Source organism: Hesperophylax consimilis, chromosome 18 (assembly GCF_061612785.1).
Source record: "Hesperophylax consimilis isolate HC1 chromosome 18, BYU_Hcon_1.0, whole genome shotgun sequence".
Taxonomy (NCBI): Eukaryota; Metazoa; Arthropoda; class Insecta; order Trichoptera; family Limnephilidae; genus Hesperophylax; species Hesperophylax consimilis.
The window spans coordinates 33,687,977-33,760,065 of NC_142853.1; the positions used below are offsets into that span (position 1 = coordinate 33,687,977).

A 72,089-nucleotide genomic window follows, 5' to 3' on the forward strand; every position below is an offset into this window, starting at 1 on the left:
TAAAAAGGCTCGCATTATGTGTTTTTTCGTTCTTTTCTCAACAATAACTCGATAATAAACAAGCTCATAAGTCAGAGCGATCGTAGCAGTGTTATTCGCACAGTTTCCTTATAAATATTGTACCTGTTTCAATAGTTTGAAATAAATGTAAAGTGGTATCAAGAAAACCAGTTTTTATTCAAAAAGGATCATCCCCAATTTTTAACACCATCTTACTAAAGAAACTAGAACAAATATGAATGCATGGAGACTTGCGCTGGATGAAATCATATTTATATAATAGAACACAAGTAGTGCTTATTAACGGATACAAATCATCCCCTATAGTTGTAACTTCTGGAGTACCACAGGGGTCAAATCCTGGCCCCTGCTTTTTCTTATATTCATAAATGACCTTGGCTCGAAATTAAATTAAATTGGCTCGAAATTAGATTATGCTTTTTTCGCCGATGATCTTAAAATTTTTCGTAAAATTAAGTCTGTTACCGATCATCTAGTGCTTCAAAAGGATCTCGATACACTAAATAACTGGTGTACTGTCAATGATATGCACTTAAATGTTGAAAAATGTTACATTTTAAACTTTACGAGAAATAAGGTTATAAAAACTTTTTCCTATTTCATTAATACGATTATTCTTAAGAAAGTGTCTTATATAAGAAATCTAGGAATTACTCTTGATTCTAAATTCATATTTGATATACAGATTAATGACATTAAGTCCAGATCCGAACCGTAATATTTACAAAAATACCTAACATCCTAACTTGAGATATTAAATTATATCTATCGTACAAATATTTAAGTACTAAGAAATCAAATACATTGTAAAAGCAGCAGCTTTGTAGTTTACATTATTAAAATATGGAAATGGCTCGTGAATGACCATGAAGTGTTCGATTTCAAAAGTTAATAAATAAAATAAAAGTAGGTACCGTTATAAATAGATGATGATAATAATAAAATGAATGCAATTGAATTTGGCACAAAACAAAAGCAAGAGATTCTAAAGAGAACTCCGGCGTACTATCCTCTTTAATTACAGCGCATTTAATGTATTGATAGAAAAATTGATAATGTTCAATATTATTGATAAAAGTATGAAGTCCGCACATTCATAGCTTATCTAGGACATCTAGATGGGCCATTGTTTATTATCAATGATCGACGACATTTAAAATTTATCATGTGATCAAACATATCAAAGAAAATTTTAAAAACAACGCACGTAAAATAAATCTATTTATAACTTATTTTGACAACGACGCAACTAATGACAACAAAACATCCACACGCATAATAACTTCAAGTAAGTACAATAAACACGTTTCTAAAATGGATTAACAGTATTAATCAAAGATATTTATATACTTTAATCTAATATTCTATTTTGTTGGTATTTATACATAGTGCAACAAGACGTACCCAACAGATTTGATCAAACACATTTACTGATTCACATTCTTCTTCACACAGGATGTTAAAAGATGTACTTGACTTATTTTAACCAGGGAATACTGACATTACTTGGAGTAAGAAATACTGACATTACTTGGAGTAAGAATTTTGGCCGCAGGTGACATTTTTTTTTTAATGTTTTTTTTTTAAATTTAGAACATCAAAAAGACAGTACTCTTTATATAGTTAGGATCGGGTGAGGAGTTGGGTGGTTGGTTGCTCAACTGAGTGACCAGTGACGACATGTGACAGACATTTTAATAAAGCGTCAAAATATATTTACCGTTCACAATTTATAATGATAAATAAAATTTTATTAATAATTCATATTTTTTCAATAAAAATTCGAGGTATATTATCATGCATAACTCGAACATAAAACCACACACAACTCAACAATGTAATTAGTGCAAGTTAGTTGTAAAATGAGATCACAGATAGTGTCTTGGATAAAAATATCCACTCCCTGGCGTTGCTCGGGCTATACATAGAGTTTTTGAAAATCAGAGTTAGACAGTGATGTTCCTCTTGTTTTGAAGGTCAAGTGAGAAAAATTTCATCAATCTCGGAATGAAATTATTGATTTGTATAAAAATCAAACAAACCTTAATGCTTTTGTTCTTTAAGTTTGTCAAGAAAGTAGAAGAAAGTTTTATGTCTCCTTTGAGTCTTAATGCAGAGTTTTTCTTCTTGCGATAGAATTCAGATGGAGACAGTGCAACTGTAAGGTTCCACTTATTTTAAATTTCAACTGCAAAATGTGCACAATTTAATCACGATGTATCAAAATCAGTGGTGGGAAAAAGGGGTGAGGGTTATTTTTCTTCTTGCGATAGAATTCATATGAAGACAGTGCAACAACTGTAAGGTTCAACTTATTTTAAATGTCAACTGCAAAATGTGCACAATTTCATCACAATGTATCAAAATCAGTGGTGGGAAAAGGGGATGAGGGTTAAATTTCTTCTTGCGATAGAATTCATATGAAGAAAGTGCAACTGTAAGGTTCCACTTATTTTAAATGTCAACTGCAAAATGTGCACAATTTCATCACGATGTATCAAAATCAGTGATGGGAAAAGGGGATGAGGGTTATTTTTCTTCTTGCGATAGAATTCATATAAAGACAGTACAACTGTAAGGTTCCACTTATTTTAAATGTCAACTGCAAAATGCGCACAGTTTCTTCACGATGTATCAAAATCAGTGGTGGGAAAAGGGGATAAGGGTTATTTTTCTTCTTGCGATAGAATTCATATGAAGACAGTGCAACTGTAAGGTTCCACTTATTTTAAATTTCAACTGTAAAATGTGCGCAATTTCATCACGATGTATCAAAATCAGTGGAGGGAAAAGGGTATGAGGGTTATTTTTCTTCTTGCGATAGAATTCATATGAAGACCGTACAACGGTAAGGTTCCACTTATTTTAAATGTCAACTGCAAAATGCAAACAGTTTCATCACGATGTATCAAAATCAGTGGTGGGAAAAGGGGATGAGGGTTATTTTTCTTCTTGCGATAGAATTCATATGAAGACAGTGCAACTGTAAGGTTCCACTTATTTTAAATTTCAACTGCAAAATGTGCGCAATTTCATCACGATGTATCAAAATCAGTGGTGGGAAAAGGGGATGAGGGTTATTTTTCTTCTTGCGATAGAATTCATATGAAGACAGTGCAACTGTAAGGTTCTACTTATTTTAAATATCAACTGCAAAATGTGCACTATTTCATCACGATGTATCAAAATCAGTGGTGGGAAAAGGGAATGAGGGTTGTTTTTTTGAAATATTTTGTAAACAATGCATTTTATCTTGTTAAAATAATAATAATAATAATAACATGGCATTTATATAGCGCAGTTTAGTGTCATTTCACTTCAAGTGCGCTTAACTACTCGTATAACAAACTTTTAAAAAATGGTAATTCAGTATTAGTGGTTCTTAAAATTATTCCTATAGTGTGCCTTACCCAAATACAGATCTAATATTATAACATTAAATACACTGTTTATACAAAGTGATGACAAAACTTATAATAACAATAACAGCAGGATAGGACAAAACACGAATATTAAAACTAAAACGTAATATAAAACAGGAGGCAGTTTATGCTCAGAAATGAGAATTTTCTGAGCAGACACTTTAAAAAGGAGACAACCGAAACCAAACAATCACCGGAAGTTTTAGAATATGGCTTATTATAAAATATTGAAAAGAAGTTAAAATTTATGAATGGTGAGATTTTTTAAATAATTTTGTTTTTAAAGCCCGTTTAAATTCAGCCAAATTCTGGAGATTAATAAGAGCTGAGGGAAGTCTATTCCAGATGAGAGGGCTTGTTACACTAAAAGAACGATCATAGTAGACAGCTCGATTTGACCGAGAAAGTTTAATTAAACGATTACTAACATCTAGATCTGCTGACCTTAGAGTAAGCTGTCTATTGCTTAAGTTTTGTCGGATACATAGTTCCGATATATAGGCTGGCGCCATTCCTTGCAATGCTTTGAAGGTCATTAAGCAGATCTTAAACTCTATTCTTTCAGGGCATCGAAGCCAGTGAAGGCGATCCCTTAGAAGTGGGGTTATACGGCAATACTTAGATTCACCAAAAATCATTCTTGCCGTAGCATTAAAAACTGACTAGATTCTATTGATTTGTTTCTGAGGTAGGCCGGCATATGCATTTTTGCAATAGTCCATACGTGAGACGACGAACGAATTTATGAGTGACTTTGCTCCGTCAGAGGGAAGGCATCTTTCGATTGATTTTATCTGTCTTAAATAGAAAAAAACAGAACTTACTGCTTTTGAAATTTGCGATTCAAGAGAAAGAATATTGTCCATAGTAAAACCCAGAAATTTTATTTCTGCAGAAGGGAATATACCTGTATCCTGAATACGGATTGGGCTGAAGTCAAGGAGAGCTTGTCTTCCAGGAGAAGCTATCCACATAAATTCTGTCTCTGTAGAATTTAGTTTAAGTTTATTGACAGACATCCAACTTGAGATTATGTTAATGAGGCTAACCACCTCGTTTTTAAGGACGTCTTTTTCGTTCGGAGAACAAAACTTGAAAATCAAACAATCATCTGCGTAGCCTTGTGATTTAACGCCAGCTGAGTGAATTAATCGTTCAAGACGATTCGTATAGAGAATGAAGAGAATGGGGCCTAGGACAGAACCCTGGAGAACTCCAAATTTTATGGGAGTTTCAAGTGATGTACGTTTATTGAAAGTTACTGAGGCTACTCGTCCAGACAGGTACGATGCCATCCATTGGAGTGCATCACCTCGAACGCCAAATTTGGTTTCAAGCACATTTAGTAAAATACTATGATCTACTGTGTCAAATGCCCTCATGTCAAGAACAGATATCAAACCCAACTTACCTGCTTCCATCCTGATGATCAAGTCTGAAACAACCCGCAAAAGAACAGTTTCCGTTGAATGAAACCGTTGAAATGATTGTTATGAATGTCAAGTGTACAAAGCTTCATCAATTGTAAAAAACTGTAGATTTAGATTAAAACACAAAATCAACTTTTGATATTGGAAGATTGTGGACCCCGCAATACTTCTCAATTGCAAATTTCTTTCATGGGCGTCTGCGACTTCTTCCACCATTCACTATTCAATACCAAAATATCGTTTAAAAACTACATTGCATCAACATTCGACTCAGTATCTCATACCGGTGAAGAGATGTCGCGTAAAGTATTCCCGACTTCTTCTACGATTCAAACCAAAAAAACACTCCTGGCACTAATAAGAACAACCTTTGAAAATTTCAGCGCTATCGAAAGAATTTATATCTGTAAATATATAGATGTATATTTTATTTTATATGTATTTAACAAAAAATTATATCTGTAAATATATAGATTTATATTTTTTTTATTTTTGCTTATTCTTATAAGTACAAAATTGTATATTTAACTAAAGCTTCTAACAGTGTACTGGACGGGAGTCCGCACAAGACTGTATATTTGGGCGCCGGTTCCAAACCGTGTCTTCAACCGATGAGAATGCTCCTTTACGGCCGATGATGATGATAGTAGAAATATTTATGATGAATCTGCCTCCCGCACCCAGGCTTGGTGAATGTTGGGCACTGGGTGTGCTTTCGTCTCTGCTCGCTTCTGGCGTTGGCGGTTTTCCAGAGAATGGCCGGCTGGTCTTGAAGAGGTAACACCAGAAGGTTTGGATCAGAAGACTTGGCGAGGTGAGGCAGATGGTGGGCAGGAGTCACTTGTTGATAAATAAAACGCTTGGTTTCGGTGGTAAAGATGAACTAATTTTTATGGTATCTATTGTGCATTTGCGAGGTTCGGGGAATATTTTCTCCATGTCTCGTGAACTGAGGGTGTAAAGTACCTGGGGGAAGGTTTTTTCTACCCGACGAGTGGGCTGCCTATAGCAACTTATAGGACTGTAATACTATTTTTTTGTATTTTTATTATTTTTTTTTGTCTGTAAGTATTTTTTTTAAATTTTATTTATATTTTTTTTTGTAAAAGATTTTTTTTATGATTTTTATATATTATTTTTTATTAATGTGTTTGTAAAATTTATACTATATTTTTTGTATATCTGGTTGCAGTTTAATTTTTTATTTGAGTCCAATCATCAAGGGGGGAAGGTAATAGAGACTGGGAATGGATAGGTGGGTTTGTCGTCGGGACTTGAGCGCCCGAGACATGCTATGCTCGGGTTTGTGTGCATAGGAAGTTTCGCATAGAATGATTTGGCTAATTCTACCACATGTGTTTTAAATGGGGGGATTTTCGTGCCTGAATTAATAATGCTATTTCGGACAAACCAAGGGCTTTTGGTATATCTTCTAAGTGTGACATTCTGGAATGTGGCAAGACGTTTTGTGTTTCCTGTGCCCCAAATGGGTGAGGCGTATGACATAATGGGGCGTATTTGTGTTTTGTAGATGAGTAGTTTGTTTTGTATGGAAGTTTTTGAGTTTGACTGTAGCAACGGGTAAAGGGCGTTGGATGTGTTTTTAGCTTTTTGTAGAGTGATATTTATGTGTTTTGTCCATGTGAGTCGTCTGTCAAGTGTAACTCCAAGATATTTGGCCAATTTTTGCCATGGTATAGTTTGGCCGTACATCGTTATTTCCTCTCGCGGGGCGCGGCTGCCTTTTCTACGAGAGAAAAAGACGGCCACGCTCTTTGAGGGATTCACGTCTATACGCCATTTATCGTACCAATCTTGGAGTAAGTCTATGTTTTTTGTAGTCGGTACGTAATCATCCTGGGTGAACAGTATCTAACCATAACTGTGGTGTCATCTACGTACAGAGCTTTGTGAGAATTTGAGTTTTCAGAGAGGGGGATGTCGTGAGTGTAGACATTGAAGAGGATTGGAGAAAGCAGAGAGCCCTGCGGGACCCCTGCTGTCATGAAACGTTTTATTGAAAGAGCGCCACCGTATTTTACTTGAAAAGTACGTTGGCGTAGAAATGATTTGAAGGCACCGAGTAGTTGGGGATCGATGCCTGTTTCGTGGAGTTTGAGAAGTAGGCCGTTTATCCATACTTTATCGAAAGCTTTGGCTATGTCCAGGAAAATGGCGCCAGTTGATCGCTTGGTATTGAAGCCTCCGATGATAATTTCGGAGACTCTGAGGAGTTGATGGAGGGTGGAGTGATTTGATCTAAAGCCGTGTTGCTCTTCAGGTAATGTTGAAACCTCGTCAATGTGCTTGAGGAGCCGCGTCAAAAGGATCTGTTCGTAGATTTTACCAATATTTGATAGAAGGCTGATTGGACGGTGATTTTCGCAGAAGAGGGGGTCTTTTCCCGGTTTTGGGATGAGAATGACGTGCGCGTGTTTCCAGTTTTTCGAGAAATAGCGCAGTCTGAGGGCTGTGTTGATTAGATTTACTATCGCTAGTATTCCTTTTTGGGGGAGGGCTTTAAGAGCAAAGTTTGTGACGCCGTCGGGGCCGGGGGCTTTTTTATTTTTCCGGCTTTTTATAGCGCGGATAACCTCGGCTGGGGTAGTAAAATGTATGTTTGTATTGGGGAGATTATTTAAAACATTATTGATTTTGCGGTTGACATTTGCAATGTGATCTTGATCGGCGTGTTTGAAGCTGGGGCTGAATTGATTTTCAAGACTGTCAGCGAACGCCTCCGCTTTGTCTTGATCGTCGAAGACGAGACCGTTTTCGGCGTGAATGGGGTGGTTAGGGGTGGGGGTGGCTTTTAGAGTTTTGGATAATTTCCACAGAGAGCCGTCCTGTGGATTTATTTCTTGAATTTTCAAATTCCAGGTGAAATTTACGTGCTCTTGAAGTTTTTTTCTGATGAGGGCTTGGATTCGATTTATAGAAGTTTTCAAGGTGGGATTTTGATATTTTTGCCAGTGGCGGCGTAAGATATTTTTTGTTTTAATTAGGTCTTTTACTGAATTTGGGAGGTTTTCCTTGAAATTTTTTGGGGGGGGGGTGAGGGGAGAGGTTTTGAGGCCTCGTCAATTGCGGACATTGTCTTCGCGAATTCGTCAACCGCTGTATCTAAATCTGAGGGATTTTAAATGTGGGGATTTATGGATATTTTTTCCCCGACTCTGTGCGAAAAGTAGGTCCAATCAGTTTTTTTGTTAATTTTTGCAGGGGGGGGTAAGAGAATTCGTTGAGAGATAGCAACACGGGGTTATGGTCGGAGGAAAGGTCGCAGATGGTTTCGATACTGTATGCCCAGGATGATTTGTGAAAAATGGCGATGTCTAGTACGTCAGGTCTGTGTCCGATGCTAGAGAAAAATGTTGGCTCTATGGGTCCTGCAATGTTTATGTCGGGGTGAGAGTTGGCAAAGTCATGTAGGATACGTCCGTTTTTGTTGGTGAGCCTACTATTCCAATCGGGGTGTTTTGAGTTAAAATCCCCCGCTAGAATAGTAGGCGTTTGTCCATCGAGAAGTAATTCATGATCCGACTTTTGTAAAGTCTGAACAGGTGGGTTGTAAATTGAATTAATTCTCAATGGACCTGAATGTTTCGTGAATACAGTGATGGAGTTACTTTCAATGGTAGTCAGGGGGGGGGGGTGATGTTATGTTTGTGGGCGATTTTAGTTTTCACGAAGATGGCTGTGCCACCACCCCGTGAGTGTAAACGGTCGTTTCGGTACAGTGTGTAGTTAGCGATTTTTGGTGTGTGTGAAGGATTTAGGTGTGTTTCATTTATGAGTACTATGTCTAAATTATGTGTGTTGGTGAAAATTCGTAGTTCGTGCATGTTTTTGTCAAGACCATTGGCATTCCAGAATGCCAAACGTAGCGCGGAGGGCTTGGTAGAATTAGCCATTTAATTGGTAAAGAGAGAAATGATTTGAGGGGCTGCTGTGAAAAGAATCGAGAGGTAGTCTGCCGGCGAGGTGGCAGATTGGAATTTTGGGACTAGATCAGCGATAAGTTCGCCGATCTTTGAAAAGAAGTTATTTTTGAAAAGATCTGAGAAATTAAAGGGGGTAGCTGAGGGCTGGGGGGTGGGGGGAGAGTTTGACGGAGAGGGGGTGGGGATGGTGGGGGGAAGGGGAGAGGGGGAAGGGGAGAGGGGGAAGGGGAAGGAATGGTGAATTGGGGGGGGGGTTTAATGCCTGGGCATAGGAGGTGGATGGTTGGACTGGGTGGGAGGTGAATGTGACTTGGGGAGGTACCTCAGTTCGACGGGGCGTGGCTATGGAGGGTGCTGGGCGTTTGGGGCATTCTTTGTAGTTGGCCGGGTGGGGGCCGGCGCAGTTTGCACAGGTGGCCGGGCCGTCGGTTCTCTGCTTGGCACAGGTGGCGGTGAAGTGTGGCCCCGCGCATTTGACGCAGCGGTGGGGAGATGGCAGCCTTTGGCGGAGTGGACGAACAGTTGACAGCGATGGCATTGAGTAGGGGCTGTTTTGTGTTCGAGGAATTCACATTTAATGCGTAGATGAAAGATGTGTATGAGATTGAAGATTTTCTTGCCCTCTTCGCCGTGAGTCAGCTGCACGAGGACCGTCGGGACGTTAGTACGGTCGGGTCCCGACCTCATCCTGGAGACGGTGATGGCCGGGATACCAAGGTCCTGGAGTTCGAGGAGAATCTCCTCCTCTGAGATCTGGGTAGGGATTCCCCTCAGAACTGCCTTAGTGGTCTTGTCCTCGTGCAGCTCGAAGGTGTGGAAGTCAGTTTTTGTTTCGTCTAGTATTTTTGTGGATAGTCTGAAGCTGGAGGAGTCGGCGGTGTGGATCACCACGCCCGTCGGGATAGCTTTGGCGTGGGATATACGCACACCGGCGTTCTCCAGCTTCTTTCTCAGTGTGTTCCAGTTTGAATCTGACTTTATGATGATGGGCGGGATTTTGATAGGGCGTCGGGCGGGAGTCGGGGTGGTGGTGGTGGTTGTTAGGTCTGTGTCTGCTCCGTCAGTGGTGATTGTGTCAGAGTTGGTGTCATCTGAGGAGGGCGGGGCCAGGGTCTGGAAGCGGTTGGTGGTAGCGAGGGTCTGAGGAGGCGTGGGCGGTTTTGTTTTAATTGGGTTATTTGGTGTGGTCCTAAGGGGCGGTAAGTCCTTCGATGGTGATGAAGGTAATGCAGTGCGGCTTGCCAGGTTGTGGTCGGCGGAGGTGGAGGCGGTGGAGGTGGTCGGCGGTTGGGTGGCGATGGGCGGGGTTTTTCGAGGGGTGCCTGAGAGGTAGGTGGTGGCTGAGGGGTTTACCCCATCCGGATAGAAGGTCACCTTTCGTTGGGGGGTTTTTGTGACCGTTCTTTGCATGTTATTGATGAATGTCTGGAGAGCTTCAATTGGAGGATCCAGCTTCTCCAGTTCCAGGAGGTATGTTTCCATGTCGATGTCAGTGGGTAGAGATGCAGGTCAGGAAGGTTTCGGCAGGTAATGGCGGGGCACGGGTAGGTCGTAGGGCAGAGTAGGATGGATAACGTGGTCAAGGAGCGCAGGTGGTCAGTGGTGTGTGACGCCAGGATAGTTGGAGTGTAACAGTATTTGGTTGACTGTATTGGCTCGCAGAGCGAGTCGGTGAGCTCGGAGAGCGCAAAAAAGACAATTTTCAGTGGGAAATGAGTATTTCAAGCAAAAGTCGATCTTTTTTTCTATTTTTTATGTGGCTGCTTATATGCAATAAGCATGACTCGCACCCGACATTGAGCTGTGAGTAGAAAAGTGGTGGGGGATTCTATCCGCGCCAGTTATGTGTTTATATGCCCCGGCGAAATGTTGCATATTCATTTTGCCGGTAGCACAGTCGAAGGTAGTCGCTTAAATTTGCGAGTTTGAAAAGATTTTGAAGGCTTACATGAATAACAATTACATAGTTTAAATGCATAGTAGTTATAAGAATGTGTATCTTGACAACTAGATTTTTAGTTGGCCAAGATACGACAAAAAATAAGAAAAGTTTGTAAATAAAAGTGTAAAAATGATCTTCAAGCGATCAAATTTGTAAAATATTGTTAAGATAGTATTTTTCGCAGGTCCCCCGTTACATAGCGCTCAGAAAGAAATAAGATTCACTATGCTACGAGGTTCCTGGATTTTTGTACACGCAAAAAAGGTAAAAAATATTGTACAAAAATGGTTATACATATGTGTGAAAAACAGCATTTTTAATATCTCCTCAGCGGTAATACATAGCAAATAGTGTTTATTTAACTACCGCCGAGGGGATGTACAAGTAAAATATAGATATTTGCAACATTTAAAAATTGATTTTTCCTAGTAAATTTTACATAGAAAAAAGTTGAACATCGATCCGCTCGGCAGTGATAAGCGCGCGATGCGGTATCGACGCCGTTCGGTGACAAAGTTTTCAAGCTGCCTTGGCCGAAAATGGGAACAAAATGACCAGTGGCGGGGAGTGATGATTTCGCCAGTGGCGTGGGGTAGGCACATTTTATAAATGTAAAATATATTTTTATGAAATTAAATAATGTGGCCAACTACGTCCGTTACAAACAGGAATTCAATTTTAACATTTTTTCCTTCTATAAAATAATATGTTCTATAATTAAACAATGTTATATGAAATTATGATATGAACTAAATTTGTCAATTCAACTGGCCTAAATCCGGATCCATTCCTAGGTGGCTAGTCAAAGTTTCCACATAAGTATTATTGTATAATTTTATGTGAAATATTTTTTTTTTTTTTTATTTTTTTTTTTTTATGTGACACCTCACAAGAGTGTCCCTGCCTGTGCAGTGTACAGACAGGGGAACTATGTCACCACCCGGTTGGGCGGCGTTGTGAGGCGGAATAAGGTAGGGGCTGTAGGAAGGGATTTGTTAGTGCGGGCCTTGAAGAGGCTCGGATTATAGGAGGGAGGAAAAACAAATGCCGGTAGCTCGTTCCACATACGAGCCGACTTACACAAAAACGAGTCGTAAAAACGGCCCGTTTTCATGAAGCCAACGTCAACCGTGAACGGGTGTTCAGTTCGTGTCCGTCGAGTTTCGCGCACGTGCACCGGTGCATTAGGAATCTTATTATTATTATATTTTATTGTATATATATTTTACAAATAAATTTATCTATAAATACCTATATGGAAATATATTTTATCAATCTTTTATTAATTTTTTCTTTACAAAATAGTAGCTTCTCAAAATATTCAGTTATCGTCGTCAATAAGTTATCATAAAGATTTTATTTCTAATCGTTTGGCGCACCTACGTATTGGTAATTAATACATTTATTTTAAAACGTTTTCTACAAAAAATAAGATTCCTAGAATTTTCAGTCATCGTTATCAATACCTTATCACAGAGCTTCTTTTTTGACTAATCGTTTGTCATATTGTTGAAAGTATAATATTATCATCTAGAATATTTTTATAGTATATTTTTTAATAATATTTTACATTTGTGTCATGCGGAAGCGCGGGTGGATTTGTACGTAAATCTACAGTAACTCTACAGTCTACACTTGACCTTTAAAACAAGAGGAAGCTCATGACTGTCTAAATGAAATGCCATCCCCCTTATCTAGCCCATAAAGCAGTTTTTTTATTTAAACTCTCCATTAATCCCGTGCAGCGACGGGAGATGAGATATTTTGCATTACGCACGGGAAACGCTGAGCACGGGGGTACATAGCTGTTATGTATTTGTATATTATATTCTTGGTATGTAAAGTGGCCCTTTGTTATGCAAATCTACAGTTGTGTTCCGCAATTGATGAAACTTTGCAAAGTTGACCTTCAATCCTAAAGCATAATATTCAAAAGGTCAATATTCAAAGCTCAAAGCTCGAAACTCAAGCCCCAAAGCTCAAAACCCGAAGCTTATTCAATGAAAAGTGTCCAACGAAGATTAAAGTTTCGGTAGATATGTCTCTGTGAATATTATCCTCGACTGTAATTTAATTTATTGCATTGTAATGAAAATTATGGGTATGTATGTATTATGAAAATATAATTTGTAAACTTTGCATTTATAAAAATAAAATAAAAAACATTATTTAATAATAATGTACTGAGATGTTAGTTTTTTGTTTTATCTTCATATTAAGTAAAACCATTATTTAACATATCTTCTTACGGTAAAAAACCACTTACTATCAATCTATGTTCTGGGTATATTTCATTGGAAAATAGAGCGTTAATGCAGTGTAGTTTTTTTCCTAAGTGTCGAACGATAAACCCTGAAATGTATGTCGCAATAATGAGGTTCAATTGAACGGTAACTAAGTCTTGGCTTAAATAATGATCTATTTCGTCAAAATAACATATGCTATCGTCATTGTCGCTACAATTTTCAAAATATGTACCAGATGTAATATTTATTCTTTTTACTACCGATGAACAGTTTAAAACTGAAATTTGTTCAAATGGAATACAATTGCCTGTGGTTGTTTGCTTTAGTTCCATGTGAACTAGCGATTTTTTTTTATATATAGACATAAATTGCCGAGCTGAGCTGGGTTATTGTTAAATCCTCCAGCGGATCTAACGTTGCAAAAAATAATTCTAAATGGTCTTGTGAGCATTTATACAAAGGTATGTATTTTAATAGTTGCCTCTCTTCTATTAAAGCATTGCACAACCGTTTTGTGCTTTCTATACAAATACAAAATCCGAGGAAACCTGTTTTTCGATTCGTATTTATAATATTTTTGTTGTTTGCTGCAATGCGTAGGTATATTTTGTAAGTAATATATGGCTTTATTCAAAAAATTTAAGAATGTATTGTGATTTTCAGCATTTATCGGCTTTTTAAAACCAAACTGATGCAAATTACGCGAATTTAAAATATCAAAAAAATTATTTATCAGTCTTTATAAGAATACGGTGACTTCTACACCGTCAAATTCTGTTAGTTTTAAATCGTTTCTACAAAATTCTAGAGCATTAGCACAGCTATTGCTAAATAATTGTGAGGCTTTATTAACCTTCATTTTGTTGTTATGGAATCAATGGTTGAGGTTGGATTTGATTTAAATTTTTTCCAGTTTGCAAATAAGTTGCAAAATTTTACGTTTATAAACAAAGTAAATTTTTTTAAATTTTCTAATTAGTAACTTACTTTCTAATAATAAGTTTTCCATTTTTTGTAATTGACTTCAATTGGTTTATTTTTTTGAGTGGTTTTTGATATTATAAGTGGTTCTTCCATAAAGACGGGTTGGGGCTCCTGAATCTGGGGAAAAGACACATAATATTATAATTTTAGGTATAAAACATTTAATCGGTTACTAGGGTGATCCGCGCACTACATTATAATACAATATGTTTTTGATATTATAAGTGGTTCTTCCATAAAGACGGGTTGGGGCTCCTGAATCTGGGGAAAAGACACATAATATTATAATTTTAGGTATAAAACATTTAATCGGTTACTAGGGTGATTCGCGCACTACATTAAAATACAATATGTTTTTGAAGTCATCAAAGGTCAATAATCAATTGGTACTCAGCACCAGTGGCGGCCGGTGGTCAAAATATGTGGGGGTTCACCGGAGTACAACATTAAGTCATAAAATAAAAGAAATAAAGGTACTTAGCTATTAATAAAAAAGTTCTATTTTCCGCTCCTTTTATTATATTTAATTCTTTTTAACGTTGAGAAACCTCTTTCAATTTCAACTGAGTTCATTGGAATGGTGCACACAAGTCTTAGTAATTTGGCAGACTCGGAAAAGTCTTCTAATAAACAAGTACTATAAAAAGTTGTAAATTTGACAAAGCGCCGTCAGCTTTTGAAAAATTTATGCAGGGCGAAAATTTCACAGAGTTCACCTTTTAACTTAACTTTATTTAGGAAGTCTCTCTACTCGACCTATTGTTCTTAATATATTCCACATTCAAACACATTTTTAATTTATACGATGAACAAACACAAAAGTAATCATGTGTCGGTATAATCTGCAATTGACATACCTAATTAACAATTGATATATACGATCGATATAACTTGCAATTAAACTTCAAAATTTTCGCAGAGCAAGAAAGGTTTTAAATTCAACAGACAGTGCCCGGAAACGGCGACAACTGAATAAACTGATAACAGCTAATCTGAACATCATTCATCTCTTAATGACATGGTATTATCTTGTATGCTTATATCGAAGGAAGCTGTAAGCGGAATATTCGCTGAAAAGGAGCAGATGGTAAATTGAAGACACGATATCGACAAGAATATCACACAATTTTAGTTTAACTTTCTACTGAACAAACCGTTCCTTATGATGTGGTGGCTCCGGACGCCGTCCTTGATATGGTAATATTTGCAAAGAATAGTATGTACCCACGCTTCCGAATTTTTCACAGAATATGCGATCAAAGCAGTCAAATTTTGGATCGCAATCGAAAACGAACTGCTACAAACATAGGCACAAGTCACAGTCGGTCTGCAAGTTAAGCGCGCTTAATAAGTAGGTACCTTTTATATGAGATATTATAACCGAACCGATTTTCGTATTGTGATTAGCTATGTCGGAACATTTGTTGGTTGTTCGGCGCTCGGGAGCACATATTAGCTGGCCGCTACTGGTCGTAGAACGACCCTGTATCTTCCAGAATGCGACGTTTACATATTGCTCAATAAAATTTAGCCTTCAGGCGCATTCCCACAGTTCGTATTTTCAAAGTTAGTGCAGTTTCCCACATTTGCACATTCGACCCTACAATAAAACAATTCTTCGGCCTGGTATTTTTATAAACATATTGTCTTGTTTGTATCATTTATGATTTAAGAATTCATTTTATTTCAAGCAGCGGCAGCTTTCAAATAGGGCTGTTCGCTTTATATTTTATGATCACCCTAGTTAAACCATTATGCCTAAAAATATTTGCCAATACCTTTCCCACCCCTGTCCCATAGTAATAAAAACCCCAAATAAAGTTTCATCTCCCTTAAAATAATTCCTTTAAAATATTTGTATTGTTTAAGTCACGTTTGTATCATTAAGAATAGTTAAGTGCATTTTATTTATGTTAAGAATGTTGTTTGCCAACGAGCGGGTGGAACATCTTTATTTTGGTAAAATGTCCTTCAGAATTTAGTTTAAATACAGATACCTCCAAGAAAAAGGACAGTATTAGAGTGTTGCTACAACTGGTAGGTACAGGCGTACCTACGCAGGAGCTAGTGTTGATATAACTGGTAGGTACATGCGTACCTAGGCAGTCAGTCGTGAGATAATTACTAGGTTTATGTAAACCTAGGGAAAACTGAAGAATAGAGGAAACTAGACCTTTATTTCTTTCAGTTTAAGTTTTAGCAGAGGAAAATAAGATCCTCTGCAAATATATTGTGAATTAATAAATTTATATGTCAAAAAGAAGAAGTGTTTTCCTGCATTCCATCTGACGGCGTATTCTCGTACCACGATAGCAGAAACATATGGTCCTTCGAGCCGGATCGGGAACAGCAGCATCATGGAAGCGGGACAACACACAAAGACGTCATCTGTCTGCGGCAGCAAGGCGGGAACCAGCAGGAGCTGGAGGGAGGCTCAAATAAAAGCTTCAGCAATCAAGGTGCACATCACGAGACAAAAAGCCCGCCTACTTACGGAGATGGCCGAAGCAAAGATGGCTGCTTCCGAAGCAAAGATGGCTGCAGCAATGTCAATATTGGAAGCAGAGGAGCAACATGCGGCGCTCGTTTTAGAAGCTGCATCAAGGACTTCGCAACGGACTCCCGAGGATAGAGTCAATGACTGGGTGGACCAGTCACATCACAGTTCATCATCAGAACTTGAAGATCACGATGAACAGCCTCTTCGAGTTCAAATGGAGCAGCAACAGGAACTGCTCAATGATGGGCGGTTATCACTACAACCGCCCACAAGAACTGCACAGCAACAGCCCTTGGCAGGGCAGACTCTCCCGTCGCAAATGGAACCTCGGGTAGAGCAGGCTCATCCGCTGCAATTGGAACAGCGGTTGGAGCAGCACAAGGGTGGGCGGTACGCATTACTCCCACCAAAAGGATCCTCAGAGCAGCAGCCCTTGGCAGGGCAGACTCTCCCATCGCAATTGGAGCCTCGGGCAGAGCAGACTCTTCCGCTGCACTTGGGACAGCGGTTGGAGCAGCAGCAGCAGGGCGGGCGGTACGAGCTACTCCCACCCAGAGGAACATCGGATCAGCAGCCCTCGGTAGGGCAATCTTTTCAGCTGCAGTCGACGCAGCCTCAGCAGCCAAGCAGTAGCTGCTGGGAACTGCCTACTTAAGAGCAGCCATTCAACTTAGCAGCGCATCGCGACGGGCAACAGTGGCCAGAGTCGCAGGGCCGATTACAGGGACCAACACCTGCTATAACTGAAGACCGTCTCGCGGAATCAATTGGTAAGGCAATGTCTTTATATAATACCAGGCCCAAAGTTAATGATCTTCCCACATTTAACGGCAATCCAATTGAATGGATTGCGTTCAAATTAATATTCCATCATACCACAGACTTCTTAAAAGTATCTGACAGCAAAAATTTATATACATTACAAAAAGCGTTAAAAGGAGAGGCGCGTGACGCGGTTTCTTCCCTTCTTATAATTTTTGGCGCAAAATCATCACCTTGTTCGGCGCAATTGGTAACAAATAAAAACGCGGATCAATTTTTATCTCAGTATCCCCAGGCCGTCGATGTAATAAAAACAAAACTTTACATGGACGACTATTTATATAGTTTAAATTCAGTAGAAAGTGCGAAGAAATTAATACAAGATATTACATACATACATGCTCAAGGCGGGTTTTAAAGGGGGAGGTGAATGCGAAATTACCTACTACAACTATTTAGTCATAAGATATACATTTTTACGGGATTTCTAGTTTTAATACATTACCTACTACACAATTTTTAGTCATAAGATTTACATTTTTTACGGAATTTCTAGTTTTAAGACATTACCTACTACACAATTTTTAGTCATAAGATTTACATATTTCACGGAATTTCTAGTTTTAAGAGTAGCATAAATATTTGTATTTTAGACATTTTGATAAATTTAACTGGTAATTTTCGTAGACAAGCAGTAGGTACCTAATAAAGATAACAGTCGCATTCTTTGCCTATTTTGTGAAGTATCTTCACGGGAGGAGGTATGTATCTTCCAGAATGCGACGTTTACATATTGCTCAATAAAATTTAGCCTTCAGGCGCATTCCCACAGTTCGTATTTTCAAAGTTAGTGCAGTTTCCCACATTTTTACATTCGACCCTACAATAAAACAATTCATTGGCCTGGTATTTTTATAAACATATTGTCTTGTTTGTATCATTTATGATTTAAGAATTCATTTTATTTCACGCAGCGGCAGCTTTCAAATAGGGCTGTTTGCTTTATATTTTATGATCACCTTAGTTAAACCATTATGCCTAAAAATATTTGCCAATACCTTTCCCACCCCTGTCCCATAGTAATAAAAACCCCAAATAAAGTTTCATCTCCCTTAAAATAATTCCTTTAAAATATTTGTATTGTTTAAATCACGTCTGTATCATTAAGAATAGTTAAGTGCATTTTATTTTTATGTTAAGAATGTTGTTTGCCAACGAGCGGGTGGAACATCTTTATTTTGGTAAAATGTCCTTCAGAATTTAGTTTAAATACAGATACCTCCCAGAAAAAGGACAGTATTAGAGTGTTGCTATAACTGGTAGGTACAGACGTACCTACGCAGGAGCGAGTGTTGAAATAACTGGTAGGTACATGCGTACCTAGGCAGTCAGTCGTGAGATAATTACTAGGTTTATGTAAACCTAGGGAAAACTGAAGAATAGAGGAAACTAGACCTTTATTTCTTTCAGTTTAAGTTTTAGCAGAGGAAAATAAGATCCTCTGCAAATATATTGTGAATTAATAAATTTATATGTCAAAAAGAAGAAGTGTTTTCCTGCATTCCATCTGACGGCGTGTTCTCGTACCACGATAGCAGAAACAGACCCGATCTCATGTGACAAATGTTAAGTGACGAAAGGATCAAAGAAACAAGGACAGCATTCCAACTCTAGGGTGAAGGGGTTTTTTAAAGTATTTTGGGGCTCCAGACCAGACCAGAGGTGGCTATCAAATTCAACAGCTGGGTGAACTTTTGATTTGTATAGGTTCGGCAGTTGTGTAATATTAAAGTATCTTCTACGGGTCCTGTACAGTATACCCTGTTTATGAGAGAAGGGAATCTTCTAATTTTATTTTTTAAGTGATTCACATTACTTAAATTCGTCATGAGTCATCAGTAATGAGTCATGAGGTAGGAGAGGCTATCTACCCGATTGATAGGTAGATAGTTTCTATGCGATAAAATGAAATTCAAGATTACCCTAAGCAGCCATATGCGGCCAACCAGTTTTTAAGTAGTCATTCAATTCTCAATCAAGAAACTCTAAAATTTTATAAAGATTTTTAAATGTTATGAAACGAAAAATGCCGACTACATATCTGATATTATATATTAAATGACAGAAGTTTGTTAGATCGACGACGGTAAAGCAATTTTTTATAACGAAATTAACATAATATTATTATCTCTTTTATGAATAAAAATGGGAATCCGAAGAATCACAGTAATGAATAGAAGCTCGACCGATCAACTGTGCTTTGCTCTCAGATGTGACTTAATATTACACACCTTCAAATGCTAAAGCTTTCATAATAATATCTCGATGTTTTGTAAAGCACCGTTTTTTGTAAGAAATCATCCCAAGGGTTTGGTAAAAATATCTAACATATTTCTACAAATCTCGATCTTATAACTTACTATAGATTAGACATACTTGTATCACCTTGTGACTAACAGATTGCATCCACCGGTTCGTCGATCACTAATAAAAAACAATATGTTCAATGCATTAGACCAATGAACGTGAGGTTTCGTTAAAATGTACATATATATACATATATATATATATATATATATATATATATATATATATATGTATATATATATATATATTAATATTCTGTACAGGCAGATAGTATACAGAACCTTACTTACCTGGGAGGTGATTCGAGAGTAACACTATATATTGTTAATAGACAATATTCGCAAGCAGAGGACATAATTTTTGTTTACAAAAATGTTAATGCTATTACAGACAGCCCTGATTTATTAATTATAATTTCCTTTCACATACCTATAAGAACAAGTCGATCCAAAACTCTTTTTAATTGCAATAAAAATGTCAGAACTGAGTCGTTTAGATATTCGCTTGTACCAAGATTACATGCAGCTGGCAATGTTTTCTCAGAAATCGTAGATGTGTTCAACTGCCCGGAATATAGTTACAAGAAGGCTTTAATAACATACCTCAGTAATAATAGCAATTAAGTTTAGCATAATACCATTCTATTGTATGGTTTCTGTATAATTTTGAATGTAAATTTTAATATTGATTACTGTTTCACTGAATTGTTATGTTCATATTATCAAATGTTTGTAAAAGTATTATTTATTGGATCTCAGAAAAAGAGCGCCGTTTTTTTAAGTTTAATCTTCTGCTTTTTTAGTTTAACAAAACAATGGGAGTTTTAACAAGATTGAGTTTAACACCCCTGATTTCTTATCAATAGGAAAGAGGGAATATAATATTCTGATGGTGATATATAATCGTCCAATCGCACGTATCGGTTAGTGATCAGAACAACTTTTGGGCATTACTACGTAAGATTTTTTAATCACTTAATAAATTGTAATCCTGCCATAAATTCATTCCTATAAGAAATAATATCGATAGTGAGTTAATAATCGTTCTTTTTTAATTCTTCATATTAGTCTTTAGACCGTTACGTACGCCAAATAACTATTCTGCTATACATCAAAATAAGTTTGATTGTCAATTTAGCAAATTTCTATTTTTGCTGTTAGTTCTCGGTGGAATTCCATCGTAGTGAGTTAAATAAAAACAGTGTTTTTCCCAACGTTTCGCTTGAATACAATACAATTTATATTTTTAATCACTTAACTTTCCGGAAAATACAATTTAATGGCTGAGATCATCTCTGACGGGGATAGTAAAAATATTCACAAAGTAAATAAAAACCACATTTGCGTTGAAATAGCCCCCTTCTGGATTACATTCGTGGTGATATATGGCAAACTAAGAACACAACAAAATTTTGTCTTATGTATTCCTCTTAATGCACCATGTCGTGTAAAGGTGCGTATAAACACGCGGGCCTCACTACCGAGCTGATACACCACTTATGGGAAAGGATTCAGCCAACCGCAAAAATAGGGCGAAATGCCGCTTGTGCAGGTTGCGTCGTTCTTTTCCCATTTGTGGATCAGCTCGAGCGTTTTTTCTCTTGTCCATACGCAACATATCATTTGGAATTGGGCCGCTAAAACAAGTAGAAAAAATATCGCCAAAAAGTGTGTTTTATTTTATTTTGCGAAGTTCAGGCACAAATATTTAAATGTTTTACGATCATTTTCTAACACAACCTAGTTTAACACCTTATACAATAAAACCACAAACAAAAAGAGGTCCGTTTTGAACTTTAAATCAGTTTTCACAGGTACAATAATTTATTTTTTCTGGGCTTATAAAAATTCTCATAATTAAGTCTTCTACCTTTTCCAAAACCAAATTGTGTTTTAACAGCAGTATTCAATTTAAGCATCTAAAATACTTCCAAGCCATCAAATTTTCAAACCATAACACATTTTCACACATATCTATATGTCGTATATTAATATCACTCACCTTAACGAGAGCAATGACAAAATTAATATCAGGATTCGTGGGACAAAAAGATGATAATGCTTTCCGTCAGAGAGATTATTGATAGAATAAGAACAAAAATTGTTCTAATAATAACAATATTTGGCATGGGAGAGAGAAAAAGAGAGGAATTTAACGAACGCGTGTTTTTCTGGTTGAAGGTAGCGTTCTCTTCCAGGCGTGTTCTTACAGGATTTCTTCTTAAATTAATGAAACGAGGTTCATCCCTCGTGTTCGGTAATCAAGCGGCAATCTGTTTCCGATCTTTTCTCAGTCAACTGCGTACACATGAGCGTGATGAGGATAGCGTGATTCTCGGCATAATTTCCGGGGCTTTTTTTCGAGTCCGATCTGGCACTAAACAAAAGAGACGCCCGCACCAACCATGTCAGCCATTTTCATTATTTTGGTAAACTACACGAACTCGTTCGAAAAGTTATTTACCCATTACCACTTAGAAATAACATACTCCTCTTAAACATTATTTTACATTTACTTATTAAATATTATATTTACTTATTCTTGGAAAAACCCGGCTTAGTAATGAAGGAAAAAATCCCGCAAACAACCAAATTCACGTCCATCGCCATCTTTACTTCGCTTCCGCTATTTTCACTCCCGCCGGTAAACCTGCCATAACACAAAAACAAGTTGCAACCACATTTTTTTAAGTAAATAGGTGATTTAACATTACTTCTTTGTGCTTCGCCTAAAGTCTTATAATAATAATAACTTCAAGTTTTTCACCGTTCGAACTTATGCGGAGCGTTATACTTACACCGCGATTATAACTACTCTAGGGGTGGACGCTAGAAGTACATACTATATACTAATATATTTAATATAATTATCATTGTTCAAGCAATTTTTTCCACTTATTGTGTATAAAGTATTGTATTAAGATTTCAAAAATGATGAGGATGTATGGAAATGTTGATTTTTCTTTTAAAAATATGTAGCTTATAGCAGGTATCATTTGAAAGTTGCTCCTGAGTTGAAATTCCAAAGAAATAGCTCTAAATGAATTCCTAAACATTATTTTTTTATTTTATTTTATATTCGTACAACACTGTCTCGTCAAACACTTCATTAAAAATACATTTTTTAAATTATGCAAACATACATATGACGCACATGTATATTTTTATTGTAAGCTACTCCGAACCGTCCGGAGCCATTTGGACTATGGGTGAGGTTGATGTTGTGAGGCTGAGGGAAGGAGATGGTGAAGAGGAAGGTGAGAAAGGCAAACACGGCTGAAGACATTTCGGTAGAATGATGATCTCGCACCGGAGCGATTCTGAGACTATCTTTTACTTTGGAAAGTGCCGCAAACATAGACATATGAATATTTGTAGACCTGCCCTAAGTGATTAAAAGCGTTTTATTCCCCACTCCCCATACCGATTCCATTGGAGCCGGCTGGGCTCGCGTATGGCCTCAAGTGAATCTTGAGAATGTGACGTCATCATTCTTGTTCAAACTAGCGTCGAGCTATGGTCGAGGCATTTTACGAAATAACACGGCAAAATAGTGGCTTGTGCTATGAAAACTTGTAAAAATAGATGTGAAAAAGAAGATAAACCCAATTGTCGTATTACATTCCATATGTAAGCATCATTTTAAGCTTATTCACGTCGTATAATATGAATCAGTTGTAGAAACATATACTATCACATCGAGCCAACATTGGTCGAATGTAGCGATTCTCAAGTGTGCGCATCGTTGTTACTGGGAAGTAAATTATGAACACTTATAAAAGTGTCATAACTAAATACGTAAACAAAATATTCGACTCTGAAAATAGAAGAAATTTTTTTGCCGAATTTGGACTTCGCAAATTTGTTCATAACGTGGCGAGTAATTTGCGCTCTCATGTAAAAATATCTATTCATTCAAAAGCAGATTTTACTTTTAAGAACTAAATGGTGATATTATAATGCGAGATGCCTATATACTGTCAGATTGATTTATTGACAAATCACAGTCAGCTTTACCCCTTTCGTTCTTCAACAGTTGATTTTACCCCTCACCTTTAATTTCTAGTCTATATATTCATATGTCTGTGGCCGCAAATTTATTTGAGAAAGAACACAAAGTAATTTTAATTGCGCACGCCGATTTTGATCCCGTAACCTTTGGATTCGTAATCGAGGACCCTCTTTTTGACCACGGAGGCTTTTAAATTTAGTCATTTATTCTGCTATTCAGTATTTTTGACAAGACCCGACCGCTGGTTTGCTGGAATCTGCCACACATTTCAATTTCACCTATTAAATTAATTGTTATTTTGATGGCAAATAAAACTTAGATTATGATTTTTTGGTTATTTTTTAGGTTCCGGACAAATAAATAAAATCTGATGTGTGTCTCTAAAATGAAGTTACCATTTTTATCGAAACAAGGTAAAGAAAAACGGAAATATTAAGTATTGGGACCTGATGAAGAAAACTATCCTAGCAAAATGGTAAGTAAATACACAGAAATTCACATGGAAGTCATTCTCCAAAATCAACGTTCAAAGTTTGCAATTTTGTTTATCGTTTTTTGTCAAAACATGTGTTTTATATTGTCTTTCAAAAAGTTGTGTGGCGAAAATAGTGGGGGGGGGAATAAGACAGGAAGAGAAATTTGGGAAGTACCTGACTATTTAGATCTAGCTACGAAACACGGGTAAAGTCATTTCAATCTCGCCCATTTGATCTACCAGTGTGCCTCAAATACATTGTATATTATATTATTGTTATGGTGGTTTTGATTGTCACGGTTTTATGGTGGTTTTGGTTGTGGTGGCTGTGTAAAATGTGAGTATAATGCAGTAATTTAGCGGTAGGAACTGAGTGTTTACAACCCCTCCAACGTTTCAGGGTAATATATGACCGGGCGTCCATATTTTATAAAAGCATTTTTATCTTTTTTTCTATTTTGCGAAAATATTTTTTATGACGTTAGAAAGCGAAATGATATTGTTTCAAATATTTATAATGGAATCAATTAATAAAATCCAAAAAATATCCAAAATTAACAATTCATATTTCGCGCCGCTATTGTAACAATCGGTTTTACTTTAATTATTTCTTATTTTTTTATTATATGAACGAGATAAAAGTGAAGGTACAGTTTTCTTACAAATTTCCCAAACAAAACTTATCACTTCGGCATACCTCAAGGTACAGTCCTGGGACCGTTACTGTTTATTATTTATGTAAATGACATATTCAATCAAAGATTAAATGGAAAAATAATATCTTATGCTGATGACACTGTCATAATAATTGAAGGTACTGATTGGAATAATGTTAATAACTTAGCAAATACTGATATTAATATACTGAAAAATTGGTTCGATAAAAACCTCCTCTCATTAAATACTGAAAAAACAAAATGTATCCCATTCTCTATCAACAAATTTAAATCAATACCAGAATTAAAAATTATAATACATCAACTTAAATGTAACAGAACTAATTGCAATCAAGAATGTTCTATACTTAGTCTAACTTCTGAAATTAAATATCTTGGTATATATATAGATCAACATTTTAAATGGAAAAAACAAATTTGTGAACTTGTAAAAAGAATTAGAAAATGTATTTATATATTTATAAGACTTAGAAATATTCTTAGACTAGAAAACCTAAAAAGAGTGTACTATGCAATTGTACAATCTATATTACAATATGGTATTATTGGCTGGGGAGGAACTTATAACAATATATTAAATCCACTTAAAATAGTTCAAAGATTGATAATTAAAGTAATATTGAAAAAACCATCCAAATTTTCTACTGAGATTCTCTTTTCAATATTCAATGTTCCCACAATAGACAATATATATAAAAAATATTCAATTCTACAAATTTATAAAGAAATACAGTTAAATAACTTACAATTCAATTCATCAGCAAGATATCAAAAAACTATCAAAATCCCAAAACTTAATACAAAACACACACAAAATACCTATCTCTATCTAGGTATAACATATTTTAACATCCTTCCATTATATCTAAAAAATATTGAAGATATTCAGGAATTTAAAATAAAATTAAAAAATTACCTAAAACTACTATAAAAGTCCATATCTTACTCTTATTATTATTTCCTTCAAATCTTGAAACTGTATTATTGATAAATCTTGCCTATTTCTTACTTATCCCTTTGGTTTTGCAAATATATTATTTACTTACTTACATGATTCCATATAATTGAGCTAGGATTCACTCACCAAACACAAGAGCCTCGTCTCTTTATGGTGAGGAAAAGCTATTTTTATTTACCTTGATAACACTGTATAATATGTATAATTGTATATTTATTGTAAAAAACATACAAATATTAAATAAAAAAAAAAAAAAAAAAAAAACAAACGTGTTTTCGAAATATCGAGTTCTCTCATTTTTTCTATGAATGGAGTAAAAAATTAAGTAAAAATGTAGTTAGCCTTTTTGACAACCTTTTTCACGTTTGAAATGAAAATTTTATCATTTAGAAACAGTGATTTTGAATGTATAATTTTATCTTTTTTCTAAAAGATTATTTGTTTTCACGGAAAATTTAAAAATAATATTATATAGCGCATTTGAAATACACAGAAAACATTGCAAACTGAACAAAAGTACTGAAAATAATAGGAATACTGCGACTTTACTTACCAAGAGCGGTAAAAATAATTTTTAAACCAGTTTTTCATGGTATATTAAGAAAAAATAGATATTTAATAACTTGGGAAGAATTACTCAAATAATACTCAGAGCCTGCGACCTAGAAAGTTGGAATCAAATCAATTACATCATACGTTTATCAATTCATAGTTCCCTACAAATATGTTAAGAAAATGAGCAAATAATAATTTTAGGAATTTCTTACATATTTAGTACAAAAATATAATTGAAATTTAGCTACCCAAAATGCTCACATTATTTATTTACAACTTACCTCGGTCTTCAATGCACAGTCCACATGTTTTTACAAAAAAAAAATTATGTTAAGTATTCTCGTCTCCAATTATTTTGATATGCATCGTAACATTAAAAGTACTGCTCCTATATTTTATTTTGTCATTTTTTTTTGCAATATTGAAAATCGCTTTAAACTTTTAATTTTATTTGCTTGTGTATTTTTTTGCCTACATATTATATGTCATGACAATATCTTTTAGGTTAACAACAATATCAGATATTTGTAATAATCATTAACTTTGTGGCTCGCCATAATTTACAATAAAAATATATAAATTTGTTTTAGACCACTTTTAATTTATTTACACTCTACCGGTTTCGGAAGCACCCTTCCTTTGTCAGAAGAATATTAAAACTAACCCATGATACCGATGAACACAAACCAAAAACAGCAACAAAAACTCCAACAAAAAATTAACCATGTAAAAGATACCTTTATGTTCTAATCTTTATCATTATGTGTATATATGTACCTACCTAGTACCTTTGAATTAGAATGCTACCCAAGCAGCAGTTAATCTTATGTTTAATTGAATATTTTATTTTATTCTATTTCTTCTCTTTGTTATTCATATTTATACAAAATATGTTAGTAGGCTTAGGCACCAGTTAAAAGTACATTTACATATTATTTCATTATTATTTTAATACTATACTTATCAAACAACTTATGAAAATGTTAATACTCATCCTAATTTGACTGTCCTAAAACGTGAATCCTCCTAGTTGGGCAGTCAAAACATTTCTTAAATAATGTATAATCTTTTACTAAAAATATATAAATATCGACAGATATACATACAAAAAAAAACAACATTCTGTGTATCATTCGATGGTACACCTACTAGAAAAAATCCCCTTATCATGTGTTAATTTCAGAATTGAACTAACTAAAATTAAACAAATTGCTCTAAATAATGATTACTGCACACGCATAATTGATAAAATAATGAATAAGAAACATAAGCTCATTTCAAGTAATATTATTTTTTAATTTGATACTCCTGAAATTAATAATAAAATAACAAATCCCTTTCAATGGCGTAGGATCATTTATACTATATCCAATTTTTCTTCAGTTAGTACAATAAATTGCCTCCCCACATTAAACCTGCGTTCTATACTGATGACACCTTAGGTAAATTATTAAAAAACACTAAAGGTAAAGATCGTAAATTGAGCCACTCAGGCATTTACCAACTATGTCGCAATGATTGTCCATCGTTCTACACAGGCAAGACAACCAGAAATATAAACATTATAATCACGGAACATTTATACTATATCCAATTTTTCTTCAGTTAGTACAATAAATTGCCTCCCCACATTAAACCTGCGTTCTATACTGATGACACCTTAGGTAAATTATTAAAAAACACTAAAGGTAAAGATCGTAAATTGAGCCACTCAGGCATTTACCAACTATGTCGCAATGATTGTCCATCGTTCTACACAGGCAAGACAACCAGAAATATAAACATTATAATCACGGAACATTTATACTATATCCAATTTTTCTTCAGTTAGTACAATAAATTGCCTCCCCACATTAAACCTGCGTTCTATACTGATGACACCTTAGGTAAATTATTAAAAAACACTAAAGGTAAAGATCGTAAATTGAGCCACTCAGGCATTTACCAACTATGTCGCAATGATTGTCCATCGTTCTACACAGGCAAGACAACCAGAAATATAAACATTATAATCACGGAACATTTATACTATATCCAATTTTTCTTCAGTTAGTACAATAAATTGCCTCCCCACATTAAACCTGCGTTCTATACTGATGACACCTTAGGTAAATTATTAAAAAACACTAAAGGTAAAGATCGTAAATTGAGCCACTCAGGCATTTACCAACTATGTCGCAATGATTGTCCATCGTTCTACACAGGCAAGACAACCAGAAATATAAACATTATAATCACGGAACATTTATACTATATCCAATTTTTCTTCAGTTAGTACAATAAATTGCCTCCCCACATTAAACCTGCGTTCTATACTGATGACACCTTAGGTAAATTATTAAAAAACACTAAAGGTAAAGATCGTAAATTGAGCCACTCAGGCATTTACCAACTATGTCGCAATGATTGTCCATCGTTCTACACAGGCAAGACAACCAGAAATATAAACATTATAATCACGGAACATTTATACTATATCCAATTTTTCTTCAGTTAGTACAATAAATTGCCTCCCCACATTAAACCTGCGTTCTATACTGATGACACCTTAGGTAAATTATTAAAAAACACTAAAGGTAAAGATCGTAAATTGAGCCACTCAGGCATTTACCAACTATGTCGCAATGATTGTCCATCGTTCTACACAGGCAAGACAACCAGAAATATAAACATTATAATCACGGAACATTTATAAATAGATAACTTAGAAGCACTTGAAATCAAAATAATTACGCTAGTATATTGAATAGCCAAATTAATTTATCGTTTAGTCCCATTCTAAATATATTTCCAGTAAACCGCTCTGTTTTTGCCGGAATCATCACAATTACCCCTCTCTCTTTGTTAACCTCCCACGCAAAAAAAAGATATAATTTAGTACAAATCCTAATATTTTAGCTAGCAGAACCATGTGGTGATGATGACCCCAAGTTGTCACAATTTAAAACAATAATGTCTAATATTGATTACAATAAAAATAAATAAATTTGTTTTAGACCACTTAAATTTTCATTAAACTCTACCGGTTTCGGAAGCACCCTTCCTTCGTCAGGAGAATATTAAAACAACCTTTGCCACAAAATATTGACAGATTCGCACGAAGTCCAGCTTCAAACTAATCTCTTTCAGTTAATATCGCGATAGAGGTCACACACTTTTGGGAAATATAACATTTTTATGATATTAAAAACAAGCGTAATTTTTTTCAATGGACCTTGAAAACTTGAATTTCAGGATTCCTGCAATTTACCAATTAAGAATAAACAAAGGATTAACAAGAAAGGGATAGTCTACATGTTTTTACAAAAGGATTTCAATGGTAAGTATTCTCACACCCAACATTTTTTAATTAACGTAACATTAAAAGTACCACTCCTATATTGCATCCCATCAATAATTTTTTTTACCAATATTGATAATCACTTTAAAATGTTTATTTCATATGTACCTTAATTTCCTACATATTCAATGTCATGGCAATATCTCTTGGGGACGTTTTCACGTTTTTATTAATAATCTATACAACAAAGTTTTGCATTATTGTTTTAAATACACAGTTATTTTAATTTGTATTTTATCAATATAGGCCCTAAAGAGGTCTTGAGTAGTTATGATATTAGTATTAAAAAGGGAGACAAATACGTTAATTTATCATTGAAACGAAATTTCTCCATATTACATAATATAATGCCAAAAAAGTTTAATAAAATTTACTTGGTCAATTTTGAATTAATAATATGTACAGATTATCTGTTACATCATCATGTATTACATAATTATATTAAAAACTGTTCATGAACTGTTTTAGGTTATGTGTCGACAAAAAAAGAAGACATCGAGGCAGATGCTCTGAACATTACAACGTGTTTCCAGAATTACGGTTTTGATGTGTCTCCACCAAACATCAATTTTACGAAGGAGGAAATATTAAATAAAATAATTGAGGGTACGATAAATGCAATGTGTTTTTGGCTAGTTTCCTTGTTCCCTTTTTAGCATAAACTTCCAATTTGAAGTAACACGATGTGCGATATATTCACTGAACTGCCACGGAGACCGTAAAGGCGGGGCTATTTAAGTGGTCCGTCATGATTCATGTCATTTTGGTTGATTTCAGCGCGGGAACATATTATAGTGAATGAGTACGAGTGTGTAGTGGTGTTTGTAGTTACGCACTCCCCAGAAGCAGGACAACTTCTATGTAAAGATGATATAGTTCATGATGAAGTCATTATTAACACGATGAAAGATGACAAACTTAAAACAGTGGATAAGATATTTGTCTTTCAGGTAGGTTCTCCATTTCCATTTCCAAAGGCTTACTTTCAAATTAAAAAATGGATTAACACTATAAAAATAATTTTGGGTCCTACTTTCGTTTATCTGATGGTATTTATTCCTATCAGTTCTAATTTTGAAAATTAAATTTTTATTGTAATTCAATAATTTTACGCATTTCGCAGGAATACGCAATAACAACTGAAAATTAGTATATTTAATGTGGAGTGTAATTTTAACTGCGCACAAATCACAATTCGAACTTTTTATTACTATTTTAGTCTCTTGTTATTTGTTTGTGTATCTCTACTTAAATCCTTTTTCTTACATCGGTACTTTAGTTAATTTTTACTGAATTACTCCCGGAATCGTAGTAACCATCACAAAATGTTAAATCTCATGAATACAATTTATTTACTCGTACATACTTGATCATTTCAGGCATCCCAAGCAACAAAGATTCTTGGAGCAACCGGTGCGTTAGAGGAGGACACTGCACCATTTCATGCCCGTTATCCTATTGAGGCTAATTTTTTAATTATTAAGAGTTCATTCGAACGCAAGAAAAAAGAAAATGGATCTTTTTTCATAAAAGTTTTTTGCAAATTTTTTGAGAATTTTGGTAGTAAATCCTTATTCAATGTTATGGTTGAAGTCCTTGGTGAGCTAAAAGCTAATAGCATTCCTCCACACGAAAAACAAAGGAATAATATACTGCCTGAAGTAACTAGCACTTTAGTACCTGATATACATTTTATTACCAAGAAGACACTTTCAGCCCGTTACGGAGAAAAAGATTCATTTGGAAAACTTACTGTTTTTAACTATAATCACACATCCCACAGATTGCATTCAGGTAAGTACTGCATTTAAAATATTATTTTATTTATTCTTGAAATAATATGATGAGTAAAACTCTTTTAATTAACACAATATTAGCGATTTTTAAACGAAAATTTGAAATAAAAAGTTCGTTGAATAAATGAAGATAATGTTGGTAGTTCTTATTCGAAGTGGTATTCAGTTAAATATAACAGAAGGAAATAGAGTCGGATTAGCTTAGTTGGTGGAGCACCGCCCCGGCAAGGCGAAGGTCCTGGGTTCCAGTCCTAGATGTGACCGTATCTTTTTCTGTTTCAAATTCAGACTTTTGTTATACATTTTCCAGTACCACCCACACAGCTGACATAGATGACATAGGCCCTGAAGGATTTTTTACCTCTGAACCTTCTTTACAGAGCCAATGTAAAAAACATTTAAAAATAATAGAAAACTCAGACAAACGTCAATTCCCCAACTATAAAATGCTATAAAACAATGGGTATCGTATCTTGTTCTGATTTTTCTTTTTCAAACTTTGGTTTAAATATTTCACTAAAAATGCTCTCTACGAAAATTTCGGATTTTTAAACATTTTAAACTTCATCTTAAAAAACATACTGAAAATATAAACTGAATACTTTGACATATAATTCTGACAATATTGAAAGGCTACAGCACAAATTTATAAGATTTATTAACTTTAACTGATTATTCCAATTCAAAGTATTAACGTATTATTTATATAATTATATAGGCGGATCTTCTCTGACCTTTTACTTTTAAATAAAATTATTAATAATTGCATTGACAACGCTGAAATTCTCGCCAAAATAAAATTTTACGTACCGACTAAATACGAGGCAAAGTGCTACATTTTTCTGTGACAATTTTAAAACCAACTATGAAGATCATACACCTATAAATAGACTATATCATTTTGGCAATAAATTTGGGAATATTGTAGACTTGTTTAAATATTCCGTATTAGCTATAAAACGAAATCTTTTTAATCACTTTACTGAGATGTATGAATTCACGACTCCGTAGTAAATACACTTTTATTTTTATATTTCTATGTTTCTTAATACATATTTTGCTTTCCATAATCCACACTATTAATTTTAATTTACCCTAATTTCATCATTAATCCTTAATTATTGTAAACTATGTACCTAACACAACTGTATTACTTATTACCTATTTTTGTAAAAGCCCATTAGGGCGTTAATAAATAAATAAATATAAATAAAGAAAATAACACATCTCTCATACATGGTGGTAAATCTAATGTAGGTATGTTTAATATTATGTGAAATGATAGCTATATTTTCTGTAATGGATGTCATAACATTTCTTTTTAAATCGAACATAATTGGCTTCACCACAATTTGATAATGGCTTCGGAAGGCGAAATAGATGTCACGCGAAATATAAAACTACCTAGTAGAACCAGTTAAAACCATTAAAAAATATGTAACATGAAAGAACTTAAAACTCTTGAATATATTTATTTTTTATTGTATTCTAGAAAAGAAAAATTTAAGAGAAGGAACAGAGTACGATGTTGCAGCTATTGAAAAAATCTTTCCAGATATTGGTTTCAAAGTTGAAGTCCATCATGATCTAATAGCAGACGTCCTACGAGAAACTCTGAAGGGAGGTAAGTCAATTCCGCAAACATCACCTACATAGGTACCTACTCCACCAAACCCAAAGCCAGTGCGTACGAAATCCCCCATTCTGAAGTGGCGCTATTGTTCCACAAGCTCATTTCATCACAAGCACCCTTCCATGACTTCCGAGTGATTCCTGACTCCAGATTTAAATGTCGTTAAAATTAAAATTAATAATTGACTGAGCGTAGCGATTTCCCGTTTTAACTCACAGACATAGGAATTAATAGACGAGAAGATAATGGCGAGGGATAAAATCAACTGTTGAAGAACGAAGGGAGTGAAGCTGACTGTGATTCGTCAATAAATCAATCTGACAGTAAATAGGCATCTCGCATTATAATATCACCATTTACTTCTTAAAAGTAAAATCTGCTTTTGAATGAATAGACATTTTTACATGGGAGCGCAAATTACTCGCCACGTTATGAACAAATTTGCGAAGTCCAAATTCGGCAAAAAAATTCGGTTCTATTTTCAGAGTTGAATATTTCGTTTAAGTATTTAGTTAAGACACTTTTATAAATGTTCATAATTTACTTCCCAGCAACCAACCAGCTTTGTGTTTCGCGTCCAGACGTTTCTCGATGTGATGAGTAACAACTGATTCATATTATACGATGTGAATATGCTTAAAATAAAGTAAAATAATGCTTATATATGGAATGTAATACGACAATTGGGTTTATTCTCTTTTTCACATCTATTTTTACAATTTTTCATAGTACAAGTCAACATTTTGCCGTGTTATTTCGTAAAATGAACCGATGATGCCTCGACCATAGTTCGCACAAGAATGTCACGTTTTCAAATTTCACTTGAGGCCATACGCGAGCACAGCCGGCTCCAATGGAACCGGTATGGGGAGTGGGGATAATACGCTTTTAATCACTTAGGGCAGGTCTACTAATATTCATATGTCTATGCGTTAACTATACAAGAGTGTTTTGTATTTTCGTCTATTTGTAAATTTTTATTGTTTCGTTCCGGCCGATAGTCGTGCGCCAAATTTGCCGATGGGCAAGATCAAATAAATCATTTCACTGCATATAAGCAGCTACTCTTGTGAAAATACTTATGGTAGATAATAATATACTTGTTATACTACTGTTAAGTATACTCTGTGTGTATGGATGATCAGGAAGGTCCAACTTTAACTAATACAATTTGCAGTGTCTAATTGACCACTCAGTATTGCCAAAGTCAACGACTTTATTTTCCTACATCCTCCGCTACTTAAATTAGACGTACCCTAACTACATGACAAAAATTAAATATCACACATTACATAGCTACACAACATAATTTAATTCGCTACGTTATCGCGTTCCTCCTATTCAGGTTCTCCTCTCTCCTCCCCCCTTTCCCATCTGTGTAGAGTCCCTGATCTCAGCCGTAACCGCCAATCCCACGGCTTGGACCGGAAACATGGAAAAATCAGATTTGAGATACCTCAGAGATTCAACTCGCTCAAATCCACAGTTCCCATGCCTTTGAAACTTGGGCCATTTCCCTCATGCCAAGAAACATGCAATTCTTTCACTTGATTCAAAAGTCTTTTCCAAACAATGTTTGATTTATTATTTTTATCCCAATAAATTTTATAATAAATCTAAGATATAATATTTCTAGTCATTTCTTTCTTACAATATTTAAATATACTTTGTTTCGACCCTTTCAAATTTTTTAACAAAAATTTTGGTTGTGAAGAATCTCTATTATTCTTTTCTTTGACGATATTTTTAGTAATAAACGAGTCAGAAAACTGATCTGATTTTTCTTCCGATTAGTAATAAAGCTGGTTCAAAGTCCAAGTTCAAGTCGCTGGAAAACCAAATTGAGAGAATAACTTATAAAGAACCTCAATATTTTATTTTTATACTAAACGATTCACTTCAATACACTTAATGCATTTCGATGATGAATCTACAATCACCATTTTAAAAAAAATTAATTAAGCTACGATAATCAATGTGAAATTTGAACCCTACTTCGGATTCATGCGTCTTCTTTAGAGATTTTATAACCTAAAAGCTCAATTACTTCCAAATTGAAATCACATGTCTCACTATTCACTGGTAAATCACATGTCTCACTATTCACTGGTAAATCACATGTCTCACTATTCACTGGTAAATCACATGTCTCACTACTCACTGTTAAATCACATGTCTCACTATTCACTGGTAAATTACATGTCTCACTATTCACTGGTAAATCACATGTCTCACTATTGACTGGTAAATCACATGTCTCACTATTCACTGGTAAATCACATGTCTCACTATTCACTGATAAATTACATGTCTCACTATTCACTGGTAAATTACAACCTTTCAACCTCTCTAAAACACCACAAACTTTTTTTTAAGTCGTTTTCATATATACTCGTATATATATATTCTTAATCGTTTCCCTGATAAAATGCGACGTTTTTAAACTTGCATTTCAACTTGGCATTGCTTTAGCAAGAATTGCCGCTGATGGGGCAAACCCGAAAACAAATGTCTTGTACCTACCTAAATAAACCTAAATGCGTATTAATCATAGTGAAATGCTTGTTTTAGATTAATCCTTGAGAAAACTTTTTTGCCGCTTAATTTAGTTGAAAGTTCTTCAATCCATGGCAATGCTAATGCTAAGCTTTATCAATTAATAATTGAGGATAATTATTAATTTATATTCGTCACAAATTCTAATAATTCCGTATTTTTTCTCAACCGAAAAGACGATTGGCACAATTGGCACTCGCCAATTCGCTATATGAAACCGGTTTGATTATTCCTTCCAAAAATAACCTATAAATTTCACTTTCTCTTTCAGCGCAAAAAGAATAATTCTATTATTTCTAAATATCAGAACCTCTACTTCATTTACCTCAATGCTACTTTATTTTTGTTAAATTGGCCCAATCATTTTAAAAAACGTTTTTTTGAAATTTCTCTATTTTCAAACTTAGAAAAATCCGAAAATTCTTACATTAAACAATGCGTACCACCACAATCTTAAAATTGTAATATTTCTTGTTTCAGTGTACCTCGCTTATGAAGGTACCCTCTACCTTAATAAGTTTCAAAACCACGTCGACAAATTTTTGCCGACAAAATTTTGAAGTGTTTGAAATAAGTTGACGCCTGATGATTCCGAATCTACCATGAATTTTAGCTTGATGTTGTCAATTACTACTTCTATATAGTATGCCTCAAAACCAGGGGCGGGGAAGGCCGTTTTACTGGGGCTGGCGAGCACTTTCTGTGTGGCTTGCTGACACGTACTTATATAGATACACCTACGTTACTAGAAAGTAGTTTACAAAACCAGGGGCGGGGAAGGCCGTTTTACTGCGGCTCGCGAGCACTTTCGGTGCGGCCTGCTGACACGTACTTATATAGATACACCTACGTTACTAGAAAGTAGTTTACAAAACCAGGGGGGGAAGGCCGTTTTGAAACGTACTTATATAGATACACCTACGTTACTAGAAAGTAGTTTAAAAAACCAGGGGCGGGGAAGGCCGTTTTACTGCGGCTCGCTAGCACTTTCGGTGCGGCCTGCTGACACGTACTTATATAGATACACACCTACGTTATTAGAAAGTGTGTAACGTTAAAGAATTGTGCAAGTTTGGATTGCCAGGGCAGTGCCCGATTATTGTTTTGTTGAGAGTTTTTTCGGGTGGCTGCCCTGCGATCGGTTGGACGAGCGGGCAAAAATAACGCGGGTAGGTAGATCGGAAACAATACGGGAGACGACAATTCCGAGGTGCGCTTGGCGTTTGGCGAGAAAAATGGAGATTGAAAAATAATGAAAAAGATCACGCGGATACCATGAACCGATCCTTCGGAGTCTTTCCGTGTAAATTAACAAAACATAAAAGAGACGTTTTGACTCCTGCGCGAGATCAGCCGGTTTTTAGTTCGAGTGTGGTTGTTCGGTAAGCAGTGGCGGCTGGTCGCATAGTGCGTTCGTGTGCAGCACTATCTAAATTTTAATGGCTAAAATTAATTTATAATATCTTACTGAAGACTATAAAATCTATAAAAATCATTTAAAAATATTACTTACCAATACAATGCAATGAATATTATCAAGGAGAGCGATTTTAATCTCTCCAAGTATAAAGTACGGCCGCTGCGCGGCGCTCGCATCGGCCGTGTGCACAGATTTGCAAACGAACGAAAATACGTTTTTGTATGTATTTTTTAAAACACTGCAAGCTCGTCAATCTAGCCATTTGTACCAGGAATCAGCTGATTTTCGTGTGTCACACGCCGCCGACATAACCCGATGATTGCCGAAGATTACCGATTGATGAACCTTGACCCGAGGTTACACGAAAACATCCGAAGTTCGTCGAACTTCGAACTTCATCGATAGTGGACAATATGGATCACAGATCAGCTAACGTCGTTATCGCGAGTGGTGACGTAATTATTGTGATTGTTTAGGTATTGATTTATCGAGTAATTTGATCAAGCTAAATACTGAACTTAATCCTTTTAATTTGTAAGTTCATAAGAAATAAAAATAAGTGTAATCAGTGTCGAATATATAAGAAATAATAACAGTTTGTTTGAAAATAAATTATTAATTAAAAATTCCGGTCCGCCTCGCCCAGTGCTCGTGATAAAAAAAGAGTGTAAATCTAAATCAAGAGCTTTTACTCGAGTGTTTGACAAAAAAAAAATGATAAAGCTTTTTGGTTGTGTGGTTGTAACATAGTTAGTCGTTTTTTTGTTTTTCGTGTCTTGTGTTTGGTGGAGATGCAACTTAGAGGTGGAGTGGGATTAATGATTTAACGCATCTATCAGAGAAGTTGAAAAAGCACAATTCATCTACTTTACATTTACATATATTTGTCATATTGTTTTTATTTTGGATTGTCAGTGAACCACCACCTTTTTAGGGCAGCGGCCGCCACTGTCGGTGAGATTGAAATGTTGAAGGATACAGACTTTTCGTGTAGACTAACCAAACATAAAACAAACGTTTTGACTCCTGTGTGAGATCGGCCTGTTCTTTATTCGAGTGTTGTTGTTTGGTGAGATTAAAATAAACAATCAGTTATTTGGATTAAAAAATGGTTTTTATTTGTGAGTGTTTTGAGGAGTAATGCCTTGGAGACTACACTGAATTACCAAGCATGCTGTCGGGGTGACGCAAAGATGAAGCATCATTGTCCCGTTAAACGTTCAATGGATGCTGATTAATTGAGGATGGCTTTGCGCACTTCTTCCCACAAATCTCTACCCGGAGCTAACTCATACGGATTTCGCGGATACCTGTCGTCCTGCTCACCGCTAGCGGACTCTCCAAACACCTTCAGACATGACAACATGATCAAGGTTCTTCAATGCTTTTACACATTATGTCTCCTTGCCTTAGCCCCATCATAGCCCTGGTGATTGACAAGGGTCCGTGCTCATCAGACGTGACAAGTAGTTTACAAAACCAGGGGCGGGGAAGGCCGTTTTACTGCGGCTCGCGAGCACTTTCGGTGCGGCCTGCTGACACGTACTTATATAGATACACACCTACGTTACTAGAAAGTAGTTTACAAAACCAGGGGCGGGGAATGCCGTTTTGAAACGTACTTATATAGATACACCTACGTTACTAGAAAGTAGTTTACAAAACCAGGGGCGTGGAAGGCCGTTTTACTGCGGCTCGCGAGCACTTTCGGTGCGGCCTGCTGACACGTACTTATATAGATACACCTACGTTACTAGAAAGTAGTTTACAAACAATCAAATCAGCGATCAAACATCCCATTTTAATCAAATTATTATTTCTTATTGCTTTGGGTATAATTTAGAAATTTTATGTGAAATAATAAATTATAAGTGTAATGATAATTAAACTAGGGGTTCACAAATAAAAAATACAGCTGTAGCCGCATTTAGAAGGAAACTAATCTCGTGTTTGAAGTGTAGTTAAAATTCTATTGCACATTTTCATATGCTGGGTGTAGTTTTAATCTAAGCTGGAGACTGGCACAAATATTCTATCTTAAGTTAAAAGCAGTTTTGTGTTCCATTGCTGTGTTAAAATTTAAATTGCGGAATCATCTGCTGACGCATTTCAAAGGAAGCGGTTCTCGTGTTCGGAGTTCTGATAAAATTTTTTGGAGAATTACTCTTAATTTCTGGTGTTTTGAACGGGAATTATCTGTATACGCAACTCAAGGAAAACCATTCCCGCGTTCTGAATGCAGTTGTGATTCTCTAGTAGTAGGCTCATTCGTGAACATGACATTTGCTCAAGGGTTTTCCACTTTCTTAATCGATGAATTCTTATATTTATTTTAACTTACGATTTATATTCGGTGAAGGAGATCTGCTTACATTATATGTCGATTGCCGCACTATATTGAATTTACTTGAATTTGCCCGTAACGCGTTTAAATGCTGTTAAGCTACATAAATGCCCCTTTCCATTGCATTGTTTATAAACGTAATTTTTAAATTTAAACCCAATAAATGATTATTCGTACAACATACACATTGTTTTTTAAATTCCGAATGTAACTTAGGATTTTTATTCGGTGAACGGGATTGCTAACATATGTCGAGTGTCGGACTTCATTGAATTTACTTCAACAGCCCGCATCGCATTTAAGGTGAAGCTATAAGTGAAAGCACTATTTAGATTAATCTTTACTACGAATCGGTATAGGTTATCAATATCAAAAATATACCATGGTTACATTTAAACTTGTTCTATCGCTTGGTTTGATCAGAATTAAAATAAAATTGTTAATTACGTCATTTATTTATTTCTTTATACGGCCATTGGGCGTTTACATACATAGTTCATAAAAAAAATATTCTGAAGATTGTAAGTTCACAATAGTAACCGTAATAATACTTATAACCATATCCAATTGAAATATTATAACAACAGTAAATAGTAAATGCATACAATAATTATTTGTAGGTATAAACGTTGTACAAAAATAAGAATATGTATTGTTAACAAAATATAGAGCGTTTGACTGGTTATCGTGGCCTGTTAAATCGAAGGCCTTCGGTCTGCCATTTTACATAGTTTATATAAAAATATTGTGAAGATTATAAGTATAGAAGAGTAAAAGCAATAATACAACCTTCACCATTTGACATATAAAAGCAAGCAAAAATCAAAAGAAAACATGATAGTTAGTAGGTATAAGCCTGTTGTAAGAAAATAAGAATATGCCTACTTCTAAGTTATAAAAACGAAAATTGTTTATAAAAATGTTAAGTTTATATGTACATACTAGGTAGTAGTTGTATTAACATAATATCTATGCGACAAATAAAAGCTGGGGTATATATTTATTAATTCATTCAATTACCTATTCACGAACTAGCGGGCTCCATAAGCCAGCCAGTTCGTAAATTGAAAAATAAATAAAAATAAAATAACATTTTTACTAAATGATTACAGTAATTACATGTGAAATAATAATTCAGTTGTAGTATTTGCAAGAAGACTACATCTATTATTGTGTCAATCTTGAGGAAAGAATTCGATAAGAGGTGCAATAGCTAGATGTGTATTGTTTTATTATAAAAGTTCTAATATGTTGGTTTTAAATTTGGAAACCGATTGAAAACGATAGACATCGATTGAACTATGTTTGTTTCCAAGTGTATGAAGCCTTTGAATTGGAGAGTTTACGAAGTAATTATTGGCAGATTTGGTAACAAAATATAGAGCTTATTTTTTTGGTAAACTAATTTTTAAGACAAGATTTTTTATGCATAGCACAAAGGGTAACAATTATTTTTATAAGCAATAATTATTAGCCTGAAACACTCATCCATATTGAAAAATATCCTGATAAAAGTCCCGTTGGAGTGTTTCAGACTAATAATTAGTGCTTATAAAAATAAAATATATAGCATTTAAACGGGTATCGCGGGTAGATATACGCAAATTAATTAAGCTCGTAAGCAAATTAATCGAGGGCGTCCAGGCTGCATTTGATATATCGAAAAGGCAAACGAAGTCACTCACTGTGCGTCTTGTAGTTAAATTGCTTAGGTTTAGTAATTCCATTAGACATGTTTAATTAAGTTCTTCGATTGGTATTCCAAGTTTGTAATTAATAAACCTTAGAAACTTATGTTGTACTCTTTCGATTTTTTGCTGATGAGTCTTATAAAATGGAGCCCAGATTGTTGAGTTGTACTCCAAATTACTTCTTACGTCATGAAAAATATAAGCGTAAACTACTACATAGATTTCTTTTTCAAGATTTTACTATGAACTCGTATAAGAAACAACTTTTAAAAAATACTGTTTTATGGCTATGTTTATTTGCTACCACACTTGACTTGATAAACTTTTTTCCGTTTATATTAAATTATGCACAAAAAATTAAAATTCAATTTTTTGAGTGAAACATTGTATGGAATTCTATTATTACTTCAGAAGCCCGCGGAGAGCGGCAGCGGACAGACGTTAGATTTGTGCCAGTATTGTTAACGGTTTCTTACCTGGTGACATAATTTTAGCTAGGGGCATTTTTAGTTCTCAAACCGTGAGGGAAATTTTTTGTTTTTTTCTGATATTATTATTTTTCGTCACCAAAATATTATACCTTTTCAATACATCTATTTGAAATACACTTTCGTTTTCTTGAAAGTATGTATGAACTACCTAACATCCAATTAAGCTGAAACTCGGCAGATAGACTCGTTGGCGATAATGATGCATCGAAGTGGACAAATACGCATTTATCTTCAATTGAATGACATTACAACAGTTAATATGCGCAATAAATGTCGGTCTTACCAAATTGGGATTTGGCTCATTTGTTAGCGTGGTTGACTCCAGTCCCTGGGGAGGAAGATTTATTATTTATTAAAATCTAGACACATATTTATTAATCAGATTTATTTATGGCAAAAAAACTTAGTTTTTTTACAGATTCATTTTTTAAATCTGATAATACTACTTGTTAATCGATGTTTTTATTCCGTGTTTACCTGAGTTAATAATTTATTTCTCATGGAAAAATGCTTTCCGGTTGTATTAAAAATTACTAATGATGAGTTTTTATAGGTCCATAATTGAAAATAGGGAGTAAAAACAAAAACAAATATTCAAATGTAAGCAAGCTAAGAAAACGAAACAATATTCTCAGGAAATGTGGACTCGGGTACAATAGGTGTGTAATTCAAATTAGGGTTTTGTTTAGTTTTTATTCTAAGATGAAATTTAGCTGGCAAAATTTATTTATATATTGTTATTGCACCCGCACTACTAATTTCAAGATATAAAATTTCTAAAAATAATAATAAATTCCAAGAAAGTTTAAAACACTATACGTACCTATCTCCGTTTCAATTTTCAACCTAATTTTGGTTCATAAGTTCTACATTGTTAAAAAAACATAAAAAAATTACTTCTCTACTAAAGTTTTTAGTTTTTTTTTAAGTTTCACTGAAATTCACGAAAAACCAAACCTAGTCGTGCAATAAACTTGTTTGCATTTTTACGTCTTTATCTCGGTACCCATTAGAGATAGAAAAAAACTGGGAAATTGAATTTTTATCAGAGAAGAGTGTGAGAGTTCATTTATAATATAGTTTTTCCTGAATTTAAAAAAAAAAATATTAATTTGTGTCGATCCACAAATTGATAGATTGAATGAAGAATTATTATTTGAAATTAATAAAATACTTAGTTTTTACCACTTTTATTGTATATAAATAATAAAAGTGGTAAAAACTAAGTATTTTATTAATTTCAATTAAAATGGTGCCACAAAATAAGTTTGCTGTGTTAGAAGAAGAATTTTTAGTTCATATGAGATGGTTGTGACTCATTCTTCGCTAATATCTAATACTGTGATTTGTTTGCTTTAATTAATAATAATTTTATAATGATATAAGTGCGCAAATTTGGTAAAGTGCATGTAAGTTTTAAAGGTGTAAGATTTGAATGGTAGTTTATAAGTAATTTCAGTTAGATTTCCAAATATTTTCAGGTTATTTGTAATCCGGGAATGTTTGCTTTCTTTAAAAAAAGAATACTATTAACTCTTCCAGCGGGAAGGGTAGTTTTACCTCTTACACCGGTCCTATTTAAATGGAGAGGAAGGAATTGCTTTTCCGATGAGTTTATACTAATATCAATCTCTTTGTAAGCTTTCCAACTCCCAAATAAATGTACATGTATTTAAAGAATTTGAACCAACCCTACAACTTTTTGTCCTTTGTGTGGAAGAATATTTTATCAAAAGGAAACTGTATATAATGCGAAATTTACAAAGCGAGATGCGGAAGTTTTTTGTTTGTTTTGTGATAAATGATTTGTGCGAAAATGAAGAGTGAAAATATATAGTAAAAGACATACCTTTTTTACAAATAAAATTCACTAAATGGCTGACTGACATTAAATGCAGTTTATGGAGTATTTTTTCAAAAGTAGGTTTTATTTTCAGATACAAAATATTAAAGAGTGTTGTGACAAATATATAGAAAATCTCAATAAATATATGTATAATTTTAAAAAAAATAGAATTTTAAAACTAAATTGAATACTCGAATCGGACTCGAATTGGATTTTGTGATTGAAGTGTGTTATTATAAATAATTAATATATATAATTTTAATAACGCTCTTATTATTTTTAATGATTAATTATATAAACATTTCGAAAAAATCATTAAATTACAGCATTTAAAAATAAAAATTAAATTGTGTAATTATATCAACCATTAATCCCTAAAGTTTAAGAATTCTTGGCAGTTGAAAGTCAGCGCGTTCACAACTGCTGTTCTCACAAAAACTCCGCTAGTATGCGTCCACCAGTTAAAAACGGTTTTAGCGAGCGTGCGGCAGGATCAACATAAGGAGATCATGCCGGGCGCTTTCTACTTATTGCAGGGACCTACAGCATGGCGACTATATTATTTTAAAATTCCTTGCCTCGCGCAGACAACACAGATAATCTTAACGATATGCGTAGCTCGATTATTATTTTGGAAGTTGAAAGAACAAAAATATTTTTGGCTTTCAAATTCCTCTTAAAACTCTCTTCTAGTTACGCGACGGAACACTGTTTGCGACTTTGTCCCTGAATCAACAATACGAGTTCAATGCACTCTGCGATATGTACTCGTGGACCAACTGACCCCCAGATTCCAACACACCCCTCATTAATTATTCCTCTCCAGAACTGCCTCTCCATCTTCTCGTAAAAAATACCCTCCACACAGCGTTCTAAGATGACATAGATGTTTGGAACTATTGTAAAAAAAAACATTTTTTTAATTTCACTTTGAAAAAATTTCCAGGAAGGGAGTCTATGTCACCTGACTACACAAACGACACTTGTGCAGCTGTTGCGATAATGACTCATGGCAATTACGACAATTTGCATACAACTAGTGGTGTGATCAGTACAACAGACATAATAAGAGGACTCATTTCAACGAACGAGGATATGGAGAGAGAAGATCTCTCCGGAAAACCAAAAATATTTTTCATGCAGGTAACTATTTAATTCACCAAATTATCTATAAAAGTCCACCGTCTGCAATATTTAAGTATTTGATTTACTTGATCATGCCATGCCTTCATTGGATGTTTTCGATTTCTCCTACCTTTCACTTCCACGTCATACATTATCTTTACACTTATTGCATCGTGCATCTATTATTTGGGAGGCGGGTGTGGGTACCGCCGCCCGGGAACCAGTCATTGGATAACCAACTATTCTGCCATAGGTCATCCCAAGTAGTTTGCTACGTTTGGTGACGTTGCAGGGGTTCCCGGGTTCGGGGGAGGAGTGTTCAGATCTTGCCAACCTGCTGCGTGGCGGGCCGGATCGGAAGAGTGCAGTTTAAGGACACACTTTGAACTCTCGAGCTGGTCTCTTTCGACCCATCTTTTTGCACCGCATCGAGAGGGATGGATTTATAAGTTCATCACACCTGGATAAACTGACCCCTAGATTTCAAACCACCCTTGATACATTGTTCATTCCCAGAACTTCTTCTCCTTCCTTTCCTTAAAAAGACCCACAACACGCCATCTCCAAAGATAGGTCTTTAAGAAAATTATTTTCCTCACGGCGTGAGGAAAGTAAAAATATAGTGTGTGGAACCACCATAAGACGGGCTTTGATCGAATATTCTTCTCCTCAAAGTTCGTTGCGCCATAAAACTATCCAAATATTATCAATATATTTTGTTTCTTTCTGAAGGTTTGCCGGGGAAAACCGCAAAATGTTTCGCCTAACCTGCCGCCCGACACGCCACTGGAATTCGATGACACGCTGCTCTTCCATAGTACTTACCAGGGAAAGGTTGCATATCGACATGCAGAAAGCGGCTCTTATTTTTTTCAGAAATTTTGTGAAAGGATCGATGCGATTGAGGTTGGCAAATCCATCTCACTGACTGACATATTACAAGAGGTGCAGAAATGCTTTGTGGAAGAACATGGCACACTTCAGATGCCTGTTATTTATAGTACGTTGACCAAACATCTTTTCGTTACAAAGCATTCATCTACTAAATAATAACTGTGAGCTTTCAACTATTTATTTATTAATTTATAGCTTCTCGCTCTGCCCATAAAATGTTTTTTTTTATAAAAATCAATTTCACTAGTCACATAGTCAAGCCAACATAAAGATACGAGTATCACGAAGATAAAGTAATACTATAATACGATGACAAAATATACCAAAAATAAGGAATCCATATTAGTTGCTATTTTTTAGTTCGTATTATATTTACGTATTGAAAATGTTGTTTTTTATCATTGTCATTTTCCAGATTGGAAAATTTTAATATTTTTTGATAGATTTTGTTACTTTTATTCGTGAAATATAACTACAAGCCTTCTCTTCAAGCGGCAAGAAAAACAAACAAAATATATTTATTGTTTCGGTGTTTAATTTGTAGAACTCCATTTAATTTTTAAAAAAAATTAAGATAAATCAAATTTAATAATGTTTTAATAATTATTAAGTTCTGCAAGAATTTCTGTTATTTTTACAGTTTTTTATGTGACAGCTGTTTCGGCTTTTGAGGCCATTATCAAACTGTGGATATGTCCACACGGCGACGACTTATTTATATGATTTTATTTATCGCCACCCATTTAAATTTCTATAATGTTCAAAAATGATTCATTAAGAATTGGAATAACCAAAATATTTGGAAATCCAGCAGTGTTTATACGCTTGTTAAAATTAATGACCTAAGGGTTTTCTTAATTGTTGGTACGTGGGTGATTATGTTAAGGGATTATATTTTTTGGGTTTTTTTTTAAATATTAAGCAGGGGAGAATTGATCATTTTTGTTTGATTATTAATTAGGGTTATGTTTGGATCATTAGTTCTTTTATTTATCTCTAATTGTTCTAGTAAATTTAATCTAAAACCCTTTCTTTCTATGTGTAAAGGTTTAGGCTCGTTGTTGTCAAGCGAGACGTGGTTTTTCTCCAAGAGGTGAGCTGCGAATTTTGAATTAATTTTATTATTTTTATAGCAACGCATATGTTCTTTGAATCTAGTTGAAAAGGTTCTCCCAGTTTATCCAATATAAACGGCATCACAGTCTATATGGTCGCATTTTAATTCATAAATGCCGCTATTTTTAAGTTTAGGGATTTTACTTTTAGAGTTTTTGAGGTTAGTTCCTATATTATTATTAGTTTTAAAAGCAATATTTAGACCACATTAAAAAGCGTTTCTCTTGCTAGTTTCACAGAGAGATACCTCAATTACCTACATACTTTTTAATTGTTCTGTTGCTAAAGCGATTTTCGGTTGTTGTAAAAAGAATATTTCGGAAAATATAATATTTAAGGCAATAAAGATATTTTTTCATATTATTTTTAAGCAATAATTATTAGCATAAAACACCTGTATATTCAATTTATATAGGTGTTACAGGTAAGTAATTATTGCTTAAAATAATCTAATCCTGTGTGCTGTTAATAAAAACCTCGTCTCGTAAAATTAAAAATGAAACTTTTTTTTTTAGTGTACGAATTCAACTTTTTGGAATAATTGCATCGAGTGGTAGGTGATATCTTTATGCAATCTTATTTTTAAGATTTTTCTAGTGGCTTAATGTGAGTCTTATAATACCGACTCTTTTGACATTCGAAAACTGCTAAATACATCTAAGTCACTCAATATTTGGTTGTCCCCATCTGTGTAACCCGATATTATCGTCTATTACCCACCCATTCCGTTATATCTATTATAAAAATATTATCGTATTTATTAATATATGTATCTTCATATTCGTTCTCCATATAAATTTGATACTAATTTATAGTAATTTTTAATGTTAATATTTTGTGTTCAATTAAAATGGCAAGATTAGATACAACCGATCTTTTTTTCATAAAGCCATGTTTGTTCACGAGTATTACAGACTCGATGCAGTTATATAGTTGTTCATGAACAATTTTTTCAAAAAATTTTACAAAGATTGGTAATTTAGATATCAGCCGATAGTTCTGGACATCATTTTTAGCCACAGACTTAAAAACTGGTGTGATGAGAGCACTCTTACAACGATCAGGAAAGATACATTTTTTCAATGAGGATTGAAAGAGCAATAATAGGGGCTTCGAGATTACTTTGCTACACATTTTGATAAAGAAAGCCGGAATTTTATCACTACCCGCACCCAGTGAGCTAGAAATAGTATCAATTATTTTTTCTATTTTTTGTTTTGGAACTGATACCGAGGAGATATTAACTTGATTGTCAAAATGATAGTTGGTAGAGTGTACATCGGAAATAGTGTTGTAATTTAAGGTGGAGACGAAGTGCTGTGAGAACAGGTAACATATTGCGAAAGGATTTTCAGCAGTCACTTTGCACAGTTTCATAACATGAGGTAAACCAGAATTATTTCTTTTTCCCTTAATATAAGACCAAAAGTTTTTAGGGTCACGAGATATATTAAATTCAGCGTTTGAGACATTCTCTAGACAATTTCTTTTGCCTTGATCGAAGGATACAGAATTCATGGTAGTCTAAAGGATTGGACCACATTTTAAACACTATTTTTATTTTTCCTTAGTCAGTTTTATTAGGGCTGGACTAAACCAATAGGGATAAGAATTATTTATATGAACTTCCTTTGATGGGACGTTTAATCGAATGATTTCATATAAAATTGCATAAAAGCGGTCAATAGCAGAATTTTTTTTTATTTTTTATTTTTATTTTTATTACTTTATTTATTTTCATTTCTTTACACATATTATACATATTAATAGATAGTATATAATAACACAATATATAATACCAAATAGTATACACAAGAAATGAAAACCCACTAAGGCACTGCCTGAGTGTTGGTAATATAAAACGATTACTATATTTCAAGTACCTAAAGTATAATATACATTGGTAGAAAAGTTTTTTTTTGTTTATAGTTATTATAAAAAGTAAAGAGAAAACATTATGTACAATAGTTTATAAAGTTTCAGCAAGTGAGTTGTAGAAAGAATCAATAAATTTAAAGTAAAAGCGTTTCAATATCTGCCTCATTTAGCCATAATTTTACCTCTTTAATATATTCTATCTTTTTATTTATTATTTGAGTTTGCAGTGGTAGAAGGTTAAATGTACGAGGACCAATGAAACTGCTATGGGTCTGCATTAATTTAGTATTGGTTTGGGGAGTGTAAAATATATTATTTATTCTTTTGCTCATTCTGTTTTCATTTATTTTGAAATTATTTTTGTTTTTAAATAAATATTTCATATTTTGTAATATAAATTATTTTATCAAGATACACAGTTATAGTATACACAGTTATACAGTATACACAGTTTATCAAGCTTACCTACAAGAAGTGCACGTTATTATTCGCTCAAAATAAAAGTTTAAAAAAATCATAGCTAAAAACCTGTGGAAGCAACAAAAAGGTATATCGGTGTTTTACCGTTGATCTATATAGTGAAACATCCTATTTACTAATCAAATTTATCAATTAAACAAGTGATAAAAAGAACAAATTGAAATCAAGTGATAGTTCAATGCCATTGTCTCAATGGTAACAAGTGAATTTAAATAACTTTCTTTAATTTCCCTGTTTTTAAATTCCCTGGCGAGAGATAATTAAATAATCACAAAGTGTTTCGCAATTGGGATCTGTGTGATAGTTTTAAATAAACATTATTAAAAGTGATCTCATAATAACTGGAAACAATAATATAATATTTATCTAAATCACTCGAAGACTTGTTTCCTAATATATTAAGCTAACTCCACGGGTACATGCAAGCCTGTCGTAGTGTTGTGGTCACCGCACTTGACTTGTTTGCTAACTGCAGCTGTAGACGACCTGAGATCGAACCCTACATAATCCAAACATTTTTATTTTTATAAAATTAATACCCAATATTCAAACCATTTAAAAATAAACAGACAGAAGAAAACACAAAAGAAAGTGACATCTGGCGACTCTGAGGAAGATGAGATGATGTCTCATTTAGACCGTAAGTGGCTAGACGAAATGTTGAAGAATCTTAAAAGTGAGCTATTTGTGTACCTCAACTCACAAATAGTAGAACAATTGGGGGACATCAAGACCAAGCTGGGGGATTTTGATGAACTCAAAACTTCACTTCAATTCTTTTCTGCGGAGTATGACAGACTAAAAAAAATATGCAACATAAATGAGGCAGAAATCAAAAAACTTAATGCTGCGAATACTCATCTTCAGCAGAGCAACAGGAACTTCTCACTAAACTGAATGATATAGAGCAGTCAAACAGGAATTGCAATGTTGAGATTCAGATGGTTCGTGAAAAGAGGGATGAAGTAATCAAGGCTACAGTGTTAAAATTGTGTACCGCTGTCAATTACACATTAAAGGAAGATGACATTAGGTCCTGCCATCGAACACCTCATCATCCAAACTCCGTTTCAGGTTCACGACCAAAGAATATTATTCTGGCTCTTCCCAGCCCTCGTATGCGTGACGAACTTCTATCAGCAGTGAAGGCGTTCAATCGCAGGAATGCTGATAACAAATTGAATCGTCAGCATCTTGGATTCCCGGACTCCTCTCCAATTTATGTGTGTGAGCACTTATCTCCACACAACAAGGATGTACACGCGGCTGCCAGGCGTGCCGCTAAAGACCTTCGCTTCAAGTACGTGTGGGTCAAGAGTGGGCGCATATTCTTGAGAAAGGATGATACGTCTGCTTCTGTACTTGTAAAAACCAAAGATTCTCTCCTCAAACTATCATCCAAAATGCAATCGGCAAACAACTCATCCTCAACGCATTAGTTAATGATGCAATAATATAATTCTCTTCTTTGCTTTTTACACTTAATAATGTTAAACGTTTAATATCAAAATGTAACAGGGCTGCGCTCCAAAACGAATACATTTTACATAAATATTACCAATAATGATTATGATATTATTATGATAACTGAATCTTGGCTTGTGGAAAGCATCGCCAGTGAGAAACTATTTGATAATCGTTACATAGTATTTAGACGCAATCGTAGTGAGAATAAAAGAGGAGGGGAGTGATTCTTGCGTTAAAGAAACACCTTACAGTTGTAGAGCGGAAGGATTGGGAATCGAATGCTGAAGACTTATGGGTGACAGTTATTACTAAAAATCTCAAAAGTATCAATTTGTTTTGCGTTTATATTCCACCTGGAGCCAATCACTCCCGTAACACTTATAATTTTATGGATAAATTATGTGAACTGCGAGCGCTTCATCGTGATGATAATTTTTTTATAGCGGGTGACTTCAATTTACCTTTAATAAACTGGTCAATAAGTAATGATAATAATATGAAAATTACAAATAGTCATCAATCTGAAATTATTTCTAAAATCTCAGACACTCTTAGTTTTAATGAGCTTTCACAATATTGTACTTTTCCGAACAACAATCACAAATTCTTAGACCTAGTTTTTAGCTCTTTCCCTGTAATCGTGTCACATACCTCCCAACATCTTATACCTGAATGTAAATATCATAAATCAATCATTATTGAAATCAGTACAGAGATAGAAATCCCCATGGTAAGTAAGAAAAGAACAATAAATCTCTTTAAAAAGGCGAATTATGATAATATAAACAATGTCCTCAACAATGTTGATTGGGATGCTGAATTTTCTAATCTAACAACCGATATAGCTATTTACCGTTTTTACGATATATTGGATGAAATCATTGACTGTAACGTTCCATCAAAAAAAGTTCAGGATAACAGCACATATCCATATTGGTATAACCCGGCCTTAATAAAATTAACAAAATAAAAATACAGAATATTTAAAAAGTGGAAAAAATGGTCAAATCCTTTAGATTATCATGAATTCTGTGTTCTGCGAACGAGACAAAAAAAAAGTTTCGAACAAATGTCATAGACAATTCATAATAAATGCAGAAGTCAAAATATCGCATGACCCAAAGAATTTCTGGTCCTATGTTAGAAGTAAAAGAAATAGTACGGGGTTACCCAACACTATGAAACTAATGAATGTAACTGCTAACGATCCTTTAGCTATATGTAATATGTTTTCAAATCATTTTGCATCCACTTATAATCATAATGTTACTCCAAAGGCTTTCGCTAATAATCCCCAAACTGATAATCCTGTAAATATTTCTACTATTTCAATTTCCAAGGAACATATAGAAAAAATAATTAATGATATCTCATGGTCGTTGGGAGAAGGATATGACAAAATACCATCTTACTTAATAAAAATGTGCAGCAAGCAATTATCTAAGCCTCTCCTACTGCTTTTTCAATCATCACTGAAAGAAGGCATCTTCCCAGACCGATGGAAATGTGCTCTCATTACACCAGTATTCAAATCCGGCTCTAAAAACGACGTCCAGAACTATCGGCCAATTTCAAAACTACCTATCTTCAGTAAGATTCTTGAAAAGATTGTTCATGAGCAACTCTATGACTGTGTTAAGTCTGTTATAACTGATAATCAACACGGTTTTATGAAAAAAAGATCAACTGTATCCAATCTTGCAGTATTCACCGAACATATTTCAAAATCAATGGACAAACGAATCTAAGTGGATGCTATATATACAGATTTCTCCAAAGCATTCGATAAAATCGACCACAGCCTATTATTGTCTAAACTTTTAGCTTTAGGAATACACGGTAATTTGTACCGATGGCTAAAATGTCAGTAAACGGTTTCAATTCTGAGATTGTCAATGTACCTTCAGGTGTCCCTCAAGGATCTCACCTGGGACCGTTGCTTTTTACTATATTTATCAATGACATTGTAAAATGCTTTAAGCATGCTAAAGTTTTACTTTTTGCTGATGACATGAAAATATTTCTTTCTATTAACTCTATTACTGAATGTTATAAACTGCAACAAGATCTTAATAGGCTTAATGATTATTGTACTGTCAACTATCTCCACATGAATACTGCCAAATGTTATGTAATAACCTTTACAAAAAATAAAAATAAAATTGAATATAATTACCATATTACAAACAGTCAACCACTCAAAAAAATCAATCAAATTCGAGACCTCGGTATACTGATTGACGACAAACTTTCATTCAAGGCACATGTGGATAAGATTGTCAAGAAATCATTGAGCATGTTAGGATTTTTATTCCGTATTGGAAAGGAATTCAACAATATCCATACACTCAAAATTTTGTATTACTCTTACGTCCGTAGTCATCTTGAGTACGCTTCTGCCATATGGAATTCTTTATATAACATTCACACAAAACACATTAAACTGTTCAAAGAAAGTTTGTACATCACTTGAACTTCAGGAGACAATTACGTTATTACGATATGGAAAGCTCTATCAAGCACTACGGACTTAAAACATTAAAAAGCAGGAGAGGCACTGCGGACATGATTTACTTACACAAAGTCTTGAGTGGTCATATTGACTGTCCAGCCCTTTTGTCATCAATCAATATTAGAGTCCCAAGTAAGAAAACTAGAGACAAATCATTGTTTCATATCGAAATTGCTTCAACGAGTCTCAGGCGAAATTCTTTCTTACTAAGAACTTGCAATCATTATAATAAAACTTATTTTGATGCTGATATCCTGTCGTGTACCTTAGGAGCTTTTAAAAAAAATGTTAACAGAGTATTGTAATAATTAACCCTTTTCTAAATTAAATACATTACATTCATCATTTATTCATTATCACTCTTACATATTATTTGTATTTAATATCAAATGTACGTGTGTGTATGTATGTATGTATGTATGCATGCATGTATGTATAATAAAATATTTTTTAGCATTTTCAATTTGTTCACAATGGTATTTCTTTTTGCACTTTCGTATCAGTCTATTTAGTAAGTTTCGGTACATTAGATATTTTGTTTTCAGATAAGGCATTGTTCTGAGATTATTATTTTGGCAATCCATTTGATATTTTATCATTTCTCTATATAATTTATCCCTTTGTTTAATTGATATAATTAATCCAACTGTTATCCAAGGTTTAATTTTTTTATATTTTTTGTTAGTGACAACTATTTTACTTTCACTTTTTAGAATATAATCTCTAAGAGTATTATAGAAATTCTCTAATGCTAAATGTGGATTTTCTATTGATATTAAATTTTCCCAGTTTTCTGACTGAAGTAAAGAGTTTAAAGTTTTATAATCAATGTCTACTTTTTCTAGAGTTACAGAATTTTGGTTTAAAGGTGTATTTTTGAAATAGTGTCCATAAAAGGTCGGGTAATGATCTGTGATATTAGTTTCAAGAATTGAAGAGATAATATTGGTCGCCTTGTGCGACTTGACAAATATGTGGTCTAAACATGCAGAGTTACTTAAGGTTACTCTAGTTGGTGAGCTAATATATGACATATATCCAGAGCTTGATAAACAATCTAGATACTCATTTTGACAATTTACATTTATATTGTTATCATTAATATTTATATTAATGTCACCTGTCAAAATGGAAAAAGTAAAATTGTTTCTGTCAAGATTTCTAACAAAAGATTTTAATTCTTTTACAAATAAAAAATCATTTAATGATGGGGATCTGTATATGGCTAGTACATGATATTTATAGTTGTTTTGAAAAAATGTTAATTTTATTGCATTGGCTGACTTAAATTCAATAAATTCAGTGGCAACATTTTTCAGAGTATTATGAAAGAAGACAGTGACTCCATCATGACCAGTATGCTTACAGGCAGAGGAAATTGTGGTATATTCTGATAAGTTATATGGAATAACATTTTTCATTTGAGTTTCAGTCAAAACAATTATGCTTGGAGAAAAATCTAGGTTATTAATAAGGATACAGAGCTCATCGAAGTGTTTCCTTAAGCTTCTAATATTCATGTTTAAGATAGAGAAATTAACATTTTTAAAAAGTAGATTTAGTTCATATGGGTTGGTACATTTATAATTTTCTTGTATGTGGTTTTCTTCAGCCATGTTAAAGGTTGATTGGTGTTTGCTATGTGGTGTTATTATTATTTATTCGGAGGGGATGTCTTCTGAGCTTCTTATTTGTATGATTGGAGATTTTTCATTTTTTCTCATCCAAATTTTTCCGTTCTTTGCCCAAATAAATTTGTACCCAAGCCTTGACGATTAAGCTAGGTAAAGTAGGTGTTTATTGTGTTGGGTCAGTTGTTCGTTAATATATATTGTGCTGTTTTCTTCAAAATTTATGTTTTTTGCATATAAAATACCATATTTCTTTTTATGTGTTATGATTTCGTCTTTACTACCTTTGTTTTGTAGACAAACTACTATGGGAGGATTTTTGTTCGGGTTTTTATTTTTGCTTCTGAAAATATTTGCCACTTTAATAGTTTCTATATCGCATTTGAGTGTTTCTAGTATCTTATTAAATACTTTTTTAATATTTTCATTTTCCTTAAAAGGAACACCCTGTATTTCGACGTTGTTTTTTATTTCATTTTGCTCCATTTTATTAATATGTAGTTTAATTTATTTATTTTATACTTGAAGTTGTTTAATCAATATTTCTTTATTTTTGTTTTTTTCTTCATATTCGTCTAGTTTCTCGCAACAAAATTCAACGGACTTCTTAAGTTCTTTTATTTGTTCATTAAAAGATTTCATAAGTTGACTGGTTAATTCATTAAATTTTTTTTCAATGCATTTGATCATTTTATTAGTCATTGTGTCTTCTTCTTCTGAGTCGCTAGATGGCGCCTTTTTTTGAGGTTTCTTTTGCTTATTCATTTTGAAGAAAGGTTCGATGATCGGATATTATTAGTTTAAAAATAAAAATGTATGAATTTAAATAAAATATTTTTTTTCTTTGGGCTTCAGTAGGATTCGATCTGATTTCACCAGAATGTCTGCATAAACTCGTCCGGCTGTTTATACCACTGACGTTAGCAAGTTAGCGAAGTTAGCTTTCCTAAAGAGATTGATTTTTCGTTTATTGTACACCATAGGAGTTTCCAGAGATATGTTATTGTCAACAAGAATGCTTTTATGATGTTTATATTCAGGGATGAGATACTGGTCAGTATTTTTTACAGGGATCGAGCTAAAAACAAGGTCTAGGTATGTATGATTATTATTTGGAAAGGTGCAGAACTTGAATAAATCTTTCACAGAACCCGAAAATTAACGTTGGAATTTGACGAATTGTTCAAATTCTCCGAAACAACCCGTCCCAAGTCCTTATTTTTTATTGTGAGATCATTAATTATATTACGACACTCTCTTAATTGCTCATTCAATGTTTTTAACTCCGTAAACACTTTGATAATTTCGTGTTTTATTTCATCTTTGAATGAAATTAGTGAGTTACTTAAGTCTGGCTCTGAGCCCGTGACGTCAGACGGGCTATCAAGAGGAGCATTGCGCCGTGATTTGACACCTGATCTAGTAGGTGGGACAGACATTACTAGGCTGATTTTCAGTAATATCAGTAAATACAAAAATATAAATTTTATCACCACATCACATGGAACAAAAAATATTAAATGATTATAATCAATCCGGTTGCACTTTTTGCGAAATTGAACACTTTTATTAGCCCAAATAAATATTCTAACTGACAACAAGGTTAAGAATTCTTGAAAAGACGTTATTATAATGATATCACACCATTAGTTTTATTTTTATTTTTTATTATTAGACAGAATCAACGATTTCAAGGTAAACCGTCGGATTTAATGACTGATTTCACTTATGGTAATGCTAAAGTGAAGTCTTGTACAATTGTATCTGCTTGTAATGTTACTTTTGTATTATGCTGGTACCAATAACTATCGACCTCACCGTTTATGTTTATTGTGTATTTTGTGAATAATATGTATTGAAATTGAAATTCTTTATTAACTTGAACGTAAATTTGTCTTTTCACCATGATACGAGGGATCGTTATAAAATCCACCATGATACGTGCGAACGTTATAAAATCTAACGCTAATTTTATTATTTTATTTTTAATTTTCACACAAGATTATTTTCATTGTATTATTTTTTAATTTTAAATGTATTATTATGTTTTTCGTATTTTTAATTTTAAATTTATTATTTTCTTTTCAAATTTATTATCTTCTCTTTAAATTTAATATGTAGATTAGATTTTCATATTATAAAATGAAGGCCTCAGCACAAGCAAGCCACCCAGTGAGGCCTACATTACTAGAAAACATAAATTGTAACAAAATAATGTACCAAATAAAAAAAATAAAATAAAATAAAATTGTTTTATTTTATATATGTTTCTTATGTTTAGGAAAATATGTATTGTTTTGAGAAGTTGTAGCGCGCCGTTTTTACTCTCGCCACTACACCATCTCTTTCCCCCGTACAGCGCCTTCCCGCTCACCCATACCTAGGCAAACTAGGCTGCGCAGACGCCCTCTGCGCATCTCCCACTCCCGAGTCGCCACATAAGCCACGCCCCTCTACAAGGAATGGCCTATATAAGGAGCGACACGTCCTAATTCAACCAGTTCGTCTGCAGCTCGCCTTTGGCTAGTAGTCTTAGTTGCGCCTCGTCCTTTGGCACGACCCTCTAAGGAGTATTCTACTTCCATAAGCAAAGCACCAACCAGACCCCGACTGCTGCCTTAGTTGCGCTTCGTCCTATGGTACGACCCTCTAAGCAGACCACAGTCGCCGCCGCTCGTCACCATAACGGCACGAGTCAGTTGTTCCCAAAGTCTAATCGGCAAGGTTCCCTCCGACCCCTCTCTCAGTTGATTATTATTGTGATTTGATACATTGTGACTATTTTTACTATATGTGATCTGTGAACCTACTTTAAATAAATAATATTTACCCTAAAATTGTGTTACAAAGTTTATTTGTGATTTGTTTGATGTGAGATTTGATTAAAAGACTAGTACATATTATTGGGTATTCCTGCGAAATGCATAAAATTATTCGCTCACAATTAACATTTAATTTTCAAAATTAGAACTGAAAAGAATAATAATATAAGACAAGTGATAAGAAAAATGAGTAAAAAACAAAATTATTTTTTATTTCTAATCCACATTTAAATTGGAAAAGTTGAGGCAATGAAGTACCTACCAGAAAGACGAGTATCTTTTCCACACTGCTATATTCGTCATCTTTCATCAGTTTAATAATGTCTCATCTATTTATTTATTTATTAATTGGATGATTTTTATAGCGCCGCTTTTGCGAAATATCACCTCAGGGGCGCTGTACAGTTAATGCAGATATTACAAAAAAAATATATAAATATTACAAATTTATATTGAAATTAAGTTAAATAAAATGAAGTACAGAAACAGGTGACACGGAGATGGAGAATCTGCTGCAAGAATCCTAGGTGGTGAGGAAACTGGACCAGCTGCTGCAGCGAGAGAGTCCACCGCGTCCACCAACAGTGCCAGCACGAGGTTCGTCATCCTTCCAGGTATGTGTCTGCTGCTAATAGAGCGCTGTCACAGTATCCTCACATAGATAACAAACCTTGGCAGCACCGCTGTGACGTTCCATCTCCTTGTACACTTGTTTCTGGTGATTATGTTAGTGGTGCATTGTTCCGAAATAAAAGGCGGCGGACGAGATAATAAATCACCTTGGGCACTTGTTAGGGCTTTTAGAGTTTCCAAGAATAACATTGAAAACATCTGGCGTACCTACAGTTACCGATTCTCGTCCCAAGTTCAACTTAAGCGAATTTAGAATATTTTTAGCACAATTTTCGATTATTCATTTTTGAAACACTGCTCTCTAGTCACATTATTATTAAGTTCTGATTACTAATTGGTAAGTTAATTTAAAATGTTGATTCACTGATTTTTAAAATAACTTCAAAGGGATGTTGCCTCGTTTCCCTTGAAAATACTAAAAAAACACAAAACGGTTGGAGACGGCATGACGCGTCCAACTGCCACAAAGGGCGCTTCACAACTGACATCATTAACTATTTCATCGTTACATAGGAAGTGCGTAACTACAAACACCACTACACACTCGTACTCATTCACTATAATATGTTCCCGCGCTGAAATCAACCAAAATGACATGAATCATGACGGACTAATTAAATAGCCCCGCCTTTACGGTCTCCGTGACAGTTCAGTGAATATATCGCACATCGTGTTACTTCAAATTGGAAGTTTATGCTAAAAAGGGAAAAAGGAAACTAGCAAAAAACATATTGCATTTATCGTACCCTCAATTAATATATTTAGTATTTCATCCTTTTTACAATTGATGTTTGGAAACACATCAAAACCGTATTTTTGGAAACACGTTGTAATGTTCAAAAGAGTCTCAATGTCTTCTTCTTTTCTCGAGACGTAACCTAAAACAGTTCATAAATAGTTGTTAATATAATTGTGTAAAACATGATGATACAACATATAATCTTTACATATTATTAATTTGAAATCCACCAAAGAAATAATAATATATTTTTATTTTACTTTCCTAGTATTGTCTATTTATTTATTCTGGGTTTTTACAGACGATCTCACTTATGTGAGAACAATCCAGTTATAAAAACTCAGTTAACATACAAATACACATACAAAGACATTCATTTTCATATACCTAAATAAATATTAAAATATAAAACAAATAAAAATTCAAAATTAAAAATATGTATGAAATACAAATATTACAGACAGAATTAAGAGACGCAAGTAATACATAATATAATCTATAACAGTGGTTCTTAACCTGGGTTCGATCGAACCCCAGGGGTTCGGTGAGTCAGTCTCGGGGGTTCGGTGGAGGTCAAGACCCCCGACTTATATTTGATGAAATCATTGAAATTCAGCAGAGCCAGGTTCAACAACAACTCTTCAGAACAACATCGCTCTCAACGTTTTGGTGTCAACAAATGGAAACATACCCTGTTATTGCTAAGAAAGCTCTGGAGATTTTTATACCGTTTGTTACAACATATGTTTGCGAGCAATCCTTTTCGAAGATGCTGGATATAAAAACGAAGAAGAGGAATAGACTTTGTTGTGAAAATGACATGAGAGTGGCACTTGCCAAGGTAAAGCCGCGAATTTCGGAATTGGTTTCTGAAAGGCAACAGCACAGAAGTCACACTGATTTAAAGTAAATAATAATTAATATGTTTCATGTTTTGATTTAACCATTAAAATTTAATGTTTTGATCTTTGTTTTTTAATTTTTTTTTCACTTTGTACACCTATACATAAATATATACCATGTTTTAAATTTGTAAAAATCTAATTTTATTTTTCAAATTAGAGAGGTTCGGTGAATGCAAACATGTAACTGGTGGGGTTCGGTACCTCCAAAAAGGTCAAGAACCACTGATCTATAAGATCTGTATAAGAATTCACACCATGCCATGGTTCGTGTTGAGAGCAATAGGCAAAATACAATGGGTCGCTTATGCATTCCATTAATGCACACCAGTTTTGCACAACACTATTACACGTACACTGGAGTGGTGTGTTTTAATCAACTAACGACAGAGATGAGGTTAGAACCGGACTATAATAAATTTAAAAATAAAATAAACTTCACTACCTTAAATAATTTAGAGAATTAGAATGACGATGACATCTCACTATATTATTTTATATATTATTGTATAAAAAACCAAAAATCTCTTCTCTTCACTCAAATGTTTTATGAATTATTTCTTCTATTTACATTTGTATGTTGAGTTTTTATTTTAATTTTTTTCCCATTACACACCAATTTTAGACTCTTGTAAAGGTAAACATGTTAATTTTTATTTGAAATGTGTTCTTCCTATGTACATTTAAATAATTATACTGTATTTTATAAAATAAATAAAAATATACCAAAAAAAAATGAAAAATTAGTGCAACATATTATTTAACTATAGCAGATTTTTTTTCTGAATCTGTATAAATTATCGACAAAAATATCTACTTCAGCACACTCAATCTTATTATACAGTCGACACATTTGGGTCAGAGGGCTAAAATAGGAGATATTATTTTTGAAAATATTCAGGTGAAAATCGGGGACATTTATTTCAATATTGCTAAGACATAATGAGGTGTCAATATGGCCGTGGATAATTTTATGCAAACATATTAGGTCAGTCAATTGCCTTCTTATTTAAATTTTTTTTAAAGTGATAAAAAGTTCTCGTGCTGCGACTTTTCTTTTTGTGATTTTTTTAATACGAGTAAAAGTGATAAAATTTATGCTCTCGTGCTGCGACTTTTAGATATTTTGACTATATGATATTTTGGTCGAATACGTTATAACCGTGGTCAAGAGGCAGAGCGTTAGACACTCGTTATGCAGGACCCGGGTTCGAATCCCATATTTTTATAACTTTTAATTTTTTTTATCAACGATTTGTAATAATGTAGTAAAAAATTACATAAATTTGTTAATTTACCTTTACTTTACGGTACCTATATGATATTTCGGTCGAAATATAGCTTACAAATCGAGCCGGTAGAGTCGCTCGGTATTATGATTAATTATTTTTATTTTGAATCATTAAAATTACTTATCAAGGCCGATTACGCCGCGTCGCGCAAAATGTCTCTCCTCGCGGTCTAGAGGCAGAGCGTTCGACACTCGTTATGCAGGACCCCGGGTTCGAATCCCATATTTTTATAACTTTTAATTTTTTTTTTATCACATACTACTTATAAATATGTCGATAGACAGAAAAAAAGAGAGAATTAAATGAAAAGAGAGAGAGAAGAATATTAAAAGTTTCACTTCCGTCGTGCGTAGGCTTGCCACACACTGTATTTTTTCTTTGATATTTTTTTTTTACTTTAATTTACAGTACTTATATGATATTTTGGTCGAAATATAGCTTACAAATCGAGCCGTTAGAGTCGCTCGGTATTTTGATTAATTATTTTTATTTTGAATCATTAAAATTACTAATCAAAGCCGATTACGCCGCGTTGCGCAAAATATCTCTCCTCGCTGTCTAGAGGCAGAGCGTTCGACACTCGTTATGCAGGACCCGGGTTCAAATCCCATATTTTTATAACTTTTTTTTTATCACATACTACTTATAAATATTTATTTATTTATTTATTTATTTAATATCAACGGTATAAATATACCATAAACAATGATAACATGTCACAGTTAAAATCGTAGAAATATTTTCAAAAAGAATTACAAATATATGTGGCATTTGATTGTGAAATGACATTAGAGAGTAAGTAAGTAAGTAAACAAGAGATACAAGTACATAAGTTTCTATAGTGCAAATAAGGTAGAATTAGATTAAATTAATATTGATTGAAAAGATTTGATAGCATAGCCCTCTTGTACCTACCTTGCGTGCAGTTAAATAGATCTGCCACATCTGCGTATCTATTACTAACTTCATGCAACCTAGGTACAAGCGAGTTTTTAGAATACTCAGTCCTGATATTGTTGCATTTAAACAAAATTTTAGAACGAGTAGCTCTCGTGGGTATATGAAATTCAATGAGGTTAATTAAATCAGGACTGTCTATACTACCATTTACAATTTTGAACATAAATATTAAGTCGGATATAATTCTTCGATCTGAGAGTTTTAATAAATTTAGATTTTTCATCAAGTAATTATAATTTATATTTTCAATGGGAATACCGAGTTTAAAATTAATGTGTCTTAGGAATTTATGTTGAATTTTTTCGATTGAATCTGAATGTAATTTGTAGTGGGGGGACCAGATCGAGGAGTTATATTCGACTTGACTACGAACAAGGGATGTATACAAAATTTTTAGTGTTGAAATATTCTTGAAACCTCTGGAATTTCGAAGAATGAAGCCTAGCATTTTCATTCCTTTATTATTAATATTATTTATATGCGATATAAAGTTTAATTTAGAGTCAAAAGTTATCCCCAGGTCATTAATTTCTTCGACAGAGGTAAGGATTGAGTTATTGAGTTTATATGAATGAATAATTGGTTGATTTATGCTGTAAAATTTAATTGAATAACACTTATTATGTTCAGATGAAGTTTGTTAAGAGAACACCAATTAATTAACCTGTTCAAATTATTTTGTAGACAGATACAATCTTCAGCGCTTTTGATTATTTTAAATATTTTTAAATCATCTGCGAAAAGTAACGTATTAATATCTTCATCAAATATATTTACAATATCATTTATGAACAGTAAAAATAATATTGGGCCTAAATGAGACCCCTGTGGTACACCACTGGTAGCTATAAATTGATTGGAAATGAACAAATTGATTTTTACAAGTAAAACTCTATCAGTTAGATAGCTAGCAAACCATTCTAAAAGTTTTCCGTCAATACCGAGCTTACGTAGTTTGATCAGGAGAATTTTATGGCATACTTTGTCAAAGGCCTTGATAAAGTCCGTATATATGGAATCGACTTGAGTTCTGTTAGCTAATGCGTTTGATATATAGTTTTCATATAACGAGAAATTTGTCAGAGTTGATCTACCCGACAAAAATCCGTGTTGATTCTGAACAATGAGATGGTTAATACATGGTGAAATTTTATCAAGTAATAGTTTTTCAAAAAGTTTAGGAATTACAGATAGCTTACATATTGGTCTATAGTTAGTAACATCACTTTTATTACCCTTTTTAAATATAGGAGCTAGATAACAACGTTTCCAAATATCAGGGAAGCACCCTGTGTCAAGGGATTGATTAAACAATAGAAAAATCGGCTCAGCCAGTGAAGTAATGCAATTTATCAGGATATTGGGATGTACATTATCAGGTCCAGCCTTTTTGTTTTTATCTAAGGATTTGATTTTACTTATAACGTCGTTTATGTTGATGTGTATGACAGGGATATGTATGCTCTCGTTAAGCGACGAAGGTGGTATATAATTGTCTGGGATATCTTCGTCATAGACGCTTTTAAAATAATCAGCAAAATAGTTAACTTTTACATTCATGTCAGTACTACTCTTTTCTTTGAAGGGCATTGAAAGGGGTAAACCTTGTTTGTTTTTTCTAAGAGAGTTAACGTGAGTGAAAAAGTTTTGTATATTAGAAGGTATAGAGTTTTCGATTCCATTTATATAATTGAAATATGAATTTTTTGATAGTTTTTTAAATTGAGTTCTATAGTTGTGAAATATCTTGTAGTCGATAAGAGAGTTCGATTCTTTAAAGTTTTTGTGTGCAATTTTTTTACAGATAACTAGGTTAATTAGCTCGCCACTGAACCATTTTGGGAACTTCGCTTCCTTGAAGTGTGAAAGTGGTACAAAGCTTTCAATGGCCTTATTTATAATTTTGTAAAATAATTCAAGATTATAGTTAATGGTATTATTATGGTGAAGAAATGACCAGTCTTCATTTGCAAGATATTGATTCATGTTAGAATAGTCAGCTTTGGAGAAATTATAAGTTAGGTTAGGAAGAACAGTTGTGTCATCTGGTGAGTTATTAGTAGTGATGGTTATGCTTAGGGCGGGGTGGTGGCAGTCTAGGGGGAGAAGCTCGTCAACTGATTTAGCAATATGGACTGAGGTATCACTGCAGAATACTAAATCTAGCAGCCGATTATTGGTATTGTAGACTTGATTGACTTGATGTAGAGAGAGTAAGTTCGTCATATCTATTATTTCGCGGGCATTTTCTGGTAGGCTTAAGTTGTTATAAGAGTCCTTATTCATCCAATCAATGCAAGGGGTATTATAGTCACCAAATAAAATTGTTCTGGCATCAGGGTATTTATTTTTAAAGGTTTCGAGGTCATCTATGTGGTTTCTGTAGACTGTGATATTGGATCCAGGAGGAATGTAGACATATCCCAGTAGAATTTTGCCTGATTTAGTTTTTAGTAAAACGAATACCTGTTCCACGTCCAGATGTTTACAAATTAATCGAGTGGATGGCAGTAATTTTGTAACAGATATAAGAACTCCTCCTCCTCTGGTTTTAGTACTAGTGGCTGGATTTCTGTCAAGGCGGTAGGTGTTGTAAGATGAAAATCCAAGTTCCTCGGTGTGAATATCAGGATCAAGCCAAGTTTCGGTAAGAAGAAAAACTTCAATGTGTTGGAGTAGTGGAAGAGTAGTTTGTAGCTCTATGAGTTTGGTACGGCAGCCTCGGATATTTTGGCCGTATCCGATGATGTGTTTGAGTTTTTTGAAGTTGACCTTATTATTGTGAGCTTGTTATTCATATATTTTATTGTTAACCCAACTTCTCCTCCCTTTATCCGAGTTTCCAATTCTTGGCGGAGGTCCGACAAGAATTTTCGTTGGTTCGGTGTTTGGTCGGAAAAGATTTTAACAGTGGAGTTGGTCAGATAAAAGTTCTTTCTCCTGAGGATATTTATTGCTTCAGTGGAGTTCTTTAGAATAACCTTAACGGGCCTAGGTTTATCCGGCCTCACTGCTCCAAGGCGTAAAGTGTTGATAGAGTTAATTTCAATGTTACTATCAATCTTATTCAAGATATTTGTAATTTGTATTTTGTCATCTTGTATTTTTTCTATTTGGTTGAGCTTAGAGCTTTCAGGAATATTTATGATTATTAGATTATTTGCTCTTTTTTTTCTTTCTTCGAGTTCGTCGGCTGCTTCACAAGTAGATACTACTGAGTTAGGTTTATTGGATAATGCTTTAAAAGCTGACAGCTCACCCTCGAGTGCTGCCATTTTGGCAGCCATTTGAGCAATGGTTCCGAGAATAGCATTTGTTTTTGGTACCATTTTTGCAATTCGATCTTTGTTTAATTTGCTTGTTGGGTCAATTATTAATTCAGTGCGGGCCTCAACCGCGTTTCTCGCCAGATTGATGAATCCTTGGGAATCCATTTTATTAACTTAAATTTTTTTTTTTTTTTTGGAAAAATGGAGGATGGGTCAGCCTGTATGGTGGAGTGATTTAAAGTAGATACTAGGGACCCAGCCGCGCGGTAGTAGTTTGGGTGATAATAATACTTAATGTTTTGACTTTTAATTATATTGACAATGCTCACTCAGTTATGAATTTAGGAACCAGCAGGATTGCTCTCCGACTTCCTTAAACTTGCAGTCTCTCAATGACTCGTTAAATTGTTAGTTTCACTGTTTAAAAATACTGTAAAATATTAAATTGTGTTAAACGTAAAATTGAGTGTGCTCTCCGTGTCACTATATAAGGTTAACTGTATGTTATAATATGTCAATAGACAGAAAAAAAGACAGAATGAAATGAAAAGAGAGAGAGAAGAATACTAAAAATTTCACTTCCGTCGTGCGTAGGCTTGCCACACACTGTATTTCTTTTTTGATTTGATGGATAACAACACTGGAATACCAGATAAGATATTTTGTTTTATTCACTTTTTTTGGTGTGTGTTTCTCTATAATTGGCCAGATGCTATTATATAGGAATTTAAGAGACTCATTGCAATTTAGTGTTACCATTGGGGTCCAGTCGATTAGGGATAATTCTTTGGTACAATTAAGATAATCTGTTTTCTTGAAATTGAATAAAGGACGTTCAAGGTTATCATTAAGATTGTGCATTGTATTAATAGTTAGATCCATTTCAATTGGTGGATTGTGCACGTCAATTTTAGAAAGAGCGAGGGCAGGTTGAACATTAAGCGTAAAATCAGAGAGAGCTAGATCAAGTATTCTACCGTTAACATTTTTTGTACAGTTATACAGATGTAAGTGAAAGAAATGTAGAAATTCTAATAACAATGAAGATTTTTGATTACCAAATGATTCAACATAATTACTATCATTGTTGGCGTTAACTGACCATTCAATGGAAGGAATATTAAAGTCTCCCAATATTAATGTATGAGAATTGATGTGTGATTTAATACAGATATATTGGCACTTGTTGATGAAATTAGTAAATGCGTCAGTTGCAATATCTGGAGGAAGATAAGCTATACAAATATTTATAAATTTTTTATTTGATCCGTTTGATTTAATTCTTACCCAAATGTGTTCAATATTAGAGGGTTCATCATATATTTGATAGGCTACAATGTTTTTCTTGATAGCTATTAAAACTCCTCCTCCGTCTTTCTTTCTGGATGTTAGTTTTTCTCGGTCTTGTCTGAAAATAGTGTATCGTTTATCCAGTATCTTTGCATCTTGAATTGAGGAATTTAGCAATGTCTCTGTTAAAATATAACATCATAGTTTGAGGAGAGAGTGTTTATAGAGATTTGATCTAATTTGCTTCTCATGCCTCTTATATTCTGATAATATAAAGACATTTCCATTGTGATTGTCAGAGGGATGTAGAAATGTATATATGTATGCAGAAATTAGATTTTCTCTAACACGTCTTTGCTACTTGCCCATATTGCCGGGGAATTCTCATTTTTTCGAATAAATATTTTTCCATTCCGTACCCAAATGAATTTAATGTTTTTTTTCCTTGGCTGCGTGACGTACTGCGGCGTGAAGTTCTTTATTGTTGGGAGTAAGTTGTTCCGATACATATACAGGGGTTTTTCCAGTAATCTCCAGATGTTCACTGTTGAGTTTGCAATTTGGGTATTTCTTATTGTAATTTTTCACTGCAGACAGTAAAGCATCTTGAGTATAGCTGTTAGGTAGTTCCACTACAATATTTTTAGGTCGAATGGAACTTTTGTTTGATTGAGGGACACGATGACAAGCTAATATCTCTTCCGTCCGAATTGGAAATGAAACTGCTGAACAAAGTTTTTTAAACAGGTTCACTGGATTTTCATTAGATTTCTCAGGAACCATTTGTATTTCTATATTAGTTTTCCGATTAAATTGTTCAAGAGAATCAATTTTCTTCGAAAGAATATAATTGTTTGTTTGGAGACGTTGTTTATCGACACATAATTTATTTATTTGTCATCAGATTATTTCCGGGACGCAAATTGCATTGAAAGCATTGCAAGACACGTTAGTTGAAAATCAATAGAAAGTTTCCAAAGAGCAGCAGCTCAAAGTCTCTAGAAATGTTACTACTGTTCTTGGTTCCGTTGCCCAACTGCTGCTGGAGAAGGAAGAACTCAGAGGCAACTTGAACTCTGCCCTTGCTGACATCAAAGTCTTGCAGGGTGAGAAGACAATGGCGGATAATTACACCAAGCAGCTGTTGGAAAAAATTCAACAGCTCGAGTCGGATCTGGGTCCACTAATGCGACGAGTGGCTGATGCGACAGAGGCTAGCCTCATAGAAACTAAGACCATCTGTTTGTTTTTTCCCTAAACAGCCGGGGGTTGAAGACAGCGATGGCACAAAGAAAATAATCAAGAATATTGTTAAGCCGTCAGAGTTAGGAGTTAGAATAACGGGAGTAAAAAATATAAAAAAACAAGGGAGTCATCATCCATACTGCCAGCAGTCAAAAACAGGAGTTGCTTCTAAATGCCTCTATTTTTAACAGTTCCGGAATATTAAGTGCTCGACTTCTAGCTAAGAGACTCCCCAGGATAATATTTTTTAACGTGCCCCGTGAGCTATCAGATGATAACTTCCTAAAGAAGGCCCTCTCCGGAATCTCTGTAAGTGAAGACTTTAATGAGTGTACATCCAAATGTAAATTAAGTCATATGGCTGGAACTCGAATCGGACCGTCTTGCCACATAGTGTACTCGGTGCCCGCTAACATTCGCCATGCGCTGGTGCAACACGGACGGGTATTTGTGGACTGGACCGTTTGGGGTGTGCGTGACTTTGAAGGACTTACCGTGTGTCTGAATTGCCAAATGGTTGGACACTCGCACAAGTTCTGCAAAAATACAAAGAGATGTTCCCACTGCGGTGTAGAAGGACATGCACGGAAGTCCTGCCCCACTGCTGCAGCAGCACCCAAATGTGCCACCTGCTCCCGTTTCAGAAAGCCCGAAGCTTCCCGTCCCCACCCCACCGGAGATAAGGATTGCCCGGCCTATAAGGCTGAGCTATTGAAGGACCTCTCCACCATCGACTATGGCGTCTAATCATACAGAAAAATATGACGAGTTACTTACTATTGGTGCATTCAATATATTTTATCAAAACGTGAGGGGTATTCGAACCAAGACTGTCAGTGTACGTAATGAAATTTTAACTAATAACTATGATATCATTTGTTTTACCGAAACATGGTTGAACTCAATAGTATTCAGTGAAGAATTGTTTGATGACAGATATATAGTATTTAGAAGAGATCGCGAGTCCACCAAATCTGTGTCTAGAGAAGGTGGTGGAGTTCTAGCCGCCGTTTCTAAAAAACTTCTTGTTTGTAGAAAAAATGAGTGGTAAAGTGACAATGAAGACTTGTGGCTCGTGATCAAGTCCAATGCTTATTCAAACTCGTTATTTTTTATTTGTGTCGTCTACATTCCTCCTAATGTAACTGTTGATAATTATTGCAGTCAGATCGTAAAATTACAGGATCTGTATTTAAAGCATTCAAATTCCGATTCGCAGTTTGTTATTATGGGTGATTTCAATTTGCCCGAAATTAAATGGTTACCTGACACTACATTAAAAAATAATGTCCTTTCTTCTTATTATTATAAAAGCCAGAAAGCACACAGTCTTGTCAACCTTTTATAAATTTGTAATTTGTATCAATTCAACTATGTATTCAATAGAAATGAAAATTTATTAGATCTTATTTTGTGATAAAGTTAACATAGATATACATTTAGCACCAGGCTTACCCAAATTATATCATTATCACCCTTTATTTGAAATTAATGTAAAAAAAAATAAAAATCATTTCTTGGAAAATAACAAAAATGATTCAAAGTATAACTTCGGGAAAGGAAACTATAATAAATGTCAACAAGATCAATTGTCGGTTAATTGGATAACACTTTTTAAAAATAAAAATGTGAATGGCATGGTTCTCTCGTTTTATGAAAAATTGTGGGAAATAATTCATGAAAACTTTATGAAAAATGTTATTAAATCAAACAATCAATATCCTGTCTGGTGTAATCAGCAATTGATTGCTCTTCTTAAGAAAAAAACAAGGCTATACTTAAGGTAAAAAAACATAATAATGCATCAGATTTATTAATTTATTTATTTTTTAAATTAATTTATTGAGTAAAACCTCAAATTGTAATATTTAATTATTGAAGACAATAGTAGCAATTTCTAAACAAAAATCTGAAACAGAAAAATCACAAAAGGATACGGTCACATCTAGGACCCGAACCCAGGACCCTTGCCTTGCCTGTCCTGGATTCTTTATTTTATTTTATTTTTATTCTGATTTTTCTGTTTCAGATTTTCGTTTAGAAATCGCTAATATTGTCTTCAATAATTAATTATGCATCAGATTATCGAGAATTCTCTAATTTAAGAAAAATGGCACAAAATATGCAAAGTGAATGTTATAAATCATACATTAACTGTGTTGAAAGTGGTCTGCATGATAACATAAAGGTATTCTGGTCATACTCAAAATCATTACGAAAAACCAATTGCATTCTTAAAATAATGCACCTTGATGATTTTTCCACAAATGATGGAGAATACATAGCAAACATATTCTCTAAATATTTTACACTATCTGTTTACACTATGTCAAAATCATCTATTGATTCAATACCAAACATTCCCGAGCACAACCAAAGCAACCTAGGTCTAATACATATTAGTGCAGATGAAATAAAATGTTTTTTGAGTAAAATAGACTCGAGTAAAGGTCCTGGACCTGATAAAATTCCTCCATTCTTTGTCAGTTGCTGTGCAGATTCTTTATATTTACCGCTGTTCATTATCTTTAATGCATCTTTAACTACGGGAACTTTTCCTGACTTGTGGAAAGAAGCACATGTAGTACCAGTTTTTAAATCAGGTGACCAATCTTTGATAAAAAAACTACAGACCAATTAGTCTACTGTCATGTTTTGCCAAGGTTTTTGAATCGTTGATATACAAAAATACCTTTTCACATTTTAAGCCTTTTCTCTGCACTAGCCAACATGGGTTTTTTCCTCATAGATCTATCAACTCAAATCTTTTGCAATTTTGCAATTATGTGTGTAATTCTTTTAATGAAAGATTACAAGTAGACGCAATTTATACTGATTTCCAAAAATTTTTTGATAAAGTTAATCATTCCATCTCACTAAAGAAACTAGAAAAAATAAGAATACATGGAGACTTATTGCGCTGGATGAAATCATATTTATATAATAGAACACAACTAGTGCTTATTAACGGATAAATATCATCCCCTATAGTTGTAACTTCTGGAGTACCACAGGGGTCAAATCTTGGCCCCCTGCTTTTTCTTATATTCATAAATGACCTTGGCTCGAAATTAAACTGTGATTATGCTTTTTTCGCCGATGATCTAAAAAATTTTACGGAAAATTTTATCAGAAAAGGATACGGTCACATCTAGGACACGAATCCAGGACAGGCAAGGCAAGGGTCCTGGGTTCGGGTCCTAGATGTGACCGTATCCTTTTGTGATTTTTCTGTTTCAGATTTTCGTTTAGAAATTGCTACTATTGTCTTCAATAATTAAATATTACAATTTGAGGTTTTACTCAATAAATTAATTTAAAAAATAAATAAATTAATAAATCTGATGCATTATTATGTTTTTTTACCTTAAGTATAGCCTTGTTTTTTTCTTAAGAAGAGCAATCAATTGCTGATTACACCAGACAGGATATTGATTGTTTGATTTAATAACATTTTTCATAAAGTTTTCATGAATTATTTCCCACAATTTTTCATAAAACGAGAGAACCATGCCATTCACATTTTTATTTTTAAAAAGTGTTATCCAATTAACCGACAATTGATCTTGTTGACATTTATTATAGTTTCCTTTCCCGAAGTTATACTTTGAATCATTTTTGTTATTTTCCAAGAAATGATTTTTATTTTTTTTTACATTAATTTCAAATAAAGGGTGATAATGATATAATTTGGGTAAGCCTGGTGCTAAATGTATATCTATGTTAACTTTATCACAAAATAAGATCTAATAAATTTTCATTTCTATTGAATACATAGTTGAATTGATACAAATTACAAATTTATAAAAGGTTGACAAGACTGTGTGCTTTCTGGCTTTTATAATAATAAGAAGAAAGGACATTATTTTTTAATGTAGTGTCAGGTAACCATTTAATTTCGGGCAAATTGAAATCACCCATAATAACAAACTGCGAATCGGAATTTGAATGCTTTAAATACAGATCCTGTAATTTTACGATCTGACTGCAATAATTATCAACAGTTACATTAGGAGGAATGTAGACGACACAAATAAAAAATAACGAGTTTGAATAAGCATTGGACTTGATCACGAGCCACAAGTCTTCATTGTCACTTTACCACTCATTTTTTCTACAAACAAGAAGTTTTTTAGAAACGGCGGCTAGAACTCCACCACCTTCTCTAGACACAGATTTGGTGGACTCGCGATCTCTTCTAAATACTATATATCTGTCATCAAACAATTCTTCACTGAATACTATTGAGTTCAACCATGTTTCGGTAAAACAAATGATATCATAGTTATTAGTTAAAATTTCATTACGTACACTGACAGTCTTGGTTCGAATACCCCTCACGTTTTGATAAAATATATTGAATGCACCAATTGTAAGTAACTCGTCATATTTTTCTGTATGATTAGACGCCATAGTCGATGGC

General features: G+C 34.1%; 1 protein-coding gene across 1 annotated transcript; it reads left to right on the forward strand.

Moving 5' to 3' along the window:
- The first annotated feature begins 20,552 nt into the window (after nucleotides 1-20,552).
- LOC149415697 (uncharacterized) lies at nucleotides 20,553-47,331 on the forward strand. The gene is made up of 9 exons (XM_089642534.1): nucleotides 20,553-20,646; nucleotides 23,975-24,104; nucleotides 29,529-29,613; nucleotides 30,103-30,240; nucleotides 30,412-30,584; nucleotides 31,014-31,428; nucleotides 32,923-33,054; nucleotides 44,358-44,554; nucleotides 45,269-47,331. The coding sequence occupies exons 2-9, from the start codon at nucleotides 24,102-24,104 to the stop codon at nucleotides 45,584-45,586; spliced, it is 1,461 nt and encodes a 486-aa protein (XP_089498660.1). The 5' UTR covers nucleotides 20,553-20,646; nucleotides 23,975-24,101; the 3' UTR covers nucleotides 45,587-47,331.
- The last annotated feature ends 24,758 nt before the right edge of the window (nucleotides 47,332-72,089 follow it).

Excerpts from the sequence above, each read along its gene's own strand:
- LOC149415697 (XM_089642534.1), top strand. Across the intron at positions 29,614-30,102 it reads TTTACAAAAGGATTTCAATG|GTTATGTGTCGACAAAAAAA; the intron begins GTAAGTATTCTC and ends GAACTGTTTTAG. Across the intron at positions 44,555-45,268 it reads CAAAAATATTTTTCATGCAG|GTTTGCCGGGGAAAACCGCA; the intron begins GTAACTATTTAA and ends TTCTTTCTGAAG.